The sequence below is a fragment of the Protopterus annectens genome, chromosome 2.part0 (genome assembly GCF_019279795.1).
Source record: "Protopterus annectens isolate FY-2018-M chromosome 2.part0, PAN1.0, whole genome shotgun sequence".
NCBI lineage: Eukaryota > Metazoa > Chordata > Ceratodontiformes > Protopteridae > Protopterus > Protopterus annectens.
Window position 1 is genome coordinate 153,045,878 of NC_056728.1, and position 72,089 is coordinate 153,117,966.

Here is a 72,089-nt window from a genome sequence, read left to right on the forward strand (position 1 = left end):
CCTGTACTGCAAGAAGTGCATACTGCCAACTGTAGTGTCATAAGCATGGAAGACTAAAGCATTATCTGTAATAAAGTATATGCAATAAAATTTGTAATGCAATAACTATGGAATTACACCTGTGTTGCAACACCTGCATAATAACTGTTGTGCAATAAAAACATGAAATTATATCTTTAACTGATTGAATTTATCTCTAATAAAGTCTGTTGTGCAATGACTGTGGAAGTAGGACTGTTTTACAATAAATCAATTATTACAACTGTTCTGCGATAAAAATACGAAATAATATCATTACCTGCATGAAGGTATGTCTAATAAAGTCTGTTGTGCAATAGGGCTGTTTTGCAAGAAATCGATTATTACAACTGTTCCGCAATAAAAACATGAAATAATATCAGTACCTGCATGAAGGTATATCTAATAAAGTCTGTTGTGCAATAGGGCTGTTTTGCAAGAAATCAATTATTACAACTGTTCTGCAATAAAAACACGAAATATTAGTACCTGCATGAAGATATAGCTAGTTAAAGTCTGTTGTGCAATAAATGAAGGTTCAGAGCTGTTTTTTAAGAAATGAATTATGACAGCTGGTCTGCAACGACACATGGACCAATAGCAATAGCACCAAGGTAAATTGCGTACAGCAGGATTGTCTTGTTTTCATCTTTGCATGTCAGCAACAAGCATTCGGGCTGTGAGGTCCAATGCTGCAGCCAGGTATAAAAGTGTAATAGTTGTAGACTGAAAATAATAACCCATAATCGGATATTGTTTGTTGACTTCACTGATATTTCAGCACACTAACAATGTATTGTGTACACCTGCATTCTATGTAGTAATGTATACTTTACCTAGTATCTCTGTCATGCTTGAATGTCATGCATGTGTGTTCAGCTATCACTGCAGTCAAATATAAAACTGTGCCACTATTATCAGGTCATATTTTGGTGCCAAGTGAGCTCTAGGCAAATATCAGTCAATCAATAATCAGCAGTGACTCAGTAGCTCAGTTTGCTAAGTAATGTGTATGAAGTACATTTATGCCGCACACAGACAATGGTTCAAATCCAGTGCTATGTAGATCTCACTATTACAACATCAGTCACATAATGTTTACAGATATTCTCTCCACAAGAACTACAGGTAAATGGGTGAGGTATCACATATTATGATTGCATTAGTGTGTGTTTACATGTTACAGACTACTACAATTATTATCAGGAATGTAAAAATACAGGAAATGAGTGTAATAATAATAAAAGAAAAGAAATAAAATGTGTAAACTTTAATATGGCTACATGCCAATGTGTGTTAAAGGTTGCAGCAGTCTATCACTACATTTGATGCAGATGTCCTCTGCAGTCACTGCTATCCCCATGCCTGCCAAGCAAGGCATGATAGTTGTTTACTATCTGTACTGTACACATACATGTCTCTCAAGTGTCACTGTCATTGAATGTAAAGACAGTTGCATAATTCCTCTGTCACAGATGTATCATCAACATGATTATGTAAATAGCAAAGTAGCACTACATCATCCCACAGTACACATTGGTAGTTATATAGGTACATAAAAAAATCCACTCTAAAGAAACACTTGATAGCAGCTTCAATACAACAAAACTTCTTTAGCAAAACACAAAGATTTCGGACAATGTTTTGCTCACACTGTGGAAGGAAGCATGGTCCAAAAGCTTTGTGTTTTATTAAAGAAGTTTTGTTGTATTGAAGCTGCTATCAAGTGTTTCCTTACACTGGAATTTTTTTGTGTTTGATATTGCTGTGACAGTGAAGGTTTACCATTGTGCTGGTCCCCATTTTGTTGTACTTTGTAGTTATATAGGTACACCTGATGTGCAAGTGTTCTGTGTAGTTGTGTACCTGCAGTTGTTATCGATGACCCATACTGTCCCATGTGGGTAGCTTGGCAGCTATGTACATGCTACAGCAGCTATACGGCACTTTTACACAGACATAAAGGACACACCTGTAGAGTAGACAGCAGTACTGTTGTCAACTATATAGCCTATAATGGTATTAATGGACTGTATTTCTCTTTCTCCCCACCCCTATCTTCAAATATTTATTACTGTTATACATTGTTATGGTTTACTATTAACATATGTTGTTCTATAAACTTTATTTTGGGGCATATGTTTTATTATTGTTATGTATTACAGTGGTTGCATATTGACGTATCTTGTTGAATTAATTATTCAGTTCGCCTTATGCCATAACTGTTACTGGCATGCTGTTAATATACTGACTGTTCTGTTATTTATTGTTGTGTTTCACATAATATGCATTGAAATGTAATGGGGTTATTTCCAATGTTCTGGCATGCTGTTATTACTAACAATGGTTTTGTTTATAACTAACCTATATGTATTGTTTTACCTCCATAACCACAGCACTTCAGGGTAGGCCAGTTCATGTTGATCCACCTACCCTACTTCAGCTGGCTGTGGCACCAGATCCCAGCACTTCTGGTACCCAAGCCAGTGTTGCCCCTTCTGCTTGCCATGCACCACCTTCAGGTGGAACTGCCTCAGGATACAGGGGCCATCTCTCCTGGGAGCAATGGCAGAGGGGCAGTAGTCACCCAGAATTGACTACCGGCCATGGTGCGCAGGATTGTTCATATTAGCTATGAACATCACCTGTGCCAGATTGAGGGCAGACTGGACAATCTGGTTGGGCTGTCTGTCTCTGGTGCCCAGCTTCCAGCACAGCCACCTTTGGGGCAGTGAAGGGGCATTGTCATCTGCCCATGGGTGGAGATCTCAGTCACACTGCTGCCATCTGGAGGCAAATGCACTTCAGATTCCACAACACCCTCCCCATCCAAAGTGTTTACCCTCCTTATGTGTGACACACCACCCCTGTCTGCTGTTTTGTCTGTCTTATCTGTCTGCAATTGCATCCACTCCTACCCAACTTACCTCCCCGTACGTACCTATATTCCATCCCCAACATTCCATTTTCACCTTATTAAAAAAAAATGGGCACCTGTTCCACATAAAAAGTATTGCCCCATGCATAGCTCTCTATTCCGCACACATGTCCACTGGACATGAGTAATTTGGTCCAATTAGCTTGAGAACATATTTATGTTGTACCTACCCCTTTCTCTGGGGATCAAGAGTCCAAATTCATCCCCAAAATCTGTCAAACTGCACAGCTGTTGCTGTACAAGAATTGGAAATCTATGGTTCTTCCCTACACCCTTCCTGCACATCCCTACCTGCCTTTCACTATCTTTTTCTCTCTGCTTGTCCTCCATTTCACCACTGTCCCATCACCCCTCTTTATCTTTTCTTTTTAATTTTTTTGCGTGAGTTTGTGTGGAGCTATGCGGAGTGTCACACAGACTGTGCAAACTTGCATAAATGAGCTTTAATGTGCCTTAATGATCCTATGTGTTTCCCACAGCGTTAGGCAGATGTACAAAATAATCACTGCTGCCATGTTTCAAACCCAGGCCTCTGTCAACTACAGCTTACTGCACTGACCCACTAGGCCACACAGATCTTTGTTAAGACACGTGTTTCCAGCAATGCATACTGATTGCCACTGACAGCTTGAAATCAAACTTAATGTGACAAATGGGAGTGTACCTGAGACTCTGAAGCAAATATACACCAGTAACCAGCCAAATAAATAATAATGAAAGTACATGAGACCTGGGATAGCAGGAAAATTTTCCTTTTTACCTTCAACATCTTGAAAAAAACCTTCTAAGGTGTCACTGGAACAGTATATATGTTCAGATGGGTCAGGGGCTGACAAAGACAAACAACTGGTGTCAGAGTCATGGACTAAAGCCAAATGCCAAAACTGCATAATAGTATCCTTTGGGAAGTCATCCATCCCTGGTAACTATCATATTGACAACACACCCCTTAGAGTTAACCCAGTAGTCATAGACTTAGGGACACACACAGATAATAATCTAGCCTTTGATCATCACATGTCTGCAGTGGTGAGGAAATCATTCTATGTTATGCAACTTATAAACAAAGGTTTGGCATCTAAGTCCAAGGAAGTCATTGTTCCTCTGTATTTGGCATTCATCAGACCTATCATTGAGTACAATGCCCCTTTGGTATGTACCTAACAAGGCCATATCCAACAACTGGAATGCTCACAGAGGTTCCTCACTAAAAGAATACAGGACGTAAGTAATATGTCCTATGCAGACCTCCTCAAGGCCCTATCCCTGTATTCCGTCTCCTACAGGGTTTTGAGGGGAGATCCTGGCATACAGGGCATTGTCAGACCCCACTCTGATGGACCTCCTGTATATCCACAAAACAAACAGTACCAGAATTACCCATTTTAAAGACTTAAACCTTGTCTTTGATATAAATAGGACCTGCTGGAGAGATAGGTATGTATCTCAGAGACTACTCTGTCTATGGAACAGGCTCCATCCATGGAAAGCAGAGTTCCTCCCTAATCCAATTCAAATGCAACTTGGACAATTAGATGGGAAACTTTAAATTCATCACTGGTTTGGCATGTATGTCTCTGATGCAAACAGGTAACCTTTAAATTATTCATCTCCCAGGCCCATACTTACACTTTATCAAGGGTATCAGAACTTGTCAGAAATTCGGGATGCATGGCTAGGCTTAAAAAGGCCCTTGTGGTTGTTAGCCTAGTAAACATCTATGAACCTATGAACCGATGATCCTGCTGCAGAACAACTGCCTTTGAAAGCCATGCATATATTGATGGATGCAGACATGTGTCACAGCCTGTATGTCAGCACATATATCTGGCAAATACACCTCATCCTGTAGTGATTAAGTAGCTGTCTGTTAAATGGTTTGTATACTGAACAATTTGCCACACACACAGTCCTGGATTTGAATCCAGTAAGTTGCACTTCAATTACATTGTTGTGAACACAGCAAGTAATGACCGAGTCATGCAATTTTAATCCCATAGGTTACTGCTGAATTATCAGCTACCCAGTTTTGCAAGTCACAGACCTGCAGGTAGGGACGCACTGCACATATTCGTATTGCCTAACTATATGTCGCCTGCTACTCTGCTATTGGCACTATTACATAGCATATGCACCTTAAGCACATGCATTCTATTGGACTATAATGGGTACCCTGATTCTGCTGTAATGACAGGGCTGCCACAGCTGTCAGAGTTACACATACAGCTTTCTGGCCTCCAAAATAATCACACACACCCCTGTGTGTCCTACGCTGCAGCAGCAGCTACAGCCTGGAGCATACATGGCCATATTTTAAGGTAGTTGTTACAGACAGACCATACCTCCCAACCACCTATAACAAGGGATCCAGACACAGCCATACATAAAAGGGGGGGAGGCCCAGAGATAGGTATAGATACCACAGTGTGCCCCTACAAAGATAGTAAGTTGATAAAATAGCAGCTACTGCATTAGCATGCATGTTCTGATGGGTATGAACTGTGACACATTTTTTTCCAGTGAACTGCCAGATGATCACACTGTCATGGGACACTGACTAAACATATGAGCCAAAACTGTGGACATACTCCATACATCTCTACAGTGGACAGTATTTGTACTTACCCTCTGTGATGCTGTAGTCTCCACACCTCAGTAATGTGCATCTCAAAAACTAAGAAAGGGGCCAAGGCCTACATGAAGCTCTTATAAACTGCACTGTGGTGCCATGTCATTGGCTAATGATAGTACAATTCAGCTATTTTGGATGTAGTTAGCAAGTCTGAGCCACAGATTGGTGCACAGGCAATCACCTGTTAATGAGCATTACCTGCAAACAGCAAGCAACTGCTTATGGGGAACATATCTGTATGTGGTTTACTCACACAGACAACGTTTGTGCAAAGTATTTGCAGAGGAACACTTCATAAAAAGGAATACATCACTCTACCAGGTATGTACTACATTTCTCCATAAAATGGGATGCAGGTGAGAGGATGGAGGTATGGGGAATAGGGATTAAAACAGTAGGCTTGTATTAGATCTATGATAATGACATGTCCGTGATACTCTGATGTCCATCACATACAGGCATGCCTCTCAACAGTCCCTGCTTTGAGTTACATCTCTGCTCTGTCCCTGTCCATCCCTCCTACAATGGTTGGCTGTTGTACTAAAGACAGTGGATTACATGCAGACATAGTGACACTAAATAAGGGTGTACACTCCATAACATCAAACGATGCAATGTAATTCACCTCCTCTCAATCTGTCAATGTCACACATAAGTTGTACTAACATTGTAAAAGTGTCCATGAATGTCCCTGATGTACTCTGGCTAAGTCCCTGTTTTGTGGACATTTGTCCCTGTCTGGTTGAGAGCTATGCCTAACATACCTCTCAACCACTTACAGTAAGAAATCAGGACAAAGCCATATTTAATGAGGGGACAAAGGCCCAAACTCAGTGACAGAGTATACATATTGGCCATACAAAGTAAGAATGTGAATAGAGTAACATATATTACTGTAGCATAAGTGTTATTTGAGGGGTCTGATGGGTGACAGTTAGATTCTGTGTCAGTTTTCTGACTGCAACCATCAATCAGTGGATGACCATTTGTCAGACATCCACAAGTTTGTGCAAGAAGGACCACATCTATGTTGCAAACATGGTGACATTCTGCAAACAGCTGCATAGTTGAGAGGTACGTTGCCTGTGGGGTACATATGCTATAGCAGGTTTGCATTGTTGTCTGTCATTGTGGCATACTGGTGTTGCTGGACTGTCCAAATTGTAGTTGTTGGAATAGCACATTGTAATTTGTCCGACAGTAGCCGTATGAAATATTAGTGGGGATTTTCCCATAGGGGACACAGCACAGTACACTGCAGTGTTGGGTGTAGAGGCATACAGCAGAATGTCACAGCACACAGGGACATTACCCAGCATTGCTACTATCTTAGTTATAGCCACACATGTAGTGTGTTGCCAAACTGTGGGGTATGACGTGTGAGGGAGCAGTGGATAGTGCAGCCCATTATGGGTTTGTAGGGTCTGTGCATAGTAGACATCTGTGGATCTGGTCCTGTAATGTGTTTCCCTCTTTTTGTCTTGCAGGAACAATGTAATGATGGAGAAATCCTCCATTTTCATCTGCAGAGAATGACGTTATACTGGATGCACTCAGACTCAACCATCACATCCTGCTTTCAAGGGGTCGTCACAATCATGAATAGTGGACAGTATTGTGAGCCGACCTTGTGAGGGCTGTTAATCATATTAGCCAACATAACAGGACCTATGAGCAGATCTGACACCAGGCCACAGATATGGTCAATGCAGCACATCAAAGGGCAACTGCTGTTGCCAGGGATCATGCTGCCACCGGTGGAGATCCTGCAACAGGAAAAACACTCTCAACAACAGAAGAATTCTTTGTGAAACTAGAATCAAACAACAGCTCCCAGCAAACCATCATGCCGTACATCCTGGAGGTGGGAGCCACAGCATCCACATCACAGGAGCATCCAGGTAAGCTTACTGTAATACATTAGCAGTCATTGTGGAGGCCCTACAGATCAGTACATTGGTGTCAAGTCTATCTGCATTGGGGGGTTGGATTTTACCCACCGTTGTGCACACATAATCAGAATGTCAGCAATATAGCCAGTGTAACATCAGCTGCTGTACATGTGGATATGTGCACATATTACCTTGTAACAACTGCAACGTTTGGTGTTGCTGACAATACCTCTCCCTCACTTTTTCATAGGTCTGTCAGGTGTGGCTGGAGTTTGTGGTCCTGTACTTGGTAAGTATGATACTGTTGTTTTACAGATCATATATATGCTATGAATGTTAAGGGCTGCCATTTTGCCTTATGCACAACTGTTATGCTTAGCCAGAGTAGAATAGTTGCATGTTCCATTTCGGAGCAGTTAACTGCAGTGCATAGCCTAGGGAATTACAGGTGTGTATTTGTGTAAACATTAACATGTTTGCACATATAGTTATAAGCAATTACACAGACTGCTATACATGAGGCAATTACTCCAAGATGCCCATTCAAACACAATAGGGAGAAGGTACATACCTGAGGCAGTTCTACTACAGCTAGCATACCATTGTCAAGAATGGTGTACTGGGTATTATGTGTAGTTCTTTCACACACACTGTCATATTGCATACCTCATGGGTGTTTTGTACTGTCAATGTTACCCAGATGTAGGTGACATGCATGTTATACAGGGCCTAGATTGTCTTTGTATGTTGTGAGCTTGTGCATGGGATCAGAGATTAGAAGATGTGGGACATGTAATACAGTTGTGGATCCTCATCTGCATGAGTCTGTGTGGATTACCATACATAATAGTTCAGGTAGCAATGTACTGCTTTTGTCTTGCTTCTCACAGGTGAACAGGGGGGTTGGAGTCTGTCCAACGTACAACCTGATGTCAGTGTCTCATTGGAATCTGATGATGATGGTAGCCATAGTGAGGCACAGATGAGGTTGTCAGTGGCTGAATCTGTCCCAGAGGTTGACATCCCTTTTCTGCCCCATTTCCCCACACACAGTCAGTATGCCCATACATACCCAGTCACCAGAGACCACAGATATTGGACAGTCAGAGAGTGGTGACATACTACAGGACAATTTGAGAAGCATGGTGTCAGTGAGTATAGACTCTGGCCATAACCAGAGACCTGGTGAGGTCCCACACAGGCAGATTGACAGGGGTGTTCAAAGAAGGCCTGCTGCCCATCCATCTCGTGTTGCAGGTGTCACATCTTGGGTCACTCACTGCATGTTTTGGGCTGTCATGGAGCCACAAGCATGATCTGAACACAACACCAGATGGATGCTTAGATTTATGGATGCAGCACAGTCTGACATCTGTGACTGCCTCCACTGCATTGGTGATGCCATAGAACATTTCACTGATGTAGTGGATGGACGGTGGGCTGAGACAGTGTCTGTCTTTGAGCGCACGTTGTCTGTGCTGGAACATGTGTTTGGAAATGGGCGTTGGACATGTGGACGTAGGCCAGCAACACCACCTGATGGGAGTCCACATGGCCATGCACATTCATGACCCCATAGTGGTAGCACCTCCAGCATTACAGAGGGAAGTGTGCTGTCCACACCACGACATGGCAGGCCATGGGCACGTGGTCCTGGACAGTCCCATGGGGGACACAGTCCCAGCTGACAGCAGTCACCATCAGGTACTAGCACCGCATCTGACCTTGAGCATGGTGCTGCCCTTGCTACTCCTGGTGAAGCCAGTTCTCATGTTCATTGCCAGAGATGAACTGTCCACTCTACCATGTATGTTTCACAGCTGTCCACTATACACATGTGTAAGGCTAGCACTGGGCTTGACTGTGTACACGTACACACTCCAACACCACTGTCACATGCATGCACATGGCACCTCTCCATGGCCCATGTAACTAGCACCCCTTCCTGAATCACACACATAATGTCAACTGTTTAGTACAGCCCAGGCCTCTGGCACCCCCACACCACACCCTGTGCATGTGATGATACCTGTGCCACATCCCTGCCATCCATGCCATCAATGCGGGGACCTGCTTATATGTGTTTGATGCACAGGGTGACTATATAACTTTACATGTGTTTGTGTAGTGCAGTAGTGTTATGCCATGGCAGTTGTGGGACATGACAGGTACTTTATGCTGGCATGTGTCAGGACTACACATCAAACATTGTGTATCTTTGTTGCCTGATGGTGCACTGGCAGTAATGCTATAGAATGACAGGTGTGTCATAGACCTGTGTATACTTTTGTCCCAGCAGTCTGAGTGGTTCACCTATGGACACATGGTAGCAATACAGCGTCACAGGATGGCAAGGCAGTACAGCAGAGATATGATGTCAGCAAGGTATTGACAGTATATGTGCATGCCTCCTAGGTGCTTATGTGTAGATCAGTGTGTCAGGGACAATGGGGACAGTCAGCGTCATCATGCTTTCATACTCTGTGACACATTCTACTACCCTTGATACATGTCACCTGCTTATTCTGCACATGCAACTGTAGATGGTGGTGAACATCAATTATGCTTATGCAGAGGAGGGCAATTTAGGGTGAGCGGCTCGTCACAGGGCTGTAAAATGCATAACCAATGCACAGGGTTAGGCCACATGTGCATGTCTTTAGAGGTGTATGGGGACATATTTACACACACAGACACATGCACAAGTTGGATGCTGGGAGATTAGAACTCCTACTTATCCTGTATTGCACACTACAGCTCGCAGTACTTATTGCATATGCCACACTGTTTATCTAATATTTTGCTGTCAGACAGTGCTCTTAAGGTAGATGACATCAGCAGGCCTTCTAACAGAGGCCAATGTTGAGGCCAGCCGCTAGTCAGCGGGCATAAAATGCATAAAAATTACACAGAGATAGCTCCTACAGGCTTGTCTGAAGTGCTGCATGGAAATAAGTTTACATACACATAAGTTGAATACTGTGAGATTAGAACCCCTACCTATCTAGTCGCACAATCCATAGCTTACAGGACTTATCATGTGGGCCATGGAGATTATCTGTTGTTAGACTATCATCCAGTGCTCTTAAGGTGGATGACATCCACAGACCCTGTACAGGAGGGAATTTAGATGCCAGCAGCCAGTCACAGGGCCATAAAATGTATACCATTGCAAAGAGACAGCCCATATGTCCATAGTGCTGTGAGGGGATATATTGACACACACAGTGTTGGAAGATGTGAGAGTAGAACACCTACCTATCTAGATATTATGCACTACAGATCACAGTACCCATTGCATGTGCCACAGGTTACATTTTCTGTATATGTTGATGCAGGCATAGTACTTGTGGAGTACACAAAGTGGCCTTGTGTTAGACAGCATGTGTGGCTTGTAGAGTGATACTGCTTGGTACTGTTATTGCATCCAGTGTTCTAGGGGTGGGATACCTGGTAATATCCCTGCTATATGTGCATGCTTACCAGTGTGGACATATGTGACTGTTTGCAGTTTGAAAGGCAGACAAATGGCCAGGGACAATATGGCCTGTCCAAGGAATGCATTGCACCCATTGTACATTATACCTCCTGTGAACCTATGTCTGTCTGCAAGGTGACAGCCCGCAGGCTCAGGGATCTGTGGGTGAGTGGATTATGTACTGTTGCAGCCTTGGTCTGGTGCCATTGGACAGCTGTTTTGATGCGTATGTGCAGATATCCCCAGTATTCAGAGGTATGTGGGAACATTTGTACATCCCTGCCCATATCTGTATCAATGGTATATAACAGGGTTGTTTCCTTAAATATGGTTGTGTGTGTCAGTAATGTAAATGTGTTCTGTAGAACTATGTGGGGAGTCTACGTATCTTTATACTTTATATAGCTATATATACATCTTGTTATCGCACACACACACACACACACACACACACACACATATATTTATTTATTATTTATTTTACATCTGTTAACCGGGATGGTCCGACTGGATACATGTCCTTTTTCAGCGGAGGCCCGTGGAGAAAAGCTCCAACAGAGTTACATTGATAATTAGGTACAGTAAATGAGCTGAAAGAACTTAACAAAAACATAGGCTATTTACATACAAGTACAAGACTGCCATTACTATTTCTGAGATTACTACAAATGTAACATTAATAACATATTAGCAAGGATGGTAGGCAGTATAATGACATAGAGTTAGACAGGATACATATTTCTTTATCACAGTATACAAAGTGCTTATCATCTAGCTAGTTGTTTATGTTTTAGTTAATGGCACAGAGCTAGTCTGGGTTTGAGCAAGGACATAGCCAGTGTGACTTGAAGTGGAGTTTTAGACTATTTTTGAATTGACTTAGAGAAGTTGCAAGTGTGATGTTATTTGGGAGAGAGTTCCATATTTTACCAGTGGTGTTGGCAAATAGCGCGTCACCACCTAGGTTGAGAGATTTAGTTGTTTGGACAAGGAGTCTGTTTGCTGAGCGAAGGCAGCTTAGATTGGAGTAGGGAGTCATTAAGTTTTTTAGTGCTGGGGTATTCTCAGGTTGTTTAAGGATTTTGAAGGCCTCTATGAGTTGGGACTGGTGAAGAAGGTGTGGGAATTCTATCCATCCAAGCTTTTTCAGGTTAGTACAGTGGTGTGTTCTGTAGGGTAGGCCTGTAACGAACCTGGCAATGTGATTATAGCAGGATGAGAGCTTGGCCAGATCAGATTTGTTAAGGTGAGTGAGGACAGGAGAGGCATATAGTAGGATAGAGAGAAGGTGTGAACGGGCTGTGGCTGCCCTGGCATTCGGGGTAAGGAAGGCTTTAATTCTATATAGGGTCCCAAGTTTCTTGTTGACTGACTTAATGGCTTGGTTGATATGTATATCAAATCTGAGTTTATTGTCAATGTTTACTCCTAATAGCTTTGTATAGGTGTCTGGGGAGATGATGGTCCCATTATTGGATTTTATAGTGAGGTTTTCAGTCAGAGATCTATTGGTTGGGTAGAAGAGAAGTAACTTGGTTTTGTTTGGATTTAAGATCAGGAGATGGTTGGCAAGCCAGTTTTCGACTTTGGTGAAGCTATGTTGGGTGGTAGTTGGTAGATTTGCAAGAGAGGCATTGGAACATATTATAGTCGAGTCATCTGCATATTGAATGCAGGTGGCTTCAGGGATGACTGTTTGGATGTCGTTTATGAAGACTGAAAAGAGGAGAGGTCCTAATATGGAACCTTGAGGAACTCCTATGGTATTTGGTAGTAGGCAGGAGAGCTTGTTTTGCCACATTACTGCTTGTTGTCTCCCAGTGAGGTAAGCTTGAAACCAGTCAAGGGCTGGAGTATCTAGATACAGGGTTTTAAAGTATAGAGAAGTATCTGATGGTTTACCATATCGACGGCATTCGATAGGGACAGGAAGAGAGCGGAGGATATTTTTATTATTCGGTTAAGATTAATGTTTTCAGTAAAAGAGAGGAGGGCAGTGGTTGTACTATGATGGAGTCTGAATCCATGTTGAGAGTCTGTGAGTAGTTTATTTTGGGTTAGATAGAGCATTAGTTGGTTGTGCATGCACTTTTCCATAATTTTGGCAAGTGGTGATAGTATGGCTATAGATCTATAGTTGGATAGTTCTGTGGATGAACCTCCTTTGTGGAGTGGAATAACATAGGATATTTTCCAAATTGAGGGGATTGAGGCCTCGGTTATGGTTCTGTTAATTAGGATTGAGATAGGGTAGGCTACAACATCTGCAGCAATTTGCAGGTATTCAGCCGGCAGAAGATCGGCTGAAAGGATGGTTGGCTTCAGTTTTTTCAAAAGGGATCTGATAAAGGATGTGGACACTGGCTGGAAGTTAAAAGAGAGTGGTGAGTTGGGTATAGTGTTTATAGAAGTGTGGGGAGGAGAAAGTTGGTTAGCTAATGATTGGATGGTTTCTGTGAAGAAAGTATTGAATGAATTGGCTATATCTTCTTGGCTCTTGTCAGATAATGTTCCTGGGGTCGGAGTAGTGGATTTGCCTGGTTGGAGAAGTTTATTTATGCCTGCCCAGTACTTTTGAGGGTTATTCTGATGTTTATGTTGCAGATTGTAGAAGTAATTTTTCTTATCTAGTATGATGGCTTTTGAGTCTCATTTCTAAGTTGTTGGAATTTGATACGATCTAGGGTAGTTTGGTAGTGCCATTTATCCCACGCTTTGTCTCTAGTTGTTATTTTGGTTTTGGTGTCTGTTGTTAGCCAGGGTGCTAGTTGAGTTTTAATTCTTATTGATATTTAGGGGCATGCGAGTCAAGTATAGTAAGGAATGAATTGTTAAATGATGACACTGCCTCATCAAGGGGAAGGAACTTTAGTTTTGTCCAGTTACATGATTTGAGTTCAAGTTGAAATTTAGTTGGGTCAAAGTTTTTCTTCGATCTGATAGACCTATAAATAGGTAAGCTTGTACAATTAATTTTGTCTTTCATGATGTATGTGAGCAGGTGATCACTAAGATCATTAGGAGAGTTCCAGACATATAGTTCTGGGGATGACTGTTGGTGAGTATCCAGTCTAGTATACTCTCTTTTTGGTTATTGTTACCTGTACGTGTGGTAGATGATATTATCTGAGAGAATCCATGTAGGTTAACAGGGATGGGGTTGGACTGTGCTGTGCATTGGTTCCAGTCAATATTAACATCGCCCAGGACAATGGTTTCTTGAGGGTAGTTGTTGGCTATCCAATGTAGAATGACCTCTAGTGTTTCTACATTGTTCCCGGGGGAATATAGGTGACAATTAGGTTAATGCCCTTATGATTATTTAGTAGAATTTTTAGAGTTAGTATTTCAGCGTTAGAGACCTGGGGTGGTTGTATAGGGTTAGTTATGATGTTAAGTGTGCTATTATATAAGACGGCTATTCCACCTCCTCTTTTCTTTACTCTATCTGCCCTAAGTATATTGTAACCAGGAGGCAGGATCTCATTGTCTTTGGTTGATGGCCGGAGCAATGTTTCAGATAGACACATTATGTTGGGGAGGTATGTGGCTAGTACAGCATGCAGGCTATGTATCTTATTGTTTAGGCTTCTAATGTTTAAGTGGCATATTAGGAGGGAGTTGACCAGTCGGTGGGAGAGTGGTGGGCTGGTAGGATTTTGAGTTAAGGTTGGGCCTGGATTAGGATGAATGTCCCCATCTTTGGTTATGTTTTTTCTTAGATACGCTAGTAGTCTAATAACTTTGAATAGTAGTTTTAGTTCATATTTGGATTTTGGTGTTGATTGGAGTGTTTTTTAGAAGCAAGTGGTTGGAATTTATCATTTTTGGGGTAGTGTAGTAGTGGGCAAGTTCCTTGAGTCAGTGGAGGTAGGGGGTCTTGGTTTGGCATTTTGGATAAGAGAAACCTACGAATGTGAGATTTTCATAGCTAGTAAGAAAGTATGGCAGAATTAAGAGTGGTAAGATAAGAGGAAGGAGTTTATAATTATTTATAGACATGTTATATGTCATCAATGGGTGGGGTCAATGTGCTTCAGAGGAATAGTAGTGGTTAAATAGTAAAGTGGTGGGGGGGAGGAAATTGGAGAGGAAGTTGTGTAGGTTGGAGAGGAAGTAGGGGTGTGGCCTAGTGGCTATAAATGTAGACACAGTGGGGGCGGGTGGGATAAGGGGGCAGGGAGGGGAGTGAGCCCGAGCGTAGCGAGGGCGGAGCAGGGCTAACCCAGTCCCAGTTTTTGGTCCTATGAGTGGGGTAAATAGTCTGATAGTGTAAGTAAGCAGATTGGAGTACAGGCTTGAAATTATGAGTGGGATAACAAGTCTGATAGTGTAAGTAAGCAGATTGGAGTACAGGCTTGAAAGTCAACATAAACATATACAGTTGTAAAATGTCTAATACAATTCAACATAAATAGGCATTTACAGTTGTAAATCACTTACTGGAGAGACACTGAGCCTTCATGGGGCCTGTAGCAGAGTGGATTGTAGTTTTACAAATGGTGCCTGCCACAGGTAATATTTATTAACTCTGGGATTGTCTTAAGGTAATAAACAGGGAAGGGGAGGGGAGAACAAGGGTGTGAGGAGTTCTTTGTACTGCTACTAATGAGCCAAAGCAAGACAAGTATGTGTTAAGAACAATCACAATTGACCAAGGACTGCTCTGAAACTGTAAGTCTTGTCTTAATTTCTCAGGTGGAAAACCAGGATAACCTTGTATCAGTAGGCTACTGTGGTATAGTTTAAATAAACAAACACACAGTATTGATCAGTTATTGATACTATTTGCTAACAGAAGGGAATAAGAGAAAGTGGAAGATGTGTGTGTGTGTGTGTGTGGTGGTGGTGGGGGGGCTGCTTACAGCCAAAGCACAGTGCTCTCCAGGGGAAAATGAAGATTGGCTCAAACAGTTAGACACATACTCAAAGTTAGCTGTAGCTGTTTGCAGACAGTTCAGACCCAGACTGCACTTTTCTTATAGGAATGTTAAAGGTGGTACCAGAGTTGAATACTTAAGAGTGGTGTTAGGTTCAAAGTTAGCTGTAGCTGTTTGCAGACAGTTCAGACCCTGACTGCACTTTTCTTATAGGAATGTTAAAGGTGGTACCGGAGTTGAATACTTAAGAGTGGTGTTAGGTTCAAAGTTAGCTGTAGCTGTTTGCAGACAGTTCAGACCCGGACTGCACTTTTCTTATAGGAATGTTAAAGGTGGTACTGGAGTTGAATACTTAAGAGTGGTGTTAGGTTCAAAGTTAGCTGTAGCTGTTTGCAGACAGTTCAGACCCTGACTGCACTTTTCTTATAGGAATGTTAAAGGTGGTACCGGAGTTGAATACTTAAGAGTGGTGTTAGGTTCAAAGTTAGCTGTAGCTGTTTGCAGACAGTTCAGACCCTGACTGCACTTTTCTTATAGGAATGTTAAAGGTGGTACCGGAGTTGAATACTTAAGAGTGGTGTTAGGTTCAAAGTTAGCTGTAGCTGTTTGCAGACAGTTCAGACCCTGACTGCACTTTTCTTATAGGAATGTTAAAGGTGGTACCGGAGTTGAATACTTAAGAGTGGTGTTAGGTTCAAAGTTAGCTGTAGCTGTTTGCAGACAGTTCAGACCCGGACTGCACTTTTCTTATAGGAATGTTAAAGGTGGTACCGGAGTTGACTAAGAGTGGTGTTAGGTTCAAAGTTAGCTGTAGCTGTTTGCAGACAGTTCAGACCCGGACTGCACTTTTCTTATAGGAATGTTAAAGGTGGTACCAGAGTTGAATACTTAAGAGTGGTGTTAGGTTCAAAGTTAGCTGTAGCTGTTTGCAGACAGTTCAGACCCGGACTGCACTTTTCTTATAGGAATGTTAAAGGTGGTACTGGAGTTGAATACTTAAGAGTGGTGTTAGGTTCAAAGTTAGCTGTAGCTGTTTGCAGACAGTTCAGACCCGGACTGCACTTTTCTTATAGGAATGTTAAAGGTGGTACTGTAGTTGAATACTTAAGAGTGGTGTTAGGTTGGAGAGACACTGAGCCTTCATGGGGCCTGTAGCAGAGTGGATTGTAGTTTTTTGTTTGATAAATATATATATATATATGTATATATGTATATATATTTTGTTTGATATATATATATATATATATATATATATGCCACATATGGATAGAGACAGTAATCAAGCATGAGGAGAAGAGGGAGACACAGATATGTATATGTAGCTGTATGTACGTACAGACATATTTCCACATAGCAGGTCTTTGGACGGTACAGGCAACAGATTTGGGCTCAAGTTAGCTAAGTGTAGGAGCATGCCCAGTGTAATTGTCAGTACTGTGTATTGTCAGTACTTGCAAGGTGACTCCAGGTTAGAGCTACCTGTACTCCAGTCTGGGATTATTGTATGCTACAGACTATTGGCTGCTGCACCTGTTACCACAGTACTGCAGTTGCCTGATATTGTCCAAGGCATTCCCCTGTGATTACTGACTTTAATATGTGACTCAAACTTCAGAACTGTACAGAGCTTCACAAACTGTCCAGCCTTTTGCCACATATTTTTGTCCCATTTCACATAGCATTGTGGTTTTCTGGCAAATTATTGGCAAAGCAGTGAAGGTTGAAGTAAATAAATAATGACAGACATTTGAGTTTCAGACTCCATGCACATCATCAGAGTCATGTTAATGCAGAACCTGTTATTCTATTGACATTCTGCATTTGTAGGAGCAAATATTTAAGACCTGTCCCAATTTGTGGGCCTTGGTCCTACTTTTATTCACTTTGTTTTGCCAGATTTCCTGCTCTAAGAAGTTGAGAGGTATGATGTGACTAAAATACATGATGAAACACCACACACAGGCAATCTGCATACCTCTCCCTGTACATGTTTTTGCAGAATGCCCAGCATTTTGCCCCACATGTCTGCTGCATTACTTATACATTTGTGGCTTCTTGGTGCTAAACTGTACAGTGGTCACTGACTTGTTGTACCTACTGGCACATTTAAGTGATGGCCTTTACATCCTGCATCTAATCTGACCTGTTGTAGCCTGCTGTTATACTAGTCACCTGCTAGGTTACTCAAAGTGTGTACAATGTCTATCTGTAGGTATGGCCCTTTGTGCCCCCATTCACTCTGGCTTTGTCCAGCTTTCTTGCAGAAAGATATTGAGTGGTTTTGACAGTCTGTGGGGTACCACCATATGAGTACCTCACATGTAAAAGATGTTGGATGCTGCCAGATTTGAACCATCAGCGCCATCACATATGCTACTTTCACTGGCCCACTGAGACACACCAGCTGCCAGACAGAAAGGTTTCCTTCCTCACACTATCAATAAGATAGAAGAATTGTCCGGTCTGCTGGTATATCATTGCAGATTTACCGTTACAGCATTTGGGATGTGATTTGGGTGAGGGATCACCAGCCTATGCTCTGTTGGCATAGACAGTCGTGCGACTGTCTTGTGACTCCTCTGTTTGTCATCTCCCAGAAATACTGTCATGGAGTTTCAGCCATGTGGCCTAGTGGCTATTATGGGGCACATACTAGTAAACAAAGTACCAGTTGTCCCAAGTGGGTGTTAGATCTGTACAAGTAGCCCAGTTGGCCACTATAGATCTCTGCAAGTAGCCCACTATACTCCCTTGCATACATGCAGCAGGTCCATACATATGCTACCATATCGTAGTACCCCTTACAAGTGGTGTACAAGAGAGTGACTTACCTTGCAAATGCAGCAGCTGACAGACCTGCAGTTTGTGGCAGACTCTGTCTGATGCATGCAGTCTACAGCCAATATATGGTGAGGTACAGGTTGTGTGGGCTGGCATCATTTTTACTGATATGGAGTATGGTGTCAGTCCCTAGGGCCCTAGGTTGTCAGTGCATGTGCATGTGCTATGCATTGTCTTTTGGCCAAGGCCAGGGAATATTGGGCACACCTACGTCTGCCTACAGGGACAGCCTCAGGGGGTTCCTCCTATGAGTCTCTCTGTGGGTGCGGCTGTGGTGACCTAGGCACTGGTGGACAAGCTATGTATCCCTTCCCTCTGCTGATCCTGCTGCAGCTGTTTCTGCAGGATCATTGTGTAGCATGGCACATACTGTGAACATCTGTGCACATGTGGTTAGAGAATACTGTAAGTCTCCGCCAGATATATCGAGGCACTAGAACCATGACTTCAACAGCCCAAACACACATGCTCTATGATGTTCTTGGTGTGTGTGTGTGTGTGTGTGTGTGTGTGTGTGTGTGTGTGTGTGTGTGTGTGTGTGTGTGCCTCCTTATGGCATTCTTTGGTGGGTATGTGTGCATTTCTGATGGGTGTCATCATCCATGGTTCCAGTGCATAGCTACTTAAATGGCCATGTGGGATGTCCCCCCTAGGAAACATGTGGTACAACTGTGAGGTGTGTCAAGTATGAGAGCAGTGATAACTGCCAGGGCTACCAGCACACACATTTCCATGTAAGCAACATGCCAACACAGCAAATAAGTCCATGTAGGCTTTATTAAATCCCCCCCAACTGTTTTTCATTTTATTCTATATAGCAATACTATTGTTCTACAGGCATGCCCTGATTCAAGATTACTGTTTCCTGAGAAGCGCTTTGTGTTGAAACTAGCTGCAGTTTGCCACAGAATTTTTTTTTTATGTGTATTAGTGCAGTGAGCTGTAAACAGACTTCTTACTGTAGCTCTGTGTTTGATTTTGGTCAGTTGCCATTTACATGCTGCACAAAGATGATAAATTAACCACCATATCAAAATGGCATTTTATTAATTCTTCTAGTTATAAAATAAATTGTGTTAATTTAGTGCATTAACAACTTTGTATTTTTATAGCTGTTTAAAATATTTGACTTAATGTACATACTTTTTTAGTATATTTATGGAGTATTAATTAGTCATTAGTACTACACAGAATGCAATTTTAATGCTTATGTGTAGGAATTACAGTTGATTGATGTGGTTAATCACCTGTGCTTTTGGTCACCCATTAATTGCAGAGATTAGTGTTTTGCTGAAATATACATATCTAAGCATACGTTTTTGACCTACTAAATATGTTCAGTGAACTGCAATTAAATAAAACAAAAGTATCCCCTTTTTGGCAGATTTATTAGAGTTAGGTTGCATGTTTTATACAATAAGAGTGTTATTTATTTAGCTCAAACAGCTTGGGTGGCTAGAATTTCCCAGTCTCATACAATATAACCTTCTGATCATAGCTAACAAGATTCTCTATAATCCAGATAATACACCGGCTTTTAGAAATTGTATCACCACCCAAACTAATTAGAGACTGCTTTGATCCTCTAATAAACTTCAAATTCTTACAATCAAAACCAACAACGCCTAAGCGATCACCTTCTCACATATGTAATTAAGCACAAAACCATTAATTCCCAACAACCCTTACTCAGAAAGGTTAGAAACAATAAAAACTTTGACCCTGCCAAATTCCAACAAGAACTAAACTCGTGCAATTGGTCTATTCTAAAACACCTACACTTAGAGGAAGCAGTAGCATACTTTAACAACAAATTCCTTGAGATCCTTGATTTGCATGCACCTGTTCGTTCAAAGAGAACCAAGGCGAAAACTGCACCATGGCTTTCTATAGAGTCTAAACTCAAAATTACCCTTAGAAACAAAGCATGGGCTTTATGGCGTTCTTCTAAAGACCCTCAAGATCACATTAAATGCAGGCAATCCAGGAACGAAACCAAAAAATCAATTTTACAAGACAAAAAACAATACTACTGTAATTTACAGACAGTAAACCAAAATAACCCTCAGACGTTTTGGGCAGGTTTAAATAATCTACTACATCCTGGACAAACCTCAACCCCAATCCCTGCTACTACTATTGATAAAACCCCTGAAGATGTTTCTGATAGTTTTAACCAATTCTTTACTGAGACAATTCAAGCCCTAGCTAGCCAACTACCTCCTAGCTCCCCTGGTCCTGAAAGTAGCACCCTAGAAACCTACTTATGCTCAGCTTCCAACCAGTTGCCACTTCACTTATCCGTACCTTGATCAAAAAATTAAAACCCACTACACTTTCTGCTGATCAACTCCCTGCCGAGTACCTACAAAAATCAGCTGATGCTATTGCTTACCCCATCTCGATACTAATCAATAGAACCATAGTAGAAACTAAAATTCCCACCATCTGGAAAATATCCTATGTAATCCCACTTCACAAAGGAGGCAGCTCTACTGAATTCTCCAATTATAGGCCAATAGCTATACTCTCTCCACTTGCAAAGATTATGGAAAAATGTATTCATAGACAACTCATGCACCACCTAATCCAAAATCGCCTTATGGCAGACACTCAGCATGGCTTCCGTCCTCATCACAGCACTACTTCAGCCCTCCTAGCCTTTACTAACACCATAAACCATAATTGCGACAATAATTATATATCCTTAGCCCTCTTTTTGGATCTTTCCAAGGCATTCGATATGGTTGATCACCAACTTTTAATCCACACCCTGCAAACATTCTGTCTAGATACTGGAGCCCTCCAATGGTTTCAATCCTACCTGAATGGTCGACAGCAGGCTGTCCTCTGGCGGAACAAACTCTCTAACCTTCTACCTAACACCCTCGGAGTACCGCAAGGCTCTATACTAGGGCCCTTGCTGTTCTCCATCTTCATTAACGACCTTTATACTGTCATTCCAAAAGTCAGCTGTATCCAATATGCTGATGACTCTACTCTGATTTGCTCAGCCACATCTCCAGTAGAGTTATGGTCAGCTACCCAGACCACCTTTTATACAATAGAAAACTGGCTTTCTGAACATCGTCTGATCCTAAATCCCAAAAAAACTAAAATGCTGTTATTTTCACCAACACGTAGGTCTACCACTTTCACCTTTACCATAAAATCAAATGATGGCACAATAATCTCCCCTGACCCATCTACAAAACTATTAGGTGTCATCATACTCAATAATCTAAAATTTGACCTACATGTTAACCAAACTATAAAAACCATCAATAAAAAACTAGGGTCACTTTACAGAATAAAAGCTTTCCTAACCCCTCCAGCTAAAATTGCCATAGCTCGCTCTCACCTTCTTTCAACCCTTCTGTATGCATCCCCTCTACTCTCGAATTTGAACAAGACTGTCCTTAACAAACTCTCAATTTGCTACAACCACATTGCCAGGTTTGCCACTGGGCTGCCTTTTAGGACACATCATTGCATCAATCTAAATCAGCTTGGTTGGCTTGAACTACCCAGCATAATCCAGTATAACCAACTGATTATGGCCTATAAAATCCTCTATAATCCAGACAATACTCCTGCACTTAAAAATATTATCACCCCCTATAACAATCCTAGACCGCTTCGATCCTCTAACAAACTACTAATTCAGACTAGCAAAATTAATAACACAGCCGGTGATTCTCTCTTTGAAAACTCTGTAATTAGATCCTGGAACTCACTTCCAGCTGATATTACCTTACTTTCCACCTTAAGTCAATTTAAAACTAGACTCAAACAACATTTGTCACTTAACTGGCTATGTCATTGTATCAAGCCTGGCTAACTCTCTCTAGAATGTGTAAAAATCTGTTAACCAGTTTACTGTGTAATTTAATTTAATCCTGACTTGTGCTCAGGATTAACTGTAACCTGTGGAACTTGTTTAACTTGCTTACTTATGTAATCTCTGTAAATAGTCTGTTTGTAATATGTAATGCTGGTATTATGCAATGCTGTTCGCTTACCCTTGGAGCTTTTCTCCCCGGGCCTCCGCTGAAAATAGACATGCATCCAGTCGGACTATCCCGGTCAACAAATGTAAAATAAAAATAAAATAAATAAAAAACAACACAGCAGGAGTATCTCTCTTGGCAAACTCTGCAGGTAGAACATGGAATCAACTCCCAGCTGATATTACTATGCTCTCCTCCCCACATGAATTTAAGACCAAACTCAAACAACATCTGGCACTAAACTGGCTCTGTCACTGTAACAAACCTGGCTAGCCAGCTTTAATAAATGTACAAAAATGTACACAAATCTACTAGATGTCAATGCTAATGTGTTTTCATTTCTCCTCACTATAACTACTGCTTACAAATGTCATGTAACTCTCTACTTTTGAATGTCAAAATATTAACTGTAATTGCTTACTTGTATTTGTCTGCATTGCTACGTTCACCTTTGTTTCTGTTTCTGTTATATTGTCCTTTTTGCTATGTTTTATTATGTATACTCTGGAGCTTTTTTCCCCAGGCCTCCGCTGAAAATGGACATGTATCCAGTCAGACTGTCTCGGTCAACAAATGTAAAATAAATAAATAAATAAAAATTAGGTAGTGATGTTTTAAGTTACAATTTCAATAACTTCTTTGAAGCAGAACCAATTGTACTTATGTAGCAAATGTCATAAAATGGATTTATTGAGTAATTTAATCACATCATTTTATAATTTAGGTGGAAAAAACATTGCCTATCATGATATTGTAGATTTACTTCATGCACCCTCCTCTTCTCTTCCACTATTGTGGTCTGCTTCCCTACTATACATTTCATTTTATTCTTTCTCCTACACATTTCCATCTGCACTTATTTTTCGCTGTTGGACTTCTGCTTCAGGTTTTGTTTGCAGAGCTATCCAATTTTTTATTTAATTTAATAAAAATCCCTGATTTTGTAAGATAATTTGCACCTGCTGCTGTAGGTCATTACTGCACTCATTCAATAATAGCAGATTGTAGAATTTCACAAAATGGCAGCTGAAGCAAAACCTGTTCTATTAGCTTTAGGAGTGAGTTTGTGTTGCATTTATCAATTCTTCCTGCTTCTGTGCCAGCAGTACTTTATAAGTAGGTTGTGTGAGACTTGTTGAAGTAATTCACCTGTTCTTGTAAAACTACTGAGATTAGAAACCACCCTTTTTAGAAGTATCTGTTGACATATTTTAACCATGCTATGAGCTTTCTAGTTGAAGCTGCAACTATGTGGTCCTCATTTTGCCCATTTATTCCATACTATAAGAATTTCTCTTCCAGATTTTTGAGGTGGAAGGTGGAGAGCCATCTAACTTATGCTTTTGATGTATTTCCTTTTTTGTGGCATGTTGAATGCACTCGTACTTGGTGGTTGCATACCTTACAGCTTTTACAATTTCTTAGCTTCTTAGTCAGCTGTTGACCCTGATGGATATTTAAAAGACTAGACAAGAATTCCCATGAAATCATTTTTTTCCTTGTGAATGACCCAGTCTAATAATTCAGAGTAGGTACATGTTACCCCTTTTCTATGGGGAACAAGGGCACTGTTCCTTGCATGAATTTAGACTATTTGATCCATTCATCCTGATTATGATTGAATTTAGCAATATTACTACTTTGCTTTATGTCGAGATGACTATGACTCAGTAGAAGTGCATTTCTGTATAATAAAATCCTAAAAGAACGGATGCTCTCCAAAACACAGTACCAAAAAAAAAAAGCAGGAGTGCAGAAAGCTTAGAGAGAAACGACGAACTTGCTTCAGGCAAAATAAAATTTTAATACTACTCCGCCGCCAAAACACGTAAAACATTAACGCTTTATATCACACCATGCGTTTTCGTCCTCATTCAATGGACTTCATCAGATGCTCTATTTGAAATACTTAATTACTTTTATATCATTTATAAAATCAACAAACCAATAAAATACCATCACTTAATTTAAAACCAACAAATGATCTCTCACTTCGGCTCATAAATATTAATCACACTCCTTTCCACTCATAAATATTACCATATTTTTTAAAAAGAAAGTATGTAAAATAACACATTTATTATATAAAAACCATCATCATACTTCCATAACATTTCCTCTTTAAAAAAAAACTTTTTTTACACACCTAATAATACAGGAGAATGGATATTTATCTATTTAAAAATGTTATATGTTTAATTCATTCATTTTGAAACTTGCATTTCTAAAGCAACAGTGCCACCTTCTGCCATACCTGAATATTACATAACATTACTTTCTTTTATAATTTAGCAGACCTCAACCTTAAAAGTGGCAATATAGACAGGTAATCATTTAAGCCTGAGGTTTTACCTATTTCTAAGGTAACTTGCCACCATAATTCCTTGTACCCTATTTTATCTTCCCATGGGCCACCCCTAATATAATTTTTAATTTGTTCTAGAACAAAAAAGAGGAGTTTATAACCCTCACACACCTTAGAATGCTTAAATAATGCATTTGTTTCTTTCCCTTTTGTTATTTCATACGTGTGTTCGTATATTCTCCTCTTTAAAGTTCTCTCTGTTTTGCCCACGTAAAAGGAATTACATTTCTGATAAATGGCAAGATATACTAGTCCCCTAGACTCACAATTATAATACCCTTTACTAATTATCCATCTTTCTCTACTTTCTAAGAAAATTCTTTCTTCATTAATAATGTATTCACATTGGTTACACTGCCCACATTTATAGGTACCTAATTTCCTTCCATTTCTTATACTCAAATTTTATTTATTGTTTTTGTTCTTATTTTCCAGAATTTCCTTAATACTACTTGAATTTCTAAAAAACACTTTAGATGTTATTCTGGATATACCTTCCAAATCTGTAAAGGAAGTAAATCTATCCCATTCTTTCTGAAATATTATTTTTATATTATAATTTATTGCATTATATTCTAAAATAAGTGCCTGTTGATATTCCCCATTACCATTTTTTCCTTTATTTTCATTTTCATCATTTTGATTAAGTTCTCTAATCCCCTTAATTGGCTTAAATTTGTCAATTCTACCATTTTCCACCTTAGACCTAATATTATTAACAAAGTCCTTAGGGTAACCTCTTTCTATGAACATCTTCTCTAATGAATTGCACTCATTGTAAAAATCACTACTCATATTAGTCATGCATGACCCCCTAACAAATTGTCCTTTCACTATGTTCCTCTTACAATGTGCAGGATGTGCACTATTATAGTGAAGGAAAAAATTACAAAAGGTAGATTTTCTATAAACCCTAGTTTCCAATGTGTTGTTTACTTTGTATATGTCTAAGTCTAGATATTGCAGCTTAACATAAGATGTTTTATATGTAAACTTGAGGAAGTCTGTGGTCTTACTAATATACTCCATAAATTCTTCAAATTTTTGATTACCCCCCCCCCCCATCCAAAAAATCACTATATTGTCTAAAAATCTCCGATATAGAGTCCAACAGGTATTGAAATTAGAATTCAGGACATGTGTTTCTTCCCACTTAGCTAATACTAGATTTGCAAAAGTTGGAGCACAGGCCGCACCCATGGCCACCCCTTGAATTTGTTGAAAAAATTCACCATTAAAAATCAAAACATTATTCTTCAGGACCATTTCCATAAGTCCTGTGCTCACTACCTTTTCTCTGTGGGTTAGACTTTTATCTTGGAACACAATGTCCTCAAACATTTTCATACCTGTCACATAAGGGATGGAGGAAAAAAGATCCACTATGTCTATAGTAACAAATAATACGTTTTCAGAATATAAATCTGGGGTAATTTCCCTTAATAGTTCCCAAGAATCTTTTAATATAGCCTTCTTATTAACCCAAATATGTTTTGTTTTGGTATCTATATATTTTGCTAGAGGCAACGTTTCTGAGCCATCAGCAGATACTATTGGTCTGAGTGGGGGGGGGGGGTCTTCCAAATTTTTATGGATCTTGGGGATTCCAAATATTATAGGGAATTTTGGTTTTTCAACCTTCAAATATGTGTACATCTTTTTATCAATGGTACCTTCATGGACCATATCTTCCAATGCCACATCTATTCTATTGTAAGCCAAATTTACTTCATTCCTAGAAACACAAGTATATTTCATTTCATCCCTAAGTATCTGGTTCATTTTCCCCTCATATTGTATAAGATCCATAATTACAATCCCCCCACCCTTATCTGGTTTCATTATTCTCACATTAAAATTGGATTTTAATTCATCAAAATTTTATTCTCTTCCCTATTAAGGATCATTTTATACTTAATTCTCCTTTGTGTATCCCTAATTTCTTTTTCCAAAACAAGCTCCAAATTTTTTAACTGAGGATGCATAGGGGGGGTTAAAGGTAGTTTTCTTTGTTAATACTTGATTATTATTAACTGTATTTTTTGTATTATCCTTAAAAAATAACATTTCCAAATTCACTTTCCTCAAAAACAATTTAATGTCCAGGAATGTTCTTGTTAAATCTTCTTTGACATAAGGGATACGTTTCAGTCCCTTCCCTAAAAGATTAAAATGTTCTTTCACTAAGAGGACATTGCTAAAATTATAGATAGAAAAACCATTGTAGGTGTTTTTACATCCTTCCACCTTTATCTCCTGTTCGAGATTTTCTACAACCGGGACAGGGGTACATTTATCTAATATCTCCCCCTCCCTCTCCCCCCCATTTCAAAATTTTGTGATCCTTGTTTACTGGGGAACCTATTTTCCCTACCTAAAGGGGGAAATTCTCTGTCATAATCATATTCATCCCATTCACCTATTACCTGGTCATCATCCTGAATATTATTTTTCTCCTGTCTATATATTTTTTTATTATTATTCATATATGGTGGCTTAGGATAACTGACATTATTTTCATAATCTTGAATGTCCCTTCTTAGCTTTTTCATTTTTCTATTCACTAAATCTTCACATTTACCATCAATTTCACTAATCACTTTAAAATATTTTTCTTTATCTTCCTTTATCCCAAAAATAAGGTCTTCCTTTATGTACCCATCTAATTCATCAATTTATTTTTGCAAAGTTTCTAATATCCTACCGTTCTCCTTAATAATTAATTTTAAAACATCAAGACCATCAGAAGGGTCTCACAGAAATGGATAACTGGTGCCAGAGCCACGGCCTAAAGTTAAATGCCAAAAAATGCATAGTCATACCCTTCGGGAAAAACAAGGTTACACCTAGCTACCAAATAGGTGGCAATCCACTGAGCACAGAAGAAGTTATCAGGGACCTGGGGACCCAGGTTGATAGTAGTCTGTCATTCGACACCCATGTAGCTAAAGTAGTTAGGAAGACCTTCTACATTGCCCACCTTATCATGAAGGGATTCTCATCTAGATCAAGGGAGGTCATAGTCTCCCTTTACTCATCACTCATCAGACCAATGATTGAGTACAATGCCCCATTCGGAATGTATCTGACCCGACACTTGCAGCAGCTGGAGAGGCCACAAAAGTTCCTCACCAAAAGGATAAAGGGTCTCAAAATCTGTCCTATGCTGCCCGACTGAAAGAACTCCAGCTCTATTCAGTCGCTACCGCTTGCTCAGAGGTGACCTTTGCCTAACATACAAGGCCATGTCAAACCCAGATTTGATGAATATGCTTCACCTCAAAAATCTAGATCCATCAGAGCCACAAGGGCGGAGACTTAAACCTTGACACGGCTATTAATAGGACGTGCTGGAGGGATAGATTCATCACCCAAAGACTCCCTATGCTGTGGAACAAAATCCCGGTACATGTGAGGCAGAGCACCTCGCTGGCCTTGTTCAAGAGAAATCTTGACCAATGGATGGGAGATCGCAGATATACCCCAGGGATTACCTCAGTGTCACTGCTCGACAGAGGCACAGCAAAATAATGGGTATAGTTCCCCATACTAAAGGGGTGGCGTAAGCCACAAAACGATGGGCTAGGCTTGTAAATGCCCTCGGGCAGATAGCCTAGTATGAACCTATGAACCTATGAACCTATGAACCACATTTATTAAAGACTTCCAACAATTCTTTATGGAAGACTGAGCCCAATTGAACATTATTAGGGTATTTATACACCCTTAAACCTTTTGGAACAATGTTCCTATTAATACACTCAGTAAGATAAGCATTTTCTATACTTAATGTTTTATATTTAAACATTAGTTTTGAAATCTTGTCCAGTTTTTTTATTATAGGAATCTGTATTACATGACCCCTGAGGGCCTCCATTTTCCATTTTAAAACAAAAGTAAACTTTTAACCATTCACCAGCCTCTATGGGTCTTTTTTTAGAAACAGTACCTGTATTTGTCTGACCTATGTTCGGTGACTTAAGTCTGTTGCCGTTCGGTGACTTAAGTCTGTTGCCGTTTTCTCCTCTGTCTTTAGGACTTGTATTCCAAAAAATTCTTGGTGTAGTCTCAGGATTAAATGTTGCACCTTTCGGTTCCTCAAGGTCGCCGGCATCCATTTCACCACCAATAAACTCCCTTTTTCTTTTATTTTTCTGCGTTAACAACCTTTCGGTTCCACTTCCTGTAGCTTGGGACGCCTGAACATTCGTCCCCACAAAGGTTTTACATAGCGGTGTTAACAGATCAATAAGTTCCATAAGCTGCCCAATCAGCTTACGGGATTGGCCCAGTTCGTCAAGCCCCTTACTGTACATCGGGGATTCTCTCTCCATAGCCAGTCCGCAAAATGTCACTACCAAATCCTAAAAGAATGGATGCTTTCCAAAACACAGTACCAAAAAAAAACAGGAGTGCAGAAAGCTTAGAGAGAAACTACGAACTTGCTTCAGGCAAAATAAAATTTTAATACTATTCCACGCCAAAACACATAAAACATTAACGCTTTATACCACACCATGCGTTTTCATCCTCATTCAATGGACTTCATCAGATGCTCTATTTGAAATCCTTAATTACTTTTATATCATTTATAAAACCAACAAACCAATAAAATACCATCACTTAATTTAAAACCAACAAATGATCTCTCACTTGGGCTCATAAATATTAATCACATATACCTCCTTTCCACTCATAAATATTACCATATTTTTTAAAAAGAAAGTAGGCAAAATAACACATTTATTATATAAAAACCATCATCATTTCTGTATAATACACATCTCTCTTTTGTGAGCATGTGTTTATTGACAGCATTGGACTTGCAGACATAATGCAGGTCTGTGTAGATAGGATGTGTTGAGTCGCTGTATCCAAGGCCGAGGTTCTGCCTCACCAAACAGTATGATACTGAGAATCAGACCAGTCTTTCAGGCAATAAGTGGACTTTATACGGTGCACGGTTCATATAACTGATTTTCTTGTTGAGAAAAAGCTGTGGTCATTGAAATAGCGGCAAGTGTTTGAACAGCATGCCGGGGGTCATTATACTCAGTGACTGGTCTAATAAGTGCCAGATATAGTGGCATGATCACATCTCATTAATCTTTATGCCATGCGCTTACTAATAAACAATACACTGAAAAATATTTGATTGCAGAACTGAATACATGGCAATCAAAGGGTAGTTCACTACACACACAGCTTCAGAGATAACTAATTAGTGTTTTGATTTTCAGGGGTGTGTCATCAATGTAATAGTTGCTGGGCATGTTGTGCTTGCTGAAGGATGCTATTAAACATTACTTGTATCTTTTTCCTTTAATTCCACAATTTTGACAACCATAGCATTGGTGACAGGTCTTTTAGAGGATATGGAGCAACTCACCCTAATTTCCTGGTTTCTGAATCGTGATCCATTTTTCAATCCACTGGGTAACATAACATTTATAGGTTCATAGTTGATTACTAGCCATGTTAATCCAAAGTTGCCTAAACTGTCTTTGGTTATATGCATGTAATTTGCAGAGTGAGTCTATGATGACTATGATAAAACACAAACTACCCCTCTCCATAAGGGACATGGGTACCACTCCGAGGTGAATGTGCTGTCTCCCATCCATTTGTCCAGGTTATGCTTAAATAAGGTCAGTGATGAGGTCTGCTTCATGTGAATTGGAAGTTTATTGCAGTGTTGCAGCATTCTCTGATAGCTATACCTGTCTCTCCAGCATGTTCTGTTAATGTCACAGGATAGGTTAAGATTCCTAGAGCAAGTGAGTCCTGTGCCAGCTGACTTATGGATGTGCAGCATGTCCATCAGGGCAGGGTCAGGGACTGCCCTGTAGGCCATGCACAAGTTGCCTGTCAGCAGCCAATATGATACAGAGTACAGTGACAGGGCTGTCAGTCTATCCATGCAAGTCATGGTTTGGAGCCCCTGTATTTTCTTGGTGAAAAATCTCTGTGGTCTCTCCAGCTGCTGCAGGTGTCTCATGAAGTACATGCAGAAGGGACCATTGTGCTCTATTAATGGTCTGATGAGGGTCAATTACAGTGGACTTATAACATCTTTAGGCCTGGATGTGATACCCTTACTTTTGACATGTGCAAGTTAGAAGGCTTTCTTTACCCACTGTGGAAACTTGGTGGTCCAGGTTCAGATTTCCATCTGCCTGTTTTCCCAGATCTCACACCACTGGGTTTGAAATTATGGGAGTGCTGACAATATTGTAATTATCCATGGAGGGCTTCACATGGGGGGTGCAGTGAGCCCCCATGTTGGTTAGTACTAGGTCTAGGACATTTCAGCCCCTTGTGTGGGGTGCAGACTATCTGTTCCAGAGCTTTTATAGTGACAAAGTCCGGGAACCTCTGGGCAAGCATGTTCATGCTCATGTATATCACCCGGTCGATGGAAGGATAGTTGAAATCTCCCATGACTAAGGTGTTGGCTGTATGGCAAGTGACTCCATTAAGCTCAGGTAGATGGTTTGCATTTCTTGGTTCATGGTGGGGGACCTATAGCTTTAAATGATGTAGTAGGGTATTTTGCCTATAGATAACTAGCTAAAAGACTTAATTAACAATACCTCAGTGTTGACTTTTATTGTACACATTAGAGAGATTTCGATATCTTTGGTGTAATAATTTTCTCTCATCCATCATTAACCTTCTGGAATAAGTCAAGCATTTGAAAATGGCAGGATTTACCCTTGAAAAAACAGAATTGGCTTGATTTAGCACTTTGTTGATTGACTATTCCTTGTTTACTGATTCCATAATAATCCTTTGTATACCCTTACAGATAAGGCACTTCAGATTTGTGATTCTACATTTACCATGTTCAGTTGATGGAGTAATGACAGCTTATGTCCTCTATTCCTCTGGCACATTGCGTCCCTATATAAGCCTAGCCAAAAAGGTACCCTGGCTTTCGCCACCCAAGAAAATTATTTTCCTGTGACCCTGTCGAGCAGAGCCACAGAAGTGATCCCCGGGGTGAATTTCCTATCACCCATCCAATCATCAAGATTTTTTCTTGAAGAGTGCTAATGAGGAGCTTTGTTTGATATAGATAGGTAGTTTGTTCCAGAGTATGGGAAGCCTCTGGGACAGGAATCTATCCCTCCATAATTTTCTGTTTTTTGTAGTGACAAGGTTTAGGTCCCTAGAGCATGTCGCTTGGAGGGATTGGGATTTCTTTAAGTGGAGCATGCCCAACAGCTCTGGGTTTGACATAGTTTTGTATGTTAGGCAGAGATCACCTTTGGGTTGGTGATATGCGAAGGAATAAAGCTGGAGTTTTTTGAGAAGGTATGAGTAGGGCATCTGTTTGAGGCCAGTAATCCTCTTTGTGAGGTATTTCTGTGGCCTTTCTAGTTGTTGTAGATATCTTGTGAGATACATACCAAAAGGGGCATTGTACTCTATAATGGGTCTAATGAGTGACGAGTAGAGGAGAACAATGATCTCTTTTTTCCTGGATGAGAAACCTTTTGTGATGAGATGTGCCATGTAGAAGGATTTCCTGACTACTGTGGCTATGTGATTATCAAAGGAGAGACTACTGTTCATCTGTGTCCCAAGGTCTCTTATCACACTTTCAGTGTTAAGTAGACTACCGCCTATGTGGTAGTTCATGGGTACAGAGTTTTTACCAAAAGGGATGACTGAGCTTGAAACCATTGTTTTGACACCAGGCATCTGTCTCAATGAGGCTCTTTTGTAGGATGTCCACATCGTTAGGAGCTTTGAATATGGCTACTAGTTTTCAGTCATCTGTGAACTTCATTATCCAAAGACATTCTGTGTTAGCCTGTACTTCAGAGAAGTAGATATCAAACAGGAGAGGACCCAGGACTGAACCCTGTGGTACTCCACTTGTCACTGGTCTGAAGTCGGATTTAGAGTCTGTTACTTTCACAGTGAGGGTTCTTTCAGTGAGCCAGTTGGCAACCCATCTTGAGACATAGGGATTTATACCTAGTTTAGTGAGTTTATCTATAATTCCAGAATGGGGGGATGGTGTCGAAAGCCTTGGCGAGATCTGGATAGGCTCTGTGAACCACCTTACCCTTATCTATGGCTTTGATGACTGCTTCAAAGAAGTCTATCAGGTTTAGGAGAAATGATCTGCCTTTTACAAACCCGAACTGGGTGGGGTCCAGAGTTTGGAGATTACCAATGTCTTTGTTTATCAGTTCCATGATGATATGTTCCATGGCCTTGCAGACCAGGCTTGTCAGGCTAATGGGGTGGTAGTTCCCAGTGTCCATGGTAGCTCCCTCTTTGTGGAGTGGGATAACCATCACTGTGCCCCATTCAGTGGGCACAAAGCTTGAGGTGAGGTTATGACTTGAACATGGTGCTTAGGTGGGGTGCTAGTTCATTCTGTAGTTCATGTAGAATGCAGCCTGGGATGTTGTCAGGTCCCATGGATGCTGTGTTCTTGGCTTTGGAGAGTGTGGTTTTTACCTGTGCAGCCATGTTTACAGGAATTTTGCATACTTCCGATATAGAGATGGGCCCTTTAGGGGGTGAAAGAGGGGTGTAAAGTTAGCACTGAACCTATCTGTCAGGATGTTGGCAATATCAGTTGGTTCTGTATATTTAGTGGGATTATGTGTGAAATAGCTATAGAATGCTTTGTGGTTGTCTTTAGAATCAGTGGTGATTTTGTTTTCATAAGTAGCTTTGGAGGATTTTATGAAGGATCTCAGCTTCTTACTGAGGCTGACCAAGGAGTTCTTCCAGTCATGGGATTTTACTCTTTTTTTGCAACAGTTTATTTCTTCTGTTGTAGTTTGTTTATGGCAGGGGACCACCAGATTGGCTTCCTTTTTTTGGAGGATAGCATCTTGGTTTTGTTAGGGATAGCATGATCCATGCACTTGTGTAAGTGCTTATAAAGTGCATTTGTGTAGGATTCAGCAGTCATACCTCTATTGTCCATCTGCATGGGTGTCATGAAGTTTGCCACTTCTGTCTTAAGAAGTGTGAAGTTGGCTTTGGAGAAGTTTTTATGGTGGTTTCCCTAATGGGGGGGTGGGGTGGGATGTGAATGTCTATGGTGATTAGCTTGTGGTCGGATCTGACCAACGAGAAATTGACCTCTAGTGTGGAACACAGGTCGCCCATGTTGGTGATAACCAGGTCTAGGGTATTGCTGCCCCTGGTGGGGGTGTGGATAAGTTGATCCAAGGTGTTTGAATTTATGAATTCCAGAAAACGTTGAGCAAAAGAGTTGATACATGAGTAGTTTTCCCAGTTAATGGTGGGGTAGCTGAAATCGCCCATTATTAGGGTGTTGGGTTGTACCCTAATATTTTCCAGTGTATCAAGAAATTAGGAGTGGAAATCCTGGGGCATGGTGGGGGATCTGTATCAAGTTACAATTTGGATTGCGGTCTTGCACAGAGTTAGTTGCACTTGGATAATCTCGTATGCATTATACTGAGCAACTAGCCTGGAGGTGTGGATATCCTTAATGAATATGGACATGCCTCCACCTTTAGTGTTTCGGTCCAGGTTAGGTGGCCAAAAGGTGTGGTATGAATGAAAGCCTGGTAATGCAGGGGTTCTGTCAGGACCCTTGAACCAGGTCTCTGTCACTGCACAGATATCGATGTTCTCCATTTTAAGGAGTGCCTCGAGTGAGTGCATTTGGAGGTTTAGACTTCTAGTATTGAGTAGCATTACCCTCAGATTTTGCTTGCTTGTACCTGTTACTGTGGTGAATTTGTCATTTGAACCTTGCTTAACAAAGGCACTATAGGGGTGGCAAGAACCTTAGCCAGTATCCGGAATCCCAAGGGTGACAGGAGCAGACCATCTCTGGCAAAACATCGTGGTCTGTCAATCATGTCATCCCAGGCAGACAGATACTGGATCCCATTAGAATGACACCAGAAGCTTAGGCAATTGTTGAAGTCAATCATTTTGTCCTTGTACTGTGGTATCATTCTGGGTGATGGCAGGATGCTACTCAGGGCTAGGGTCATACCTGCCTGGGCTACAAGATCGGAGAGCTCCTCCATGTCTCTTTTCATGTAGTCTAGGGAGGTACATCTCAGGTCAGTCACACCAACATGGACAATGACAGAGTCATCTTTGTACTTGTTGTGGTGTGACCTGAGTGCATGTGTTATGTGGCTGATCCTGGCACCTGACAAGCAGCTGACAGTAACTTTCTCCTTGTTTAGCCTGGTGAGTGGAACATCAGTGTGCCTGACTATAGAGTCACCTATGACTCGAGTGTTGGGTACGTTGTTATGCCTTATTGGCTGTGGTTTAGTGGCACAATGAGTTTGTGGGCTATGTATCATTTGTGTTGTGTTGGGGAGTGGAGGCTGCTTGCGTTTCTCCTTCGGAGGTCTCTGTTGCTTGGGCAGATTTTTATTGAGTGCCTCTGCAAATGTATGTATGTGTTTTGTGTTTCTATGTGTGTGTGTTTTGGTGCTGTAGGTTTTAAGGGACTGTGTGATGAGTGTGGTGTGATGCAAGTTGTCTGTGTAAATGAGGCAATTGCTGCATTGTCCCAAGATGCCCAGATTCATCAGGTAGATAGGAGAAAACACCGAGAGCTGACCTTTAGACATGCCTGGATAGGTCCTTATTTATTAAGTACTAAAAACTGTTTTCCTCTAGACAAGTGAGGAAAGTTGAGTGTTGTAGTAATTTGTAGCTTATTTAGTCCTTACAATGAATTCTGAACAAGTGCTGAGCTCAGAGAAACAAATCTGAGTGCTAAAACTAAAAAAAACTGGCTAGTTCTAAGGGAAAATTTAAAGACCAGACTTTATGATGTTTTGTCTGTTTTATATGGTACAGTTAGTTGAGGGGATTATGTCATCTGTAAACACTCCCCATACAGTGCATTCTACAAGTTTAGAGTTGGCCAAGGCTTTCTACTCTATGGAACCATGCAAACATAATACAAAACCTAAATGCCTTGACCATCTTGTGGTAAGAATTAATAGCAAACTTTCTGAAAGACAAGAACCAGACAGTGCAATTGGCTGGTGTCCCATCACAAAGTATGAAAGTTACCAGTACTGTCTCTCAGAATGCTGGGAACTCTCTGGTACTTACTGCACAGATCTCAATGTAGACAACAGATAACTCTAAACTGTGTTCACCTTATGAAACCCAAACACTCCAGAACAAACTTCCTCAATATACTGTGGGTGTACTAAAACTGGACAACTGCCTCCCCTCATCATACCGTATAGAAATCATCAAGGTCTAGAGAGTAATCATTCCCTTATAGTCAGAAATTATCAGACCAGATATCGAGTACATCATCTAGATTTGTGCTGGATCCAACTAAACATATCATACAAACCTCAAAGATTTTTAACCAGACCAATCATACAGCAAACAAGAGAGTCTGTGCCATCTATCATTTTATTCATAGTCTTATAAACTTTTTGATGGTAGAGGGGAGATCTCCATTTTGTAGTACATATTCATACATTTCACAGGTGGAAAACTCATGTATTTGTATTTCATATCGGAACTTGAGCCAAATGCATTTCTTCTCTTCCACATGATCCAATGTGACAGGTTCATAGGTTGTTACTAGGCTACTGACCGGAGGTTCTTTACAAGCCTAGCCATTAAATCCCAATATAATACTAAATGAGAGATATCATCTATGCCCAAGGTTTTTCTAGCAAGGGCTACCCTTGTCCAGGAGAGAAGCCGGGGCAATCCCTGGCAGAAATTTACAGTTTCCCATCCAGTCATCCAATTTGCACTTAAACAAGGTCATGAAGGTGCTCTGCTTGATATGGACTAGAAGTCTATTCCAGAGGAGTGGCAACCTCTGACAGATGTATCTGTCTCTCCAGCAGGTCATGTTTATGTTGCAGGCTAGACTGAGGTCCCTGGAACGGGTGACTCTAGTCCCATTTCACTTATGGGTGCACAGCATTTCTATTTGATTTGGGTCAGATATATCCCTGTGAACCAGACATAAGTCACCCCTAAGTAGTCTAAGTAGTTTATACATTACTGAGTACAGTGACAGTGACTTCACTCTGTCTGTATAAGACATGTGCTGTAGACCCTGAATTTTCTTAGTTAGAAATCCCTGAGGTCTCTTAAGTTGCTGCAGGTGTTTGGTATGGTACATACCAAAAGGAACATTATATTCAATAGTAGGCCTGATGAGAGACGAGTATAGGGGAGTTATAACCACCTTTGCTCTTGAGGGGATGCCTTTGCTAATCAGGTGAGTGACGTAGAATGCCTTCCTCACCACAACAGACATGTAGTAGTCAAAGCTAAGGTCACAGTTAACTTGTGTTCCCAGGTCTCTCACTACTGAATTGGTGCTTAGGGTATTATTGTTTATTTTGTAATCAGCAGGGACATTGTTTTTACCAAGGGGAATGATGATGCAGTTTAAGACCATGGCTTTGGCACCAATCATTGGTCTGTGCAAGCCCCTTTTGAAGTACACTTACATCACTAGGGGATTCAATGATAGCACCTAATTTAAAGTTATCCGCAAACCAGGTTAGCCACAACCCCTCCATTTTGGCCTGGACTTCTGAGAAGTATATGCGAAGCAAGAGGGAACCCAGCACTGACCCTTGTGGGAACCCACTGGTAGCAGATCTTCTGGTAGAGATAAAGTCTCTCACTTTGATCGAGTGTTGTTGATCTGTGAGCCAGTTTGCAGCCCACCCGACAACACAGGGGTTGATATTCAACTGGGTTAGTTTGTCAATGATGGCCAAACATGTCAAAGGCCTTGGCCAAGTCAAGATAGGCTGCGTGCATGGCTTTGTCCTCATCTATGTCTCTGGTCACATTCTCAAAAAAGTCCACCTGGTTTAGCAGGTGTAGAATAGTGTGTGTGCATTGTATCTTTAAGAAGCATTTCAAGGTCAGCACGTGCATATAAATAGCAAGCACATGCTAGCGTCAGTGCCATTTTGAGAGTGCAGCCAGACAGTGAGCATGTATGAATGTAATAGCTAGATTGTTTATAAGTTTATCTAAGTTACAGCTATTAAGCTTCAATCTTGATGTGTTTGTTCATAATAAAGCTGCTTGAACAGAACCCACAAAGACTTGCCTACTTTATCCTGAATGGGCGAGTGACATGGTGCCAGAACTGGGATTCCAGAGACTGCATTTCAGAGCTATGAGGTGCAGAGTTAACAGTGAAGGTAATCTAAGAGAAATAAGCATAAAAAAGGCCAGAAAGAAACCAAAGGGAATTAAAACTTACACAACTTATTTTATGAAAACAGATAAAACAGAGCATTTCAAGGGCACAACTGCATTATTAAACAAGCGTGAGGCACAAAAGGTTTATTAATTAAACAAAATGTATAAAGTTAAGATATTTGATAAAATGATTATCAGAAAAGCACATAATGGCTTCAGAATTACATTGGAATTGCAAAACGGTAATTTTTAAAGCAAAACGGGCATATTTAGAGTAAAACGAGCACAAGAAAAGCATAATGGGTATGAACAAAGATTAAACGACCAAAAGGAATATAAGGGCAAAAAAAAGGAACATTAAGCATAAATAAAGTAAGGTGACTGCATGTTTTATGGCAAAGTACTGTGTTTTGGCATAACTGCAATTTCCCATTGTATTCAGGGCATAACTAGAGTTATTCAAAGCATCTCAAAGTGTGGAAAAGTGCTTACAGTGTGAGCTTATTACAGTGCATTTATTCTGAAGAGTATATTTGTGTGCAAAATGTAACTATTTCATAAAGTACAGTTAAAGTACAGCCATTTCAAAAAGTTTCTTGTGCTGGGTGTGTCTATTTGCAAAGTGCCTCCATTACAGAGTGTTTCTTGCCTGATAAAGAGTTATTTAGCAAAGTACAGCCATTTTGGGAAAGTTACAGTGTGCTGTGTATTGGTTATTTGCAAAGTGCAGTACTTTGAAATGTTTCTTACTCTGAGCTTCTTCTGCCCAGTTTATTCACACAGTGCAGTTACTTTGAAATGTTTCTTACAATGATGATGTGACTTTTACAGTACAGTGATTTCAAGAGTATTACAGTTCCTGAGAGACTTATTTTGCAAAGTTGAGTTATTCAGAGGTTTGTTGTGCTATTGGGCATAGTTACAAGTACATGCATACATTTCTGGCATATGTATATGTGTGTGTGTTCGTGCATGCTTGCAAAAGCCTTCACTGGTATGTGTTAATATGGCAGATGGATTTTGAAAACCATCCCCATTGGTGTGTGATCAGAATATTGCAGAGAACTGGAGAATATTTGAGCAAGAGTATGACATTTTTATACAAGCAGCTTATTCTGACAAAGATGCATGTACTAGGCCATTCATTTTGCTAAACCTAGCTGGGTCAGTGGCCATTGAAAGAGAACATTCATTTGTGTATGCACATAGCTGGCCTTAGGAATAGGACAACTAGGCAGCCACCTAGGGCATCAATCTAGCAGGGATGCTTTTCCAGTAATCTGGATGGTGTAGGTAGATCAGGATGGAGGCACTGGGTGGTGTTGGGGGAGCACTGCGAAGACCTTTAGCCTAGGGTACCAGTAGGCCAATGGCCATTCCTGTATATGCACCAGCAGTATGTGAGGGAGAAGGTGAAAGCCATCATGTTGTTGTACAGGCTGCATCAAGGGAAGACCCTGAATGTTTGACATGAAAGTTCAGGGAAATTTGCAACCCCCGGACTAATATTACATTAGAGAGGCATTTGTTTTACACAAGAGATCAAAAACCAGGGGAAACTTTTGCAGCTTGCATTACTGACCTGAGAAACAAAGCTAAAATGTGTCAGTTTGGTGACTTAAAAGATGAGTTGATAAAAGACAGGTTTGTGTGTGCTATTAATAGTGCTGCAGTGAAAAAGATTTTGCTTCATGGCATTGATTTAAGTTATTGAAATTTGTCAAATCCATGAAGTTACAGAAAGGCACGCAAGTATGCTTGCAAGTGATAAGAGCATGGTTTCATCAGGCTCCAGAGCAAATGTAGACAGCATGCAACACATGACTAGCAGAGGCAGGCCTAAGCATGTGGCAGCTGTAACCCCTGTGAGTGCGACAGGTAAATCTGTAGTTTTCCAGCAAGTTCTAAGAAAAGGACATGCTCAGTGCAATATATGGGTGAATCAGCAAAACTCAAATCCAGCTTTATTGTTAACTGTCACAACAGTGGTGCCAATCATAAGTATAAAAGAGAAAAATGCTTAACATTTGGTCAGCAATGCCACAAGTGTAAAAAATGAAACAATTTTTAAAAGTTTTCCAAATCAAGTAAACCTCACACAGTTATAAAGAAGGGTTACTTGAAAAAGAAAATTGGTCATATAGAGAGCTGCAATTCTACCTTCTATGTAGATGGCGTATCAGTAATTGGTAAAAAGCCTGATGCAGTAAATTTGTTGTCAAAGAATGAAGTGTTTTGTACTATCAAGATCAATGGTAAATCCACTGAGCTCAAAGTAGACACTGGTTCAAAGTGTAATGTTATGTCAGCAGACATATTTGCTAAGGTGAGAGCTAATGAACAACTCAGTGTGGCTAGTTGTGCGAAACCTGTTGCTTATGGAGGTGAAGAAATTCAAACTGAAGGCTCAATAGTGCTTTTGTGTTATTTGGCTAGGAACTGTTACAGCTTGTTATTCTATGCAGTCCAAAGAGCTGTGCAGTCCTTATTGGGTTCAGAGACACTTAGAGAATGAATTTGCTTTCTTTTACCAAAGAAGTTCATCATATAAGCACATATCCTAGTTCTAATTTTACTGAAGCTATTTTGTCAAAGTATGCTGATGTTTCCAATGACAAGTTGGGCAAGCTTCCAGTTGTGTATTCTATGAAGTTAGACCCGGTTGTCAATCCAGTGGTCAGACCAGCAATAAATGTTCCGATAGCTATGCAGAATAAAGTTAAAGCTCAGTTGGATAAAATGATGCAGCAAGGTATAATTTGTCCAGTTATAGAACCAACTGAATGGGTGCCGTCTATGGTAGTAGCCCACAAAAAAGGCTCAGTTGAAATCAGAATATGTATTGAGCCAAGCAATTTGAACAAAGCATTAAAGAGACCGCATAATCCAATATGTGCAGTCAAGGAAGTTGCAGCCCTAATACCAAATGCCACTGTTTCTTCTGTCTTGGATGCAAAAAGTTCATTTTGGCAAGTGATGTTTGATTACAAAACCTCATTACTGACTACTTTCAGTACCCCATTTGGCAGATATAAATTCCTCAAGATGCCATTTGGAATAAATTTTGCAAGTGAAGTCTTTCAGCATGCAATGCAGCAAAATTTTTCAGGTTATTCTTGTGCCATAATAGTAGATGATTTATTGGTTGGAGGCAATGGTGAAGCAGACTATGAGAGAAACCTTAAGAGAGCTCTGGACAGAGCATGTGAAGTGAACTTAAAGCTCAATCTTCTGATGTACAAATTCAGACTACCAGACATTACATATGTAGGTCATTTATTTACTAGCACTGACTTGTGACCAGACCCATCCAAGCAAGCAGCCATTCTTGAGATGTCAACACCAGATAATGTTCAGCTCTACAACATTTTCTTGGTATGGTCAACTATCTAGGCAAGTTTATAGGCGGTGATGTTTCCATATTCATAAAGGATTTGTATACCTCCAGAATGGTAGCCCAACATAACGCATCTGAAATACTTCAAATGCAGCTAACATTGGGTAAGACAGTGATTCAGGTCATAGCCTGCTATAGGTCCCCAACCATGACCCAAGACTCACACTCCACGTTCCTAAGCACCCTGGAGAATATTAGGGTCCAGCCTAACACTCACATACTGGGAACCTTCAACTACTTCTCCATTAACTGGGAAAACTACTCAGGTACCAGTACACTTGCCCAACGCTTTCTGGAATTTATTAATTCCAATGCCCTGGACCAGCTCGTTTTTACCCCCACTAGAGGTAGCAACATCTCTGACCTAGTCATTACTAACATGGGCAACCATTGCTCTACACCAATAGTCAACTCCTCCCTGGTTAGATCTGACCACAAACTAATTACCTTGGAAATCCACATCCCTCCCTCCCCCCACAAAGGTAACCACCATGAAAAACTTCTACAAAGCTAACTTTGGGCTCCTAAAAACAGAAGTGGCTAACTTCACGGCACCTATGCAAATGGAGAATAGTTGTATGATCACCGAATCATACACCAGTGCACTGCACAAACATGTACACAAATGCATGGATCTCGCCATACCCAATAGAACCAAGATGCTCTCCTCAAAAAAAAAAAGGAAGCCAATCTGGTGGTCCCCTGCCATAAACAAACTCTACAACAGAAGGAGGAAACTGATGTGGAAGAAGGTCATGTCCCACGACTGGAAAAACTCCCTTATCACCCTCATCAAGTTCTCTAAAGCTAGCTATGAAAACAGAATTGCAGCAGATAGTAAAGACACCCACAAGGCCTTCTATAGTTATGTAAAGAATACAATGGCAATACCCAGATTTGCTCTGAGCTACTGCACAATGGTACCTCCTATACCAAGCCAACAGATATTGCCAATATACTGGCCGACAGATTCAGTGCCAACTTTACCCCCCCCTCAAAGGACCAATCACAATACCAGTAGATTGCAGGCACCCAGTATTACTGCTGCACAGGTTAAAACAGCACTGTCCAATGCCAAGAATCAAGTTTCTATGGGACCTGACAATATCCCTGGCTGTTTTCTACATGAACTACAGAGTGAACTGGCACCTCACCTGTGTGCCCTGTTCAATCACAGCCTCACGTCAGGATTTGTCCCTACCAAATGGCACAGTGCTACAATCATCCTTCTCCACAAGGAGGAGTGACTACAGACCCTGGGAACCATCTCCCCATTAGCCTGATGAGTCTGATATGCAAAGCTATGAAACACATCATCATGGACCTAATAAACAAGGATATAGGGAATCTCCAAACTCTGGATCCTACACAGTTTGGTTTTGTGATGGGTAGATCATGCCTGCTCAACTTGGTTGACGTCTTTGAGTCAGTCACCAGAGCTGTGGATGAAGGCAAGGTGGTTCATACAGCCTACCTTGATCTGGCCAAGTCTTTTGATACCATTCCCCAATCAGGAATCATAGAAAAACTAACTAAGCTAGGCATCAACCCCTATATCACTAGATGGGTTGCATACTGGCTCACAGAACCCACGGTGTTAAAGTAGCTGACTCCAAGTCAGACTGCTTACCAGTCACTAGTGGAGTCCCACAGGGTTTGGTCCTGGTTCCTCTCCTGTTTGGTATCTACTTATCTAAAGTCCAGGCCAACATTTAGGGACCCTGGCTGACAAAGTTCGCAGACAATTGCAAGTTGGGAATTGTTATTAACTATCCAAGTGATGTTGACATCCTACAGAAAGGTCTCAATGAGGCCAACAGCTGGTGTCAGAACCATGGCCTTAAGCTTAATGCAAAAAAATGTGTCATCATCCCTCTTGGGAAAAAGCCAGTTCCCTTGAATTACCACATCGATGGTAGTCCACTGAACACAGAAGGTGTTATAAGAGATCTAGGAACACAGGATGACAGCAACCTCTCTTTTGACCACCACATTGCCACTGTGGTCAGAAAGCCCTTCTATGTGGCACATCTCATTATTAAGGGTTTTGCATCCAGAAATAAAAAAGAGGTCATTGTCTCCCTCTACTCTTCCCTCATTAGGGAAATCATTGAGTACAATGCCCCATTTGGCATGTACCTCACTAGACACCTGCATCAACTGGAGAGGCCACAAAAGTACCTCACAAAGAGAATCCTAGGCCTTAAACACTTGTCCTATGTGGACAGACGAAAAAAACTCCAAGTGTTCTCTGTCTGATATCGCCTACTTAGAGGTGATTTCTGCTTGACTTACAAAGCCATGTCTGACCCAGCTCTGTTAGAAATGCTACATCTAAAGAAATCCCAAACCTTCCACACCACATGCTCCAGAGACCTCAACCTCATTACCACAATCAACAGAACATGCTGGAGGGACAGGTTCATAACCCAGAGACTGCCCATGCTATGGAACAGACTTCCCATATATGTCAAGCAGAGCACCTCACTGGCCCTCTTCAAGAGAAATCTTGAGTGGATGGGAAATAGAAAATTCACCCTGGGGATCACTCTAGTGGCTCTACTTGACAGAGGCACTAGGAACTAAGGTCAGGTGGCATGATGCCAGGGTAATCCTATGGGCTAGGCTTGTAATGGCTCTAGGGCCATTAGCCTAGTACACACCTATGAACCTATACCAGACTTCAGTGAGCTGACAGTGCCTTTGAGAGAGATGACATGCAAATGTGTTACATGGTCTTGGTTAGAACAGCACCAGAAGGCATTTGAAGACCTTAAGCAGAAAATTGCCAACCTACCTACATTAAGTTACTATGATGTCAATAAACCAACAACTCTTTCCTGTGATGCTTCAAAGTTTGGTCTTGGCGCAGTTATTCTTCAAGAAGGCAGACCAGTAGCCTATGCATCCAGCACTCTTACCCAAACTGAAATGCAATATGTTCAACTTGATAAAGAACTTTTGGCAATAGTATTTGCATATTCAAAGTTTCATGATTATATCTATGGTCGAGTTATTCAGATCGAAACTGATCATCAACCTCTAGTTACTATTCTAAAGAAACCAATGCATACAGCTCCAGTGAGATTACAAAGAATGATGCTCAAATTGTACAACTTCAAAATGGTCTATACAAAAGGCAAACTTCTTTATCTGGCTGATAACTTTATCCAAATCACCCAGAAATACAATGGAACAGCTTCATGCAGAGAATTTTGACTATGATGTCATGGAAGTGCGTAATTTGTCTACCATAAGACTTGATGAGCTCTGAGATTATACAAAGACTGACACTATTTTGCAAAAGCTCAACCACTACATTAATGACGGATGGCCGTCAAAGTAATCTAGCATACCACCTGAAGTGCAAACTTATCTTCCTTACAAAGATGAGATGTTGATGGAAGATGGCATTACTTTCAAAGTTCCTAGAATTGTTGTTCCTGCTTCCTTACAACATGAATATATTCAGATTTTGCATCATGGTCATCCAGGTTCCAAATCTACTAAAAGAAGGGTGAGAGGACTAGTATTTTGGCCTTCTCTAGTAAAAGACATTGATAAAGTACTTTCTTCTTGTTCAGTATGCAATAGTACTAAACCGCATTTGCAAAAAGAACCACTTCAGCTAAGTCAAGTTCCTGAACTACATGGTCAATAGTAGTCACTGATATATTCAAGAGGAATAATCAGCATTACTTAGTGTTGGTAGATTCTTATTCAAACTGTTTTAAGATTGATTTACTACCTAATCTGGCATCCACTGCTGTTATTACCAAGTTGAAACATAATTTCTCAGTCCATGGAAGTCCACACAAAGTTTTTTCTGACAATGGTACCCAATTTATCAGTCAGTTGTTTCAGAAATTTGCAAATGAATGTGACTTTGTACATGTTACTAGTAGCCCAGAATATCCACATTCAAATGGACTAGCTGAACATGCTGTACAGAGTCCAAAGCAATTACATGAGCGATCAAAGCATGATGATACTGATGTCTATTTGAATTTACTTAATCTCAGAAATATACCCCATGAAGATATACTTGGTTCACCTGCTCAAAGTCTAGGCGAACCAGAACAACATTACGTATTAGTTCCAGTTTGTTGAGGCATAAAGCTAAGAACAACAGAACAATTACAGCCCAATTATTTAGAAAGCATTCTTTCCAGAAGATCATTTATGACAAATCGAGCAGATTTCTTCGTCCATTGAAAGAAGGAGAGACAGTGAGGATACAAATGGCGAAAGGTTTTGACTGGATTGGTCAAATCACAGGTATATGTACTGAGCCAAGACCTTACTTTGTAGAATCTGAGGGTGTGGAGTACAACAGAAATTGCAGACATCTTCTTTCTGTACCGGAATCGATGTTGCATCTTTATTCCTGTGATACAGCCTCTAAATCTCAGGGCAATCCAGACAATGTTTTTGTTTCAGAACATGTCTTAACTTCTACTTCCATTCCTGATGATGTTTATAGTGAATAGTGTGTGTGTGTGTGTTGCATCTATAAGAAGAATTTCAAGGTCATCACGTGTATTTAAATAGCAAGCACGTGATAGCTTCAGTGCCATTTTGGGAGTGCAGCCAGAGAGTGAGCACGTATGAGTGTAATAGCTAGTTTGTTTATAAGTTTATCTAAGTTAAAGTTATTAAGCCTCAATCCTAATGTGTTTATGCATAATAAAGCTGCTTGAACAGAAACTACAAGACTTGTCTACTTTATTCTGACTGGACGAGCGACAGCAAGCATGACCTGCCTTTGACAAAACCAAACTGGGACAGTTCCAGAGTTTGGAGGTTGTATATATCCTTATTTATGAGGTCTATGATGATTTGTTCCATTGCCTTACAGATGAGGATGGTTAAACTTATGGATTTATAGTTAACCGGGTCTGTTGCCGAGCCACCCTTGTGAAGGGGGATAACAGTTGCTGTTTTCCACTCAGTGGGGATAAAGCCAGTACTCAGGCTGTGGTTGAATAGAGTGCCTAATGGAGTAGCTAGCTCTTGTTTTAGAACAGTAAGAATGCAGCCTGGAATGCCATCTGGTCCCATGGAGGATCTCATGTACGTTCTTAATCTGGGAGACAGCATTGATTACTGCTCTTTGGAGATGCAGGAAGGAGTAGATGCTGAAGACATGGTTTGTGGTATGCTTGTGGGGGATAGGGGGTGAAATGTTCACCAAATCTGTCTGCTAGCAGGTTTGCAATTTCTACAGGGTCAGTGTGTGTGTTGCTCTTTACTTCCTTTGAAGTAATAAGACACCTGGGGGGGGGGGGGGGTTCAAGGCTACCTGTGTCATAACTGCAAACCCATTACTTTGTTGTCAAACCTATTCTTCCATTGTCTCTCTTAAAAATCAAGCACAGTCATTTACAGAGGAGTCCCAATGTCTGCAGCTGCTTTTTAGATGGATGACTGACAATTCCTAGAAAGCCTCTCCCTTCCTATTGCAAGCAGTGAGGGTCATTGTTGTTCAACTGCCCATGCATGTTAGGCTTTAAAAGGGTCGTTCAAAGATATGTATTCTGAGTTATCCTCAGAATTAATGAGGTGTCAACTCTTCACTTAAGAGTAAGTGGTTCTGTGCTCTATGTTAATCTGATTTGCATCAAATCTCTTTACAGACAGTGTATGCCATTCCTATTTATGTTCCTGTTTTCATTTCAGTTTGCATGCAGTAAGCATATCAGCCCTCACAGTGAGCTTTCCCTCTGTCTTCCATCCCTGCTTTTTGATATGCGCATGATTACTCCAAGCATCTGTCTCAGTTCACAAGTTGGTAGTGCATTTTTGATAAATGAGTCATGAACAGTATACTGTATGTAGTCATACGTCATTGGTCCGCTCAAATCATTAGTCTTATTGTGTTACTTCTTTATTTACTTTTTTTACTTTGTGTTTTTACATCCACTTGGATACAGTAGATAGAATACACCAGATATTACAAATGCAGATCAGCATGTGACTGTCAGTGCTACTCTGGTAATTGGACTGAATGCAACAATAAGAGAACTTGCTGTTTGTATTTTAACAAAACGTAAAAGTAATTAGAAAAAGAGTTCTGGAAATAGGTAGAGTGCACTAAAAGGTGCATGAGAAAGAAATTGTGATGGAGACAAAGCAAGATATTGCAATGCCTAGACCCGTGAAAAAGAAAACAGTTGCAATATAATTGACAATGCAATCCCAGTCGAGCTACCATACTATTCTACACACACACACACACACATATATATATACATATATACATATATGTATAGAACTAAATTAGACAAAACTATTTTGGAGGACTAAAAAGGACTTATTAATCTAAAACCAAAAGGACTGTGAAAGAAATACAGACCCAAACTCTGGTTTAATGATTTAAGCACTTTCTTTCGGTGTGTTTACTTTCGAACTTCTTCCTAAATAACCAAAATTACAGTTGTTAGAGAATAAATGCATATGCTTATACGTTAATAAAAATATGTCTGAGTATGACATTGATGGTTATGATTTCCATTTGAGTACACATTTGATATTAAGATTCCCGTTTAGACCTGGGAAAGTGTCAGCTTTGAGTTGCATTTGCCAACGTAGTTCAATAACTTCCAGCAACCCATTCTTGTCATCTATAAACTCGGCGATTCCTTCTAGTACTAGGAGTTTGAAACCTAGGAAGTTGGAGCATTCTGTGCTGTGCTGTCTCTTGCTAACGCATTTTTGGGATTCATTCTTCTGAGGCGCCAAGAGATGACAAAGCACATCGGTTGAAGTAGTTTGGCTCATCTCTGTAGCAGATTGGTGTCCCTTTGGCTTTGGAATAATAAGTGACTAGCAGGATAGTGAAAACAAAGTAATTCAGTGTTTTTTTTTTTTTTGGGAGGGGGTCCAACTTTGTCACCCAGTGACAACAATGAACAGAATGTCCATTTTCAGGAGGCACAGGAGTGCAAAACATGGTTAACTGACTTTTTCTGAGCACCCAAGTAGTCCCAATTTTTATAAGAGAATGAATAAATTATTATACCCTGAACACAAAAAGCAGGTGTGAGGTAGTAGTGATTGCACAGCTATACATTGCAAGCAAGGATAGTGCTAGAATGTGGTTGCTTATGTTTTTTTTTTCTTGGTCCACAAATGTGTCCTTTGTACTATATTGTGCCATGGCCCATTGTAAAATGTGACTTATATAGCAAATTATAATGCCCAAAGCAGTGAAAACAACTCAACATATATTCAAAACATCATAGGAGCAGCGAAAAGGTGGATTTTTATTTTACCTGTTTGATAACGAATTCCCAATCTGCACATTTCAAAAATTATTGTAACTAAGTATTGAAAGCATCTGTTCTAACTGCTATTCTGCAATAGCAGCATCACAGAGGCAGTGACCAGCTTTTGACCAATTATACCATGTATTTCAGTACTGCTAATTGTATTTGTGTGTATTTCACAGCCTATATACATTTCATTATCTTTGTCTGTTTCTAGTGAAATCTGCCAAATGTATATGAAATCTTGATTTGGTGACTGATACTGGAAGTAAATATCAACACATTTCCCATAATGTGAATATGATGAATTCAGATGTGCTGCTATATCAGAACCTAAGAAAAATACACTTCTCTTCTAAATGATGCACTGTGATAATGCTCCTTCTTTCCTTTGAAGTAAGATGTAAGACAAGTCACCAGATAGCACAACTAAGACATCTGTAGGGGCTCAAGGCTCCGGACTCATAATTGCCCACCCATTAGTTTTTATCAAATCATGTTATGCCTTTTTTTTCTTTTTTAAGAACAAAGCAGAGTCCTGGTAGCTAGTCACCTTTCAGATGGGATGACTGGGATTGTCTTCAATGCCACCACCTTCCTATTGGAAGCACTCTGGGTCATTGTTATTCAACTGCCTTCACACGTTATGTTTTCTGTAGTCATTCAGAGATCTGTATTTTGTGTTGCACTATGAATTTCTGAGGTGTCAACCCTGATCTTCTGAGTAAATATTGCTGTGTTCCCTTGTAATCTCATTTGCATCCCTCACAGATATGTCTTTCATATACTGTGGACTGGTGCGCAGGTTGTTTACTGATATCCTGTATGAAGGGTGTCTGATGACTTGTTTTATCTTTCTGTCTTTGCCTTGCAACCTTGACAGAGTTTCTTTGTGCCTTATTCTGCTAGGTTAATTTTCCAGAAGCTGGTAGAGTACATCTGATGATTCTGCTGATATTGGAAGTGTGCTCTTAGCCTGTTGGTTAGCCAACTAATTTCCTTCTTAGCCTGGTCCTTTTCTATCAGCCACTTTTTGTGGAACTCCATTAATTTCTATGACTTTGCAGACTTTGGCACTCCACCACCAGCTTTCATTATATTACTTATTTCAATACCTGGTTAGCCTGCATATCTGTTCTGTAGTCATCACACATCTATTTCGAGACAACAATATTCTTTAAATGACAACTATTTTCCCTTTCCTGCCATGGTGCTATGACTATTTCTCTGAGCTTTCTCTGCATTAAACTTTCAGGTATTACTAAAGCAATTTACTGGATAGAACTAATGTTAGTGGACCTTATGGACTTCTGCCCTCTTAGCTGGTATCACTTGTGTGATCTCTGTGGATTAACAGCATATAGGAGTTCATAAGGCATACGTGTGGACTTGTACCCTGTTGTCCAACTACTTTCAGTGTGTGTGGACTGAGGTTTATGTCACTCTTTCAATACACGTTCAGCAGAAGCTATGGGCTTGGTATTTGAGTCACTGATTCTCATTGCATTACCTGTCTGCTTCCATAGAACTCTGTGTTTGAGCCATATGTAAACGCATGATGTTAAAAGTGTCATAGTGACCATAGGAGTTCTTTAGTGAAACTTGCAGTTAGCCTGTTGTAGTGTGGTAGATTTTCAAAAGTTGTTTAATTTTAGCAGTGCTACAGTGTTGCATAATGTTGCATTGTTTCACTGCTCCACAGAGAAGTCTAAGTAGGGATGGCCTCTCAACAGAAGTTGCATACCATTGTGCCTTATAGTTTCGAGCCTGTATATACTGACGGCCAGCGGCCACCCAAACGGACATGCAGCAGCAGTAGTAGTAGCAGTGATGAAGACATGAACTGGTGCACATGCCAGCAGTGTATGCCAGTGAGCACAGCACTGGAATGTTACTGCTGTGCCTCATCACTCCGTGCCATAGTGAAAGTCAAATTCAGCCTCCACAACTTTATGTTACACTGCATCACTCTTTGAAAGTAAATGCCTGGTGCCGCATCTGTTACACATCCTTCTGCATGCCACGTACTTGTTCAAAGGTCATTTTCAATGGACACAATGGACAAACAGGTACAATCAAGTGCTAATATATCATTCTTCTGTTCACGATTAGTGCCCTAACTAAATTTGGGACAAGGTAATTAGTGGGCTATAGATGAGGCTATTGATGCTGTGCAGTGGCACTTTACTAAGGCATGATGATGATTGCACTATAGAGTGATTGCACTGTAGTCCATGTATTATTGTAGTTACTTGACAAAGCTCAAGCAAAGTTGAGATGTGCTTATTTTTCCAGTAATGATGTTTGCCAGAAGTATAGCTATTATGACGTACTCTGTTCCATTGAGATGTGGGGTGACAGACATAGGTTCATAGGTAGGTTCATAGGTAGGTACTAGGCTATCGGCCCAAGGGCCTACGTAAGCCTAGCCAACAAGGTTCCCTGGCTTATGCCACCCAAGAAAGTTATTTTCCTGTACCACTGTCGAGCAGAGACACAGAAGTGATCCCCGGGGTGTATTTCCTATTTCCCATTCACTCAAGATTTTTCTTGAAGAGTGCTAATGAAAAACTTTGCTTGACATAGATGGGTAGCCTGTTCCAGAGTATGGGAAGTCTCTGGGACAGAAATCTATCCCTCCAGCATGTCCTGTTTATTGTGGTGACAAGGTTTAGGTCCCTAGAACGTGTAGCTTGGAAGGATTGGGATTTCTTTAGGTGTAGCATGTCCAACAGCTCTGGGTTTGACATAGCTTTATATGTTAGGCAGAGATCACCTCGGAGTAGGCAATATGCTATGGAGTAAAGCTGGAGTTTTTTGAGGTGGTCAATGTAGGGTATTTGTTTGAGGCCAGTAATCCTCTTTGTGAGGTACTTCTGTGGCCTTTCTAGCTGCTGCAGATGTCTTGTGAGGTACATTCCAAATGGGTCTAATGAGTGTCGAGTAGGGGAGGACAATGACCTCTTTTTCCTGGATGAGAACCCTTTTATGATGAAGTGTGCCACATAGAAGGACTTCCTGACTACTGTGGCGATGTGACTATCAGAGGAGAGACTACTGTGCCCCTGGGTCCCAAAGTCTCTTATCACGCATTCGGTGTTAAGTAAATTGCTGCCTATGTGGTAGTTCATGGGTACAGAGTTTTTACCAAAGGGGATGATACTGCACTTTTTGGCACTGAGCTTGAGGCCATGGCTCTGACACCAGGCATCTGTCTCAGCGAGGCCCTTCTGTAGGATGTCCACATCATTTGGGGACTTGACTATGGCTCCTGGCTTGCAGTCATCTGCAAACTTCGTTAGACAGAGGCTTTCTGTGTTAGCCTGTACTTCAGAGAAGTAGATACCAAACAGGAGAGGTCCCAGGATGGAACCCTGTGGTACTTCACTTGTCACTGCTTTGAGGTCAGATTTGGAGTCTGCAACTTTTACAGTGTGGGTTCTGTCAGTGAGCCAGTTGGCAACCCATGTTGTGACATAGGGATTTATACCTAATTTAGTGAGTTTAGATATAATTCCAGAATGGGGGATGGTGTTGAAAGCCTTGGCGAGGTCAAGATAGGCTGTGTGAACCACCTTACCCTCATCTACGGCTTTGGTGACTGCCTCAAAGAAGTCGATCAGGTTCAGGAGGTATGATCTGCCTTTCACAAACCCGAACTGGGTGGGATCCAGAGTTTGGAGGTTGCCAATGTCTTTGTTGTAGAGCAATGCCATGTGGTAGTTATTGTTATTGAAGTGCTAAAGTTGGATGGTTGCTGATTATCCAGCATTTGAAGTTATAGCATAGACATTATGTTGACTCTGACTTTTTTCTATTATACAGAGTATACAGATTTATCACTTACCGAGCCTATGTGTTATGGATCTATGATAATAAATAAACGTAGTTTCACTCATTGAGTGGTCATCCCCTCATGCGTTATATGCAGAATATGTCTGAGATTCCTCTCAGAGGAAAATTAATACATTGGCTTTAAGGCATTTGGTGGTTTCTGGGTGTTTCTAGAATAGCACTTTTTTTTTTTTAATTTGAGAACGTTGATGAACACTGTAAAGCAGTAATGAGCATGGAAAGAGTTACATTTTTTCCTTCTGTTGTTAGTCTAGTTTGTCTTTTACAAAATTTGCTAATTTATTTCGGCTTCATAGCACATTTAAATAATGTCCCCTATACTGCAGTGAATTACTACTTCTTTTTGACAGATGTATTTTAGAACTGTTAGTGAAACTGCTTTTTTAACAGACTTACTATTTTTCTCCGTCTCCATATGTAGAAATATAATTAAACAGTGACAATAAACATTTTGTACACCTTCACCTTCTGTGTTGACTGAATACTTGTCCGATTTGGTAGCTGTATGACATCTAAGACAGTTCATGATTACTGTTTTCAAAGAGCAGAGGATAAGAAATGGACCAGCTCTAGGTGGCATTCGTTCACCATGGTGATTTCTACTACTGAATGTAAACACAGCTGGTGCATAAATGCGTTACACCAACCAGAACTTGTCTGCATGTATAGATATGTTTCCAAATAACTTCATATAGATTGTTATTGTGTTGGATTTTATCATCACCAAACCAAACCAAACCTGAGAGTGAATTTTATATCCACCATTTGCAATTACAGATACACGGATATGCTAAAAATCAGATACATGTTTACATATGCAAGGATATGATACAATATTTAGTTCAAGAAAGCAGTCAACAATGTCAATGCATGGATAGGAAACTTGAATTTGTTTTGCGTAGCTTTATGGATAAGATGTATCCATAATGACTGAGATATAGTCAAGTATTGCAGCCATGAGTGATGTATGATCACTGGTTAAAACTGTTCAGTATCGGTAATTGTGCTTTATTTCTCAAATTTCATAGTACGACATAACGGTGGAATGAAAAGCCATACACCATGATATGTAGCTCAAATAGCAGTGCTTTCACTAAGCACTTTGTCAGGACTGTTTTTTTTACTGTATCTTGTACAATTAGGCAGTGTTCAGGGATGTTAACATGTAGGTATTGGATGGTCTAATAGCAGAAATCAGGTGTTGATTATAATTGATACATATTAGGATTTTGGCACAATGTGGTATAGTTCTCACATGACCACTAAAAGCACTGTTATTTCTGCAGAGTGCTAGTATAGCAGACCAACCTGTTAAGTACATGTCTGACACTGACCATCTAGTAATTCTGTTCACCAATATCAAGACCATTCTTCAGTACAAGATGCCTCACTGCCTGGTGTATGGATGTGCAACACACAGTGGTCGACTGCCTAAAAATGCTTCTATACATATCTTTCCACAGAATATGCAGCAACACCCTGTGTGGGTGACCCACTGTGGGACAAATATGGGTAGCATTTCCAAGTTTGTTGCTGAAACAGTGAATTTTAAGAAGCCATGTTATTATCTCTGTTGACTACACTTTGAGGAGAGCATGTTCAAACTAAACTTCATGAAGCAACTTCTTCCAAACAACATGAGGGAAGGAAGAATTATTTGCTGATTGAAGAAAAATCCACTACCAAGTATTTTTAATTTTTTTGAAGTTGAAAACATGACTTTCATCATGTTATCATATTGAATAGCAGGACCGACAAAAGATAGGCCACATGGATGACTGCAGAAATTAAGTGGAACTGTATGTACTGGTGGAGATTGTTATGTATGAAAACTGTGCTGGAGACCGTATTTTGAAGAGTGATTTATCTACTATTAGAATACATATATAAATTGCAGAATCTACCGAAAGAGTAATGGTACAATATTGTATTACAATTTTTGTTATGCAGAGTGCAATGGGTGACATTTGGGTTTGCAAATGCAAATACGGATGGCATTTGCAAAATGGTCATGATGTATTTGTCCATAACAATTATGCTTTTTAGTCTGAGATTGACACATTGCTTTGTTGAACTGTAACACAGTTTTTGCATAAGCAATGTGCATGAATGACTGCTTTAAGAAAGTAATGTTTATATTTGTAATGGTATATTTTTTCTATCTGAATGGATGCTGGATGACTTGCTCAATTCACCACATTCAAGACCTGATCAGACATCGCAGGAAATGGACATTAATCAAATCCAGACTACTATTGCTCAGCAATCCCACCTTCATGCAAGTAATGTGATATAGGTTGTGCAGCTAAAAAAGGGGCATATTTTTAGGAACCCTGGAATACAGGTGCATGTGTATATTCTGTGATGAGTTTGGCACTGCATATTGTATTATGTGATGTCAAGATGTGACTGAGGCCCTTGTGGGCTGTTGGGAGATATGTGGCAGAAAGTATGCAAAGCCTGTATAGATATTGACACCAGTTTGATATGACGTACTTGTGCTGGTGTAATTGCACCCCATAACTGTGACAGGAATGGTTGGAACATTGCTCGATGTTTGTGCTGTGTAGATAGTCTCCACAAAATAATGAGGCCATCTTTGTGAATATCGATTATGAAAGCATAGAAAAGATGATTAAAAATGTACGAGAGTAAAGGACTGAAAAAGTAAATGTTAATGTAGCTACTGGTTGGATAATCGAAGCCCATGTATCCATGGAGTTGAACATATAGGGTGCAAGTGTGGAAGTAAATCAGGTGTAATATGATGGTCATTATTTGAATGGTTTTAAAATAAAGAAATAATAGAATTGATTAAATCACTGAAGATAGTCCAGCACACACTAGCCAAAGTGTACAGTGCTTGCTTTGCAGTGCTGTTGTTCATAATTCTGACATCAGCAATATCAAATTTCATGTTTTATTACAGAAGCTGCAAGAAGAAAGAAGTGTGGTGCTGTAAGAACCACAGATGGACAGTGGTGAACACATCATGGTGGACATCAATGTAAGACTTTGTGCAATAGATGCATTACACAATAGTAATGTTTCAGAGTTCACTTTGCTGTTCAGATATATAACTAATTTACATTCTTTCACTTTTGTCCTAGGGTCATGCGGCTGTATTGTCTGAACAGGTAGTGATCATCAGCATGGATGTTCCAGATGGAGAATCAGAAAGAGATAATGCTGGACAGCATGTGTCTTCTCTGGGATTGGGCAGTGGAGTAAGCTGCTCTGGTGGTGTACATCGAGAAACAGCTTGAGTAAAGAAATGGAAGTTGCAGTGGCTGACAGGATGGTGGTGAATGTCCAACAAAGATGCCAGAAGCGATATTGGAGTCTTGCTAGTCAAACTAAGCTGTCATATACAATGACCAGTGTGGTTATGCAGACTTCCAGCTCAAGGTACATGATGCAGAACAATTTCCAGAAATTGCTGTTTTGGCAGTCCAAGTTCTGACGGACCACACATATATAGCTGGAAACTGAGATAAGAAGCATTATTGACATAAATGCGAAGGAGCAAGCAATACAGGTGGATCAGTGAAATTTGAATGAGCAAATGCCAGAGGTGGATGTGTTACATTCTGACTTAGTGGAATTATATCTGAATTTATCCATGGTGGCTTGTATTACCCCCGTTAAAAAAATGTAGAAACTGTAAACAATTGTCTGGCAAGTGATGGACATAGAATATCTGATCTCATGGCAGCCACAAAGATGACCCTGACTGATGTGAGGCATCTACAACCATGTCAAAATCAGACCTTGATGAGACTGTTGAGTATGAAAATATGGAGTAGCAGATGGTGTTACAATGAAAATGTATAGGGTTTGAAGACTCACGTGAAAGAAAACAAAAGCTGGATAAATGCCTGGTATACACCTCAAGCGAAAAAAAAAATGAAATGACCAATGGTTAGACCACAGCTGAAGATAAAAATGGAATAATCCACGTCAGGAAATAAATCACTTGTAGCTTCACAGTAGTGCCCTTTATAAAACCAAAAGTTGTAACTGAGATGTAGTAGTCAAGGTAGGAAACGGTTCACTTGCAGTTTCACACCACTTTATTAAACAAGAGTAAGCGCTTTCACGATCTAAGTAAGCTGATCGCTTCTTCAGACTCATAAAAACAGTTAAAACATTGGTATTTAAAATATGGTTCAACCAATGAAAACACATATAGAACTATGACATAGACTAATTAAAATTGCATACATCGGTACATTAATTTGCCTTATATTCTGCATAAGGTGAAATAAAATATACATATAACAGACACATTTTATGTAATAATCCATATTACTTAATGTTTTAGTGGTCTGGATTTTAAAAAAGGTTTCAAGGAAACAGCATTGTTCAATCCAGGAGACCTGTCTGCCTGAAGTAGTAAAATCCATCTTTGTTCGGCTTCCTCTACCTTATTCCTTATATCACCTCCCCTCTTACTTTTATTTATTATTTCTAAAACCATGAAATTAAAAATATGTTTCCTATCTTCTTCTTCCACATGTTTTGCTAAAGCACTTGTGTCTTTTTTATTTCTTATATCTCTAAGGTGTTCAAGGATACGTTCCTTTAGACACCTATTGGTTTTGCCTAACTGTTTGAAGACTGTCTGGATGAGCTGCTAAGAAGAATGATATGGCCTCACTGTAAAGTACCAGCATGTGATGACTGCGAAAAAAGTTATGTTGGTTCGATGTTTGCAGCCAAACTAATGTGTCGGAATGGACATGAAATTGTAAGTTGGCAAAGCCAACCAGTGCTCAGTCGAATGCCTGTGGGAAATCTTCTTAATGCAGCAGCTGTACTATTAATTCAAGTACATATGCACATATAGCATGATTTTGTGCATATGTGGGTCTAACATTTATTGGCCAGACCACCTTTTATGACATACAGTTTGAATACCTGTTTGCAGTTGTTCAGTACAGTTGGAATAGACATCAGCACCATCTACTAAAAGAAACTCAAGGGAAAGCAATAAGATTATCAAGGGATAGTCGATGTGACAGTCCTGGATATTCAGCAAAGTACTGCGGTTACAGTTTCAGAGATATGGATTCAGGATATCTCCTGGATTTCTCTGTAGAACAAATTGGTACTGGAACTTCATAAGTAGCTTTGGAAAAGAAAGCATTCCTAAACTGTATGCAGAACCTGAGGAGACTTAACATCAATATAAGTGTTGTAGCAACAGACAGGCATCAAGGTATTGGAAGTGATATGAGGACAGACTTCCCTGAAATTGACCATCACTTTGATCTGCGGCATGTTTCAAAAAAGTATTACAAAGAAGATTATATCAGTGGCCAATAAAAAGTACATGGAACAGCTTTTGCCATGGTGTCACAGTATTTTGAACCACTTGTGGTGGTGTTCGGAAATGTGTGACAGTGATGCACAGCAACTTTTGAAAAGTGGAAGTCTCTCATCCATCACATTACAGACACACACAACTGGGACTGGGGAGAGAAATTCTGTGCCTCAGAGCATGATATTCCATGCCAGAATGAGAAAGTAAACAGTGGTTGGAAGTTGAAGATTCACACCAACACTACACTGGTGAATGACCACAAACACAGGCAGTTTAGAAGTGTTTCATGCTCTGCTGTGCAAGTACTGCCCCAAATTTGAGCACTTTTCAAACAGTGGAATGAAAGTGCACACAATGCTTGCCATATTATATCACAATGCCAGTGTGAGCCATCAGCAATAATACATTATCCCAAGAATAACTGTGCTCAAAAGGGTGATCTGCATTACCGGATAGTGTATCCCTAGGCAAAGCAAGAATGGGTGGCAAAGCCAATTTTTGAAGCTAGAAAATATCTTTGACATGATTATAGATGTCCTTCAGACGAAGTCTGGAAATCTGTCAGTGCCAAGCTTTGAGGTCGCAGATGTTCCAAAAGATATAGCCAGGTGTGAGAGCCCATATAAAGCAAAAGTTATTGCAAGGCATACATCATAATTTGGGAGGTTACAAAGTGGGTGAGCTGATTACAGTGCAACAGTCAATCACTTATCAGCTGTAGAATGACATGAAACTGCTGGCAGGTGATGGCCAATATGTGTCAGCATATATTTCTTGTAGCCATGGAAACAGAATAATGATAAAATATCAATGTGTGCATGTGTGTGTGTGGCTGTGTGTGTGTGTGTGTGTGTGTGTGTGTGTGTGTGTGTGTGTGTGTGTGTGTGTGTGTGTGTGTGTGTGTGTGTGTGTGTGTGTGTGTGTGTGTGTGTGTGTGTGTGTGTGTGTGTGTGTGTGTGTGTGTGTGTGTGTGTGTGTACATACTTGCTCATGCATGTATGCATGGTATAAATGGTGTGGCAGAGAACTGACAAGCACAGTTGAAATGACCCCTCTTTGCCACACTGCTAGTAGGAGAGTTGCGTCCATGCAGTTGGCTTTCAGTAGTACATAGGATGATACTAATCTGAGATTTTTGGTTGTTCTTGTCCCCTACTGACATAGCAGTGGGCTTTGGAAAAGTGGACAAAACACCAGGACTCACCAGCACATCATTTGTGTGTGAATATATATCTCTTCGTCACAGTGTAATGGACAGCCACTAAGCAACTGCAGACTTGCTGATTGTTCTGTATGTGATGGCCAGCTGGTATAATGGTGTCAGTGTAGTGAACTTGCATACATGTTTATGGACATATTGACCTAACAGAAGTTGCTTTGATAACTGTAGCCATGTATCATTGATTTCTACAGATTTCTACAGAAATGGCCATTTTTTCATGGTGATGCAATACAGAGAGAGAGAGAGAGAGAGAGAGTGTGTATGCCTGTGTGTATGTGGTGTTTGTGAGTGTGCCTGCATGTATGTGAATGCATGTGAATTTGAGTGCACATGAATATGTGTACGTGTATGTGTGTGAGCAAAATGGCCTGGCATCTCCCTGATCTGCGGAAAGCTGTGTGCGTGTGTGTGTGTGTGTGTGTGTGTGTGTGTGTGTGTGTGTGTGTGTGTGTGTGTTCATGCATGAATGTATGGTGTATAAGGTGTAATGGAGATCTAATGAGGAAAGAGGGAATGACACCTGCTTGCTGTCACACCACTGGGAGAATTTTAAGTGTATTTTGCCTCGTGCAATGAGAGGGAAAGTGTGATCAGGCATCATCACTGGCTTTTTTCTCCCCTAGGAATTGTAGCACTGTTTTGTGGGGAGGTGGGAAAACCACCATGTCTCATGGAAAGATGGCATATGTCTGGGCACTTGTGTCTGTGTGTGCATGTTTGCATGAATGTATGATGTACATAGTGTAATGGAGGAATGTGGAGCAAAGCTGAACTTACACCTCCTTGTAGCCCTGCTGTGGGGAGAGCTGTGTCAGTGTAATGGGCTTGCAGCAATTACTGGGGGGCGGGGGGTGTTATAAGTTGACAGAGTCAGTACCTGTGACCCACCCCATTGCAACTGAAGCAGTGTTTTATGGGTAAACAGCACACTTCAACTATTCATGGTGAGTGTACTTGTCTGTGTGTGTGTGTGTGTGTGTGTGTGTGTGTGTGTGTGTGTGTGTGTGTGTGTGTGTGTGTGTGTGTGTGTGTGTGTGTGTGTGTTCATGCATGTACACAGGGTCTGTATGCGTATGCATCTGTAATTATTGCATATATGGAGTAACAGAACTGTGAAGCTAGGCTGGACTGGCACTAGCTTGCAACTTTATTTAGAGGGATAGTGGTGATCAGTGCAGTGGGCTTCCTGCAACATCTCTACGGTAGCCTGATATGACAAGTGCCAATATTTTTTTAAACCTCTTATACATTATAGCACTATGTTGGTGAGATGAACCTGAAACCTTACATTCACCAACACATACAATGTGTATACATATATATATATGTGTGTGTGTGTGTGTGTGTGTGTGTGTGTGTGTGTGTGTGTGTGTGTGTGTGTGTGTGTGTGTGTGTGTGTGTGTGTGTGTGTGTGTGTGTGTGTGTGTGTGTGTGTGTGTGTGTGTGTGTGTGTGTGTGCATGTGTGCATGTGTGTGTGTGTGTGTGTGTGTGTGTGTGTTGTTGCGAGATTCAAGAACAGAATAGTTTACAGGTGTGGGCCGATAGTGCTGAGAAGGCGATGGGTAGCAGATGACATTAGAATGAGTATGAAGAAAAATGTAGTCACATTGAACATTTGCCCACTCTTACCATACTCAATTATTTTGTGAAGAACTGGCACTTGCATCTTGGTTATCCAGTCCTGCATGTGGTGTAACCAGATTATGGAATAAATCTGTACTGATACTTGTTTGCAGCCTTGCTGAGGGGGACACTACATCACTCTTTTACAAAGCTCTGGGAGAAACCTCAAGGGTGAGTGACCTGTATGTTGTGCGGGTGACTGTGTATTTGTGCGGATGCATTGTGAAATGGAGAGATCAAGAGTCAAACTGTGCTCAGTGTGGTCACTAGCAATTTAATCAGTGCTTGGCTGAGACATATACATTGATACAGCAAGGAACCCCCCTCCCCCCATTTCTTAATAGACTGACTGCTAGTTTCAACAAACTTATGGCTATTACATGCTGGACTCATTAGCTTGTGTTAAGATAATTCTTACCCAGCCTGTTTTAAGTTATTTCTTACCTGACAGTACTATACAACAAAGCCTCTTTTTCTTACTATGAACAGTACATAGCTTTATTCTGTTAGAGTTTTTAGTGATTGTTTCTCGACTGTGCTTGACTCTGGGCTTGGCTCAACCTGCTCCATTCGCCCTAGTTTCACTCGGGCTCACTTTGCTCACCTCCCACCCCCATTCCCACCCACACACCCCCATCCTTTATATCTAACTACTTTGAACCTCCCACAACATACACCCACCCCCTCCTGTCTTTCACTCCATAATAGACTTTACCGCAACCCTCTTGCTGCCACAACAAAATATTCTAACTTCACCACCCTACTGGTACTAGCTGGTATACACTATTATCCACTATCTAATAGACCAAACAATTGTACTCCAGTGCATTTTATTAACTAAAAACACCCTACAATTTGTACTCCTCCAAGAGTAAAATCTATGCATTTCTAACTGCATTCATCCTATTACTGCCTCTCCTACTCCTCCTCCTTATACTCACATCACTTAACATCCACTTACACCCCAAACATATCTCCCCTACAAACCCACAGTGCTGTAGCCATATAAATAATCACCAAACCTTTGCCATGTTTCCATCTATCTTCTCATTAAATACTCCCTTACCAAAAATACACTTACCTAACACTCAACTCACCCCTACCAAACACTACACCCCCACTGTTAATATGCTCAGACTCATCTATCTCCACAAAAACATTCTCTTAGCTGGAGACATCCATCCCAACCCTGGTCCAACACACTCCACTGCTAGCCCTCCTAACCCCAAAGTCAATAATCTCCCAAACAAACATTGTTTCTTCTATTCAATAAACACTAGGAGTATTCTGAACAAAGTAAGTGAACTACATGCTTGGATCTCCCACCATACTTCAGATATCCTTGTTCTGACTGAAAACTGGTTGAAATCCCAACACCAAGACATAGAGATCTTGCCCTCTGGCTATAGCATACACCATCTAGATTGACCAAAAAGGAAAGGTGGTGGCGTTGCTATCCTACACTCTAACCACCTTACCATTTCTAACTCTACTTTTACATCCCAAGCCTTCTCCCCAGCCAAAATGTTATCTGTAAACCTAAATATTAATAGCCATTCCACTATCACCACTGTAGCAATTTACATTCCACCAGGTGATAATATCCCCCTAATGAAAAATATGCTTGCTCATATCTCCCAACACATCCCAAATGAAACTATCATTCTTGGGGATGTCAACATTAACTGGCTATCTCTCGCTTTTCTCAAAACTCCTCACAACACCTTAATCTCTACGGTTTTACTCAGCTCATCTCTGATCCCAATTATTTCAATAACTCCCATACAGCCTCATCTCTCCTTGACTGGATTCTTGTCTCTCACCCTTGCAAATACCATAACCCTGAAATGCTACCAAATTCCCTAAGTGATCACTGCCCAGTAAAAATACTAAGATACAGATTCCATCAAGCTAAACCTCAAAGGTTTATCAAACACCGACAACTAACAAACTTTAGTCCTGAAACTCTCAAATCTTTACTATCAAAAGTGAACTGGAATCCTTTAAAACTACTCCCCTTGGATGAAGCTGTCCACTTTTTTAACTCCACTTTCCTTAGTATTTTAAATTCTCTGGCACCCTTTAGAGCAGTCCACATAAAGTCTAACATATCCCTATGGCTGACCATAAACAAACGTGCACTACTAAAAAAAAAGACAGAGCGTGGAAAATTTGTACTAAAACTAAACATCAACCAGACCTACAGAAATATAAAGAACTTAGAGATCTTGCCAAAAGTCACATAAAGATAAGAAAAACTTCTATAATAATCCATCTTCAACCTTTAAATCCAACCTTAAAAAGTTCTGGCACTCTGTAAATCAAATACTACACCCACCAGGTACGCAAGTCTCCCCTAACCCTCATCCTGACAAAACACATGAGGAAACTGCCTCCATATTTAACAACTGCTTTATAGACTAAAATATCCAAATTACTAAATCAAGACACAAACCATCCCATCAACAATAATAGACCCAATAGCTCAAACTCTTCCATCAGTAGTAACCCTACTACTACCTTCTCCCTCAAACATGTCTCCACTAACTATATTAAAACTCTACTATCTAAATTAAAACCTTGCTCCACATCCATAGACAACATTCCCTCCACATTCCTTCAGGCTGCTGCTGATGTTCTTGCTTTCTCAGTTTCTATTCTAATAAACCACTCTATTACGGAATCGACAGTCCCTTCCATCTGGAAGCAATTTTACACCCTTCCAATACACAAAGGAGGAAACTCCACAGATATAACTAATTTTAGACCCATAGCCATACTTTCACCACTCTCCAAAATTCTGGAAAAATGTATACACAATCAAGTCTTACACTACATTCTACAAGAAAATCTACACCTATCCAACATGGCTTCCATCCCATACACAGCACTACTACAGCTCTCCTGTCATTCCTAAACTCTGTATCACTACCTAGAGACAGTAACAAACTTAATTCCTGTCTCTTCATTGACCTCTCTAAAGCCTTTGATACAGTCTCTCATAAACTTCTTCTCCTTAAACTAGCAAATTTACACTTCTCTTCACCCACCATATCTTGGTTTAACAGCTATCTCTCTGATAGATTCCAGTCAAATGGCTCTCAGCTTTCTCCCCTCTTCTTCCTGTTAAAATGGGTGTTCCACAAGGCTCCATCCTTGGGCCACTTCTTTTTAACATCTTTACCAACCTTCTCTACTCTTCCTGTCCTGGATCCTCACTGATACAATACGCAGATGATTCTACACTTATCACTATTGCTGAATCACCAGCTCAACTAAAAGCAGACACACAGTCCTCTTTTAACTCTGTAGAAAACTGGCTATCTGAAAACCAACTTATCCTTAACCCAAAGAAAAACAAATTACTACTCTTTCTCCCTAAAACCTTAACCACATAAAGTCTTCCTTCTCCATACTGTCACAAAATAAAGCTCAAATACAGGTGGACACCAGTACAAAACTCTTAGGTGTTACTATTGATGATGGACTAACCTTTGATTTATAAGTCAATAATTGTATCTAAAAACACATCTCAAGCTAGGTCTCCTCTATAGACACAAAAAATATCTTACCAAAACAGCAAACTAACCCTTTCAAATGCCTATCTCTTACCCACTTTACTTTATAGCTCCCAAATTCTCACCAGCCTCAACACTGGACTACTAAACAAGTTAGAAACAACTTATAACAGGATTGCCATATTTGCTGCCCAAAATTCTTACAAGTCCCATCACTGTCTCTGACTAAAAGAACTAAATTGGCTAGAATTACCTAACCTGCTTTGGTATAATCAGTTTCTGATTATTCATTCCATTCTCTAGAGACCCTCTTTCTGTCCAACTATCTCATCTCTAATCTCCCATTACCTACCCACTAGATTACTCTGCAGTTCTGAACAAGGCCTACTAAAAATCTACAAGCCAAGGACCAAAATGGGTCACTTAGTCTATAGATTTAATCCTTCCAAGGCCTGGAACAGCCTACCACTAGATATAAGATCCCATGAACATCCCAATCAATTCAAAACTGCTACAAAAAAAAAAAATACCTTCATGAAAAATGGACTTGCCAATGTAATTATCCCCCATAAACACTCCCCTATAACCTTTTACTTCTCTTCTCTCTTCCTTCCCTTCAATAAACAAACTTACTACTTTATCTTCTCCTCTAGGTACATCACTGTACAAATATAAGTAGTAAAATATTTCAGCTATGTAACTATTGCACTATTATGTATATAATAATATGTAATTATGAATGTATCCCTCTGATGAATGTATTTCTATGTATTTCACTTGCCACAGTTTAATGTATGACACCGTAACACAATAATGTGTGGTATTGATAAATGTAATGTGTGGCACTGTAATGCAGTAATCTGTGGTACTAATGAATGTATTTCTATGTATTTCACTTGCCACAGTTTAATGTATGACACCGTAACACAATAATGTGTGGTATTGATAAATGTAATGTGTGGCACTGTAATGCAGTAATCTGTGGTACTGATGAATGTATTTCTATATGTATTTAATATGCAAAATTTCTATTTTCTGTTGGAGCTTTCATCCTCAGGCCTCTGCTGAAAATGGGCATTTGTAGCCCAGTCGGACAAACCCGGTCAACAAATATAAAATAAAAATTAAATATAAAAATAATAAATACATTGATTGCCCGACATTTGTGAGTACATTGTCTGAGTGCTGTGCTTGGTGTATGGTCTCACAGCTACAGCTGCTGGCATTATTTTGATATATGTGTGTCAAGAAGTATGTAAATGTATGACTGATTTGGGATAGTTGAAATGGGGAACTAAGGGTAGGAGTGCTGGTTTGCTTACCAGCATAACTCACAACTTTCTCTACTTTTGCCTGATACTTTTGCCCCACCATATTACAACACATATTGGTTTTTGAAACAGGAGATGGATTTTCATGAACAAAAAAGGACTGCCAAGTCATGTAGTCTTATCTTGACAGCTTACAAAATTAGTAGTACTGCTATTTTGACAAGGGTCTGATTTGGAAGCTTTCTCCATGAGTCTGTTGCTGATAGGATATGAGATATGTTACAAGTATACAACAAAGACAAGCTCCATAAGGCAGAAAGCAGTGAGTCATATAAGAGGCTTGTGAGGTTAGTGTTAACAAGAAACCAAGAAGACTTTCATTGTTATGTAAAGCCTGGCATTACAGAAGATAGTTTAGGTTATGCTTTGACAGAATTAATATGCCAAGATAACAACCCGAATGCAATTCAAATTGAATATATCACTATGCACATTTTAAGAAATTGACATATTGACCTAAACTCTGGATTGATATTTGGGTGGGATTATTTTTATTTTTTAACATAATTCCTGTGTATGTAGTAGGTAAAAGTCAGGAATAAAGAAACTACTTAGGGAACACTTTTATTGTCACACCAGGCTGAGATGTGTTTGATGTCTATTTGTCATGCAAAGTTGACTAATTAGCTAAACCTACCCAAGCTGCAAATATGAGAATCTGGCTCATTGAAGGAGGGGAGATGGGAGGAGTAACTTGGTCAGCAACTAAATCTTGCAAAACTGCTCTTTGTAAAAAGTATTTTTATATCAATTATTTGCTGACACTGAATATGTAGCACATCAGTAGGAAGAACATTTGTAAAACTGAGTGCAGACCACCTACTGACACTGGATCTGCAGACTCTCAAACTTGGCAGTTTTTTTTCAGGGGTTCCATTCTAGGGAAATGGAAGTGATATTTGACAACACATAGTAGAGCTACGTTTTCTCATGCTCTAAGCTCTTATAGTGCATTTTGGGAGAGATTTAGCTTCCCAAAGGGAAAAAAAGTCTCATTAAATTAGGAATGAATACTTATTCTGCTGCAAACGATATTCAGAGGTGCAGTAATTCATGACAAGATAAGAAAAGGTATGTTCTTTCATCATTTGCCTGTAGTGGCCCTTTAAATATGCAATGCTTTGTTTTACACTAATGCTCTAATGAAGTCCAAATTTACTGGATGAAGACATTTAGCAGGGTGTTTCTGTATCAATAAAATTATTTTTTGGAAAAGTTTGTTCTATTGATTATTTCCTGGACATTGTTCTTCAGTTTTGCCCTGGGCAGGAGCCCCTGTGGTGTTTTGGTTTTTGGTTCTCAGTTTTATTTTCATCGAAGACTGCTATTGCCATTTCTACACTAGGTTATTTAATTTTCTAAAGTCTGTCAACTTATTCCACTCCGAAAACATATCCTCTCATGTACTTCTTTCTTTCCCATTACACCTCCAACAGTTGCCATCTCTCTGACAAAAAAATCTCTGGAGTCTGTTTAGGGTATAAAACTATCTATGCAATCACTTCCAGGCAAAAATCCTAAATCTTCCAGATTTTGTTATATATATTTTCCCATTGTTTCTTTGTGAATTGCTTATCTAATCTCTCTCTTTCACCCTTCTAATTATCCCTTTTCTAACAGCAGCTTCTGCTCTAGATTCAATCAACCAGTGCAGATATTTCATTTAGGAGTCCCCTATCCATTTCTCTTTGTCTATACTCTGATATCAGTCTCTGATAGGGAAGCAATTACTAGTCTGCAATCCAAATGTCTTCTTGGTGTCTTCCTATTCTTTTACCTTTCCCTGTCCAATTATTTGTTCCAATACCTTTGTTCCTTTGTCAGTTCTCCAGTAAATTTAACCCCCATCTTGTCTATTCTCTGTACCCCTAACTGCAATCACCCCTATTGACAGAATCTACTTTCTCCATTCCCATGATGGCTTAGTTCTTAATAAAATGTCCACTACTTTATAAATATAATATTCTGTAGGACTGTTATTCTCCTTAATGATCTGCATCCAAAATCCCACTTTCTTTATTTCTTAAATGATCCCCCCCATCATCCCTTTCTACTTTGATTTGTATATTTCTGCTTGTGTTACAAATATGAACCTTAACTGTGTAGCTCTAAAATATCCCTTCAAATAAGATAATCCTAAACCTCCTTGTTCTGTTGGGAGGATCAGTTTATCTCACTTGACTCTTGTCCCCTTCCCCTCCTAAATAAAATCCTTCAGCTCTTTATTAATTATTATCCACAACTTCTCCACTGGTTGATAAAAATATGCCTGACCTGTGAATAAACTAAAGGGACTAAAAACATTTTTACTACATGTACCTTGCTAATGCAAAACTTGTTATTATAGAAGTAAATAAATATATAATATGTTTATTTAAAAATCAGTCCTGATTTCTGGGTGTTTGCCTTGGATTCTTTAGCTAAGAGGATGAGAGAGCATGAAGCTGTAATGGGTTAACCTTTATGTTTCTCGCAGGAGGGAGCTGAAAGCATTCTTGGTCATTATTTTATTAGTTCATTCATTAAGTCACATGCAAGCATCTAAGTGTACATAGTCAAACAAGGGGGGCTTAAATGGGTGTGATGTTTGTGAACAATTTTTTTTCCTACATTTCAGAGTAGTTGTGGTATAAAGAAAGGAACTGATTGTAGTAAACAGAAGCATCATTATATTAGCCATGCTGTTTTGGTATGATCCTTGCTTCTTTTGTTTTGTTGATTGTTGACAGTGTATTTGACTATAAGTAAAATGGACAACTTGAAGTCTATGAGTTTAACAATGTAACATTTTTTTTGCAGGCACACGGGTGTGAAATGTACTGTGTTAGGCTGCAATAGTTTATCTGGTTCTTAGTGCAGATGAGTAAGACTATGACCTGTTAATGAGCCACTACATATACTGCAGAATTTGATTCCTTCAGCCTTCATTTGTCTTCTGTCTGACTCTGACCATGTCACTTTACATGACAGCTGTTGGACTGCCCATGAAAATGGACACTTGTGCCCAGTGAGCTAACCCAAGCTGTTAGCAAATGTGTTACACTTTTACCTTTTGAATTCCTACATTTTTTACATATTCACTAAGTAGTGCTTCTCTGTATGCTATTTGACTGTGAATCTCAGCATGTACATACTAATTTAATTGGTTTATAAATGCATCTTCAATACATGAGGGTTTCAAATGAAAATAAGTTTATTGCTGCTCATGCTAAGTCCCTTTGACATATGTTTTAAATTAAATCCAATTCTCTGATCAGTGTCATACAGGTACAACTTGCTTTCTTGAAGTTGTGTTATGTGATTCTTTTTCTCTTTTTTACAGACACACACATCTTTGTGCCATTCTCTCACTTCTGATATATTGCTAGCTATCAACTTACACGTGGAGAGTGGTGATTCTGATGTATTTTTTATTTTGATGGAAATTTTTAATTTAACTTTAAACACACAGGTGGACAGAGTGTTTGGTAAAGAGGGGTTTCATAAAACTGAAATGGTAGTTAGGAAATTGATGAGGACCAATGATTGGGTTTAAACTGGAGGTTTTTCTATCCACAAGATGTAAGGCTGACACTTTCCTGAGATTTGACTCACCAGGGCAGCAGAATAGATTTAATTCTTACCTAGAAGCATCTTATTTGTAGGGTAGTAGAGCCCCAGATACATGAAATAAATATATCAGCTCATGCTCCACTAACCATATTTGTTCATACCCAATATGAGTTGCAATAAGAAAGGAGTTGGATATGTGGTCATTTTAGGTGGAATTTACCAGCTAGCAAGTCTGAAATGCTAATAATAATTGAGGATGTCCTAAAAAGGAATCCTATGGAGGATGTCAACCTGGCAAGAATGTGGTGGGAGGTAATAAAAATATATTTAAGAGAGAATTTAATGGAAAGGGAGAACTACTACAGGAAATTGAGGGATGCTCAGATAAAGGCTCTGAATACCTACTTGACAAAGTTATAGACTGACATAAGCATTTGGAGGAATGGGAATCTAATTAAGGAGGAAGAAATGCAGTTACAAACCAAACTGCCATTGTTGGAAGTTACACAGGCTGGGGCCAAAGTTAGAAGGAGGGGCTTCTTTTGGTGGTTGAATAGGGAAGGAAACCCCCAGCATGCAGCCTGGGTTTTGAAGGATCTTGTGCAGAAATTGAGCATCTTACAAGTGAAACTGCATAGGGTGAAACTGCTAGAAAAGCTAGTGATATGAGGGAGTCTTATTGCGCATTCTATTGCAGAGTATATGCTAAGGTTGATCACTCTGACACATTACAAGTTTGGCAATTGATTGCAACTAAGATGAAGTCTCTTATGCCTGATGAGCATGAGTTTCTTAATAAGGGGAGCACTTCCCCAGAGATCCTTAGAGAAATAGTTAATTTAAAGCTTAACAAAGCCCCAGATCTGGATGGTTTTCAAGCAAAGTTATATAAGTGTGTGTTGGGAGGGATTGTAAAGATTTTTGTGCATATTTTTAAGGAATTGAGTTGGGAGGGCAAATAGTGGTCCTTTATAAATCAGGCTAATGTCACAGTTATCCCAAAGAAAAAGGAAGGCATACTGCCTGTAGGTGGCCTGCAACCTCATTCTCTCTCATCAACATGGATTTGAACATTTTGGCTAGAATATTGGCAGGTCATCTTGATGTTTTTCTCTTCACTTAAATTCAGGAGGGGCAGAATAGATTTGAGAAAGTATGAGACACTGTCGACTATTGAAGAGAAGTTTGGCCTTCTGCCGAGAGGTTGAAGGTAGAGTGGACATAGTGAGTATGGTGTTCTTTGACATAGCTAAGGTGTTTGATTCTGCTGGGCATTCTTGTGGATGGTTTTGTCAGAGAGACAATGTGGGCAGAGTTTTTTTTGGAGGTTTGGCAAGGAAGAGTGACAGCAGGCAGGGCACCAGACAAGGTTGCCCACTTTCTCCAGGTCTTTTCTTAGTAGTAGTGGAGTAGCTGAAAGTTCAAATATGGATTATTTGAATGATATTGAGTGATTGGAGGATATAGGAAGCTCATTTATTCTATTTGGAGATGATTGCACCTTGCTGAGTACAGATGTTTATAGAGTGTTGGAGGGTGTTCTGAGGCTTTTTCATTCACTTGTTGAGGCCTCTAGTTTGCAATGTAATACACTCAAATCAGCATTGATTAAATGGTCTGCAGTGCCTGTAGGAGACAGAATCTGACAGGTAACTGAGGTTGCATTCCATAAGCACCTAGGGCTCAAAGTAGCGTCTACACTTGATGGCACATTAGAGAAAAATTTGGGCAGTATACTCTCTGTAGTGACAGATCTCTGGCCTAAATTGGAACTGTAATTCCATTTCATGGAAAATCAGAGTGTTATATGTCCTGATAATGCCACATATTCTTTATTAATTTAAGAATTTGCCTGTTCCAGCTAACCATCCTATAGTACAAACTAATGAGGAGCTGTTAAATAATAGTGAACTAGGACAGAATAGACATCATATTTCAATGATTGCTGGTTGTTTACCATGAATTTATGACAGCTTGGGCTTATCCAGGCAGGTATGCCCTGACATGCAAGCTGAATCAGATTACATGACTAAGCAACAAATTCCCAAAAGTCTAGTGAGACAGGTACTGGGTACCCAGATAGAAGACTCTCAGGTGAATCCCAGGATCATGCTTCTTTATCTTAAATTCAGGATTTGACTATTGGATAGAATGACTTTGGAAAAGAGGGATTTCAGATCACATTTGGCTGCACTTTATGGTTAGGAAAACAGACAGAAAGGTAGGTAGAGTATTTTGAGTGGGTCATGGGGTGAAATTTTGGCAGTGGTACAAGACACAATGGAAAATTGTTGAATTTGAAGTACCAGAACTTGCTGGCGATGGCTCAACTCAGGCAGATATGGATGAAATTTATTTTTTCAGTGGATCATAGAAGGTCAGGTATTCCATGGACAAAGTGGAAGAATATTAGAAGAGGAACAACAGGGGTCATTTATCGGGACTTGTGGGACAAGTGGGAGCATGTGTGGTTGGCCCCTGTAAATCTATTGAGATGACACAAGTTGGAAGATCAACAACTCATATTCTTGTATCAATGGTACCTGACCGCAGCTGGATATGCAAAGAGGGGATTTGAATTTGGACTGTTGGAGATGTGGGTAGCCCAATGCAGATAACATGTATAAGTTTTGAAGCAGTCCTAGAGTGCATCTTTCTTGGACTTGGGTGGGGGTGATAGTCAAATCTGCCTTGGGTCAATTCCTTGAGAGAAGATTGGAGGTTTTGGTTATTTGGTATTCCTCCCTCACAGCTGAG